The sequence below is a fragment of the Dendrobates tinctorius genome, unplaced genomic scaffold (genome assembly GCF_039654945.1).
Source record: "Dendrobates tinctorius isolate UK_male_01 unplaced genomic scaffold, ASM3965494v1 ptg000103l, whole genome shotgun sequence".
Lineage (NCBI taxonomy): Eukaryota > Metazoa > Chordata > Amphibia > Anura > Dendrobatidae > Dendrobates > Dendrobates tinctorius.
This window is the reverse complement of record NW_027361771.1, coordinates 7,630,134-7,702,222: the sequence shown is the minus strand read 5'-3', so window position 1 is coordinate 7,702,222 and position 72,089 is coordinate 7,630,134. Positions and strand designations below refer to the sequence as shown.

Below are 72,089 nucleotides of genomic sequence, written 5' to 3'. Positions count from 1 at the left end.
ACTGTATGCTTCTGTTAATACATCCTAGAATTGCATTTGCCTTTTTTGCTGCTGCATCACACTGTTGACTCATATTCAGTCTGTGATCTATTAGTATACCCAAGTCTTTTTCACATGTGCTGTCACTTAGCCCTATTCCTCCCATTCTATATATGCTTTTTTCATTTTTATTGCCCAGATGTAGTACTTTGCATTTCTCCCTGTTAAAAACCATTCTATTATTTGCTGCCCACTTCTCCAGTTTATTTAAATCTTTTTGAATCCTCTCTCTCTCTTCTCTAGTATTAGCTATCCCTCCTAGCTTTGTGTCATCAGCAAATTTAATCAGTTTACCCTCAAATCCTTCATCTAAATCGTTGATAAAGATGTTGAACAATACAGGGCCCAGGACAGAGCCCTGTGGTACCCCACTTGAGACATTCTTCCAGCTGGATGTGCAGCCATTTACGACCACTCTTTGGGTCCGATCACTAAGCCAGTTATGAATCCACCTAACAGTTGCCTTGTCCATTCCATACTTAGTCATTTTTTCAATAAGGATTGTATGAGAGACTTTGTCAAATGCTTTGCTGAAGTCAAGATATACTATATCTACAGCATTTCCTTGATCCACCCAATCAGTGATACCATCATAGAAGGAAATTAAGTTAGTCTGACATGACTTATTAGTTACAAACCCATGCTGACTCTGTTTAATCACTTCATTCTTATCCAGGTATTGACATACATGTTGTTTAATAACTTGTTCAAAGATCTTTCCTGGTATAGAAGTCAGACTCACCGGCCTATAGTTGCCTGGGTCCACCTTCTTCCCCTTTTTGAAGATAGGAACAACATTTGCTCTTCTCCAGTCTTCTGGCACTTCTCCTGTTCTCCAAGAATTTTCAAAGATTATGGAGAGGGGTTCAAAAATTTCTTCTGCTATCTCCTTCAGTACTCTGGGGTGTAATTCATCTGGACCTGGAGACTTGAATTCATTTAGGTTAGCTAAGTGTTTCCTCACTATCTTTCTGTTTATAGATATCCTGAATTCTTCTATTCCCTTAATAGGACAGTGAATAACAGTTGATGTTACATTTCCTTTCTGAGAGAAAACAGATGCAAAATAGGAATTTAAAAGTTCAGCCTTCTCAACATCCTGTCTTACCATTTCATCATTTTCATCCTGTAAAAATCCTATAGCATCTTTGACTTTTCTTTTACTTTTGACATATCCCCAAAATCCTTTATTATTGCTTTTGACATCTCTTGCAAGCCTCAATTCATTTTCAGCTTTAGTAATCTGATTTGTGCCCTGCAGGTTCTGCAGACAGCATTATATTCTTCTTTAGATATGCCTCCCTCTTTCCATTTTATAAACATTTTTTTCTTCCTTTTTAGCATGTGCTTAAGTTCTGTCTTCATCCATCCTGGTTTCCTTAAATGCTTCCTATTCTTCCCTCTTTTCGGAATTGTTAACAACTGTGCTTTGAGAATTTCATTTTTCAAGATTTCCCATCCATCCTGGACATTTTTGTCTTTAAGGATATCCAGCCATTGGATCCCTCCAATTCTCTTTCTGAATCCCTTAAAATCTGCCTTTCTGAAATCTAACCTTGACGTCTGAGTCTTCACAGGTCTTCCGCCTCTAGTTATCCAAAATTCTAAAATAGCATGGTCGCTACCTCCTAGGGTCCCAGCCACTTTTACCTCCTCAACCATTTCCTCCCTGTTTACAAGGATTAGATCCAAGGTAGCAGTTCCCCTTGTTTTCTCCCTTACCTTTTGGAAGATAAAGTTGTCAGCAAGAGAGGATAAGAATTTCCTTGACCTGTTAGTTTTGCCTGAGAGAGATTCCCAACAAATGTCTGGATAGTTGAAATCTCCCATGACAACTATGTCATATTTTTTGGAGAACTTGGCCATTTGATGCATAAAGAGTTCATCCATATCTTCAGCTTGCACAGGCGGCCTGTAGTAAATGCCTACAATGGTGTCCTTTCCATTGTTCTGTCCTTGTATTCTTACCCAAACAGTTTCCACAGAACTCCCAGTCTCTGAAGCTTCAATCTCTGTGCAGATATACGCGTTTCTAACATACAATGCGACACCCCCTCCTCGTTTATTAAGTCTGTTTCTTGCAAATAAGTTGTATCCTTCTAGTCTTGTATTCCAATCATGTGTATTGTCCCACCAAGTTTCAGTGATTCCAATGACATCATATTTCTTTTCCTGTGTTAGTAGTTCCAATTCTCCTTGTTTGTTGCCCATGCTTTGTGCATTAGTATAGAAACACTTTAGTTTGTGATTGGTTTCTCTTTCTCCAATATTTTTATTAGATTCTTTCGTCTTTGTTCTTCCTTTCCACTTCTAATAGCAGAGTTCTCAGTAGCATTTGTCAGGTGTATGGCTTTTTCTGGTCTTTTGCTTCCCTTCCCATGTTGTTCTAGTTTAAAGCTCTCCTTACAAGTGTAGCAAGGCAACTTCCAAATACATGCTTTCCAGTCTTCGTAAGGTGCACCCCATCTCTAGCAAGTAGTCCATCGTATAAGTAGTTCACTCCGTGATCCAGAAATCCAAATCGTTGCTGACGGCACCATCGACGTAGCCAGTTGTTCACCTGCAGAATCTTATTCCACCTCCTTGTTCCATGGCCATCCACTGGGAGGATGGAAGAGAAGACCACCTGCGCTCCCAGTTCTTTCACTTTCTTACCTAAGTCTTCATAGTCTCTGCAGATGGTTTCCAGGTCGTTTCTTGCGGTGTCATTTGTCCCCACATGTAGTAGCAGGAATGGGTAGTCATCTGTAGGTCTGAAGAGTCCTGATATCCTGTCAGACACATCTTTAATTTTTGCACCTGGAAGACAGCACATTTCTCTTGAAGTTATATCCGGTCTGCAGATAGCGGCCTCTGTTCCTCTCAACAGGGAATCCCCCATGACCACCACTCTCCGTTTCTTCTTCACAACATTTTTCTTTCTCCATCCAGGAGGACTCTGAAGGCGTACAAGGTTGCTGTTTGTTGGCAAAGTCTTATCCTGATGTATTTCTTCATCGTTTTCCTGCGTGAGAGCCTGGTACTGGTTTCTGAGCAGTATGGGTGCTGACTGCCTCCTGATCCTCCTGCTTCTCTGGGTCACATGTCTCCATTCCTCTGTTTCTTCAGGTGCACTTCGAATTTCTTCTCTTTCTGTAACATGAAGAGATAATTCTGCTCTGTCCAAGAACTCTTCACCTTCCTTAATGATCTTCAACGTAGCTAACCTCTCTTCGAGATTTTGCAACTTTTCCTCCAACAGGGACACAAGCTTGCATTTGTGGCATGTGAAGTTTGGCTTTTCCACTGGTAAATCTGTGAACATGTAGCAAGAAATGCAGCTCACCAAATGGCTCCTGGCCTCTTCCATCTTGAGATTTCTTAAAAACGATGAAAGATGAGCCAAAATTCCGATTTCCTCTTTTCAGCTGCAACGGCCAAAACCCAGTGATCGTTGAGCTCGCGTAGACTCTTCACTTATCCCAGAAGGCACTGGGAATATGCAAATGATCTCCTCAAGACTCTTCCCCTGGTTTTCCGATTTCCTCTTTTCAGCTGCAACGGCCAAAACCCAGTGATCGTTGAGCTCGCGGAGACTCTTCACTTATCCCAGAAGGCACTGGGAATATGCAAATGATCTCCTCAAGACTCTTCCCCTGGTTTATGTGACACACAATTGAATGATATCATTATATGATATCTCAAAAAAGGGGTGACAGATTCCCTTTAAAGAAAGTCTGGTACCCCTTAGATGCAAACTAAACTAAAAAATTAGTTAAAGAGGGGACTTGGCCTCTATAAAGATGGCCCCTATAAGCAGTATACGTTTCATTGTTGTAACTGGCTTGAAAACAATTTATATTCCATATGCAAATGAGGGAGCTTTGGTGCACCCTTGGTGTGACCAAGAACTTGAGGAACCAATACGTCCCTCTCAGTTTGCATTCTGAGCAGCATTCTGACAGCGCATGCCTAGACAGAGCGAGCGCTGCCTTAACCCTGCATAAATGTGCACCAAGCAAGCTCTTGGACACATCAAAGGTGTCCCCTTTGTAACTAATCTTCTAGTTTAGTTTGCATGACAACCTGAAAAGACGCTAGACCCGTACAAAATAACTTTTATTACTATTATTAAAAAGTCCAGGACTCGTAAGTATTCAACATATCCAAAACAAAAACTATTTTAGGATCCAGTAGGGTTGATCTCATTATGCCAGACTGGGATGACAGACCTATCAAATCCCTAGTTGTCCCTTTCTCTCACCCTACCTGACAGCGGACGTTGGCACCCTAGTATTTTGCAAAATAGCACCCCTGCTCAATCTCTGTGTCCCTGATTGCCCAAGTAGATACGGTACCTTGTCAGAGTCTAACTATACACAGACACTAAAGAAATGTAAAATATCTCTGCCCAAAAATATCATTTGGCAGGCCCAATTATACACTGTATGGAACAGTCACCGTATCAATGCTTCAAATTTAAACTATGCTGAAAGAAAAAGTGTTATCCAAGTCCCTCTGATTCAATCCCCAGGGGATAAGCACAAATCACAGGTAATTTGGTATAAAGCAGACTGTGTTCCATACGTTGACTTGACAGATTTAAACTCCATATGTTGGGCTGTTACCGTATCAATATTTCAGGTTCAGACCCTACTAAAATAAATCTTGTCTTCATCCCTCTGGTTCAGTCCTCAAGGGAAAAAAGACAGTAGACTTGTCAAAAATGGAGCATATGTCATGTGCGGAGCTATCAATATTTTAACCCCTTAGTGAAGCAGCCAAATATTTGAAATCTGACCAGTGTCCCTTTTATGTGGTAATAATTCTGGAATGCTTCAACAAATCCCAATGATTGAGATTTTTTTTCGTGACATGTTGTACTTTAATGGTAAATTTATTTCTATATCTTTTGTGTTTGTTTATAAAAAAAAATCAGAAATTTGAAAAAAATGGAAAAAAAATTGCAATTTTCAAACTTTGAATGATTATCCTTTTAAGGCTGGAGTCACACACAACGCATAAAAAAGGTCTGTTTTTCACGGACCAGAATTGCACAAATGTTTCATGATCAGTGATCCGTATGTCATCCGATTGTAATGCAAGGATGTGACTTTCTCGCATCTATGCATCCGTATGTAATCCGTATAGCATCCAGATTTTCTCGCCATCTAGCAAAATGGACATATAATGGATCCCAATGACAGGTTAAAACACAAACGAAAGAATAGATATATACACATAGAAAATATATATATATATATATATATATATATATATATATATATATATATATATATATATAGTTCATATAGTTCTACATAGCATAATAGCCACTAAATCAATTGCCAGCTTCTATAAAATCATTACAGAACCCGACATGAAATGACACATGGTTTACATACAGTAAACCATTTAATTTAGTTTTTCTATATGTCTTTGACTAATAATTAGGTTAGTGTATGTGTGTAAAATTTGGGACATGTAGGTGATAAATTAACAGGTAAATTGGTCGGAAAAAATTGCGTGGGCTCCCGCGGTATATTCTCTGCCAGAGAGGGAAAGCCTGTGACTGAGGGCAGATATTAATAGCCTAGAGAGAGACCATGATCATTGGCCCCTCCCTGGCTAAAAACATCTGCCCCCAGCCACCCCAGAAAAGGTGCATCTATACGATGCACTTAGCCTCTCTATTCCCATTGCCTTTAGCGGTGGCTCATGGTTAATAAGGGGTTAATGTCACCTTGCTATTGAAAGGTGAAATTAAGCCGGGTTAATAAAGGAGAGGTGTCAATAAGACACCTATCCATTATTAATCCTATAGTAGTAAAGGATTAAAAAGACACACGGACATTAATTAAAAATTAGTTTAACCCCTTCATGACCCAGCCTATTTTGACCTTAATGACCTGGCCATTTTTTGCATTTCTGACCAGTGTCCCTTTATGAGGTAATAACTCAGGAACGCTTCAACGCATCTTAGCGATTCTGAGATTGTTTTTTCGTGACATATTGGGCTTCATGTTAGTGGTAAATTTAGGTTGAAAATTTTTGCGTTTATTTGTGGGAAAAAATGGAAATTTAGCGAAAATGTTGAAAATTTTGCAATTTTCAATTTTTTAATTTTTATTCTGTTAAACCAGAGAGTTATGTGACACAAACTAGTTAGTAAATAACATTTCCAACATGTCTACTTTACATCAGCACAATTTTGGAAACAACATTTTTTTTTGTTAGGAAGTTATAAGGGTTAAAAGTTAACCAGTGATTTCTCATTTTTACAACAAAATTTACAAAACCATTTTTTTTTAGGGACCACCTCACATTTAAAGTCACTTTGAGGGGTCTATATGGCAGAAAATACCCAAAAGTGACACCATTCTAAAAACTGCACCCCTCAAGCTACTCAAAACTACATTTAAGAAGATTATTAACCCTTCAGGTGCTTCACAGGAACTAAAGCAACGTGGAAGGAAAAAAAGGACATTTTAATTTTTCCAACAAAATTTTTTTTTTAGCATCAATGTTTTCATTTTCACCTGGGCAACAGGATAAAATGGATCCTAAAATTTGTTGGGCAATTACTCCTGAGTACACTGATACCTCATATGTAGTCATAAACCACTGTTTGGGCGCACGGCAGGGCCCTGGAGGGAAGGAGCGCCATTTGACTTTTGGAATGGAAAATTAGCTCCAATAGTTAGCGGACACCATGTCGTGTTTGGACTGCCCCTGTGTGCCTAAACATTGGAGTACCCCCACAAGTGACCCCATTTTGGAAACTAGACACCCCAACGAACTTATATAGATGCATAGTGAGCACTTTGAACCCCCAGGTAATTCACAAATTGATCTGTAAAAATGAAAAAGTACTTTTTTTTCACAAAAAAATTATTTTTGCCTACATTTTTTCATGGGCAACAGGATTAAATGGATCCTAAAATTTGTTGGGCAATTTCTCCTGAGTACACTGATACCTCATATGTAGTCATAAACCACTGTTTGGGCGCACGGCAGGGTCCTGGAGGGAAGGAGCTCCATTTGACTTTTGGAATGGAAAATTAGCTCCAATAGTTAACGGACACCATGTCGTGTTTGGACTGCCCCTGTGTGCCTAAACATTGGAGTACCCCCACAAGTGACCCCATTTTGGAAACTAGACACCCCAACGAACTTATCTAGATGCATAGTGAGCACTTTGAACCCCCAGGTACTTCACAAATTGATCTGTAAAATGAAAAAGTACTTTTTTTTTTCACAAAAAATTTCTTTTTGCCTACATTTTTTCATTTTTTCTTGGGCAACAGGATTAAATGGGTCCTAAAATTTGTTGGACAATTTCTCCTGAGTACACTGATACCTCATATGTGGTCATAAACCACTGTTTGGGCGCACGGCAGGGCCCTGAAGGGAAGGAGCGCCATTTGACTTTTGGAATGTAAAATTAGCTCCAATAGTTAGCGGACACCATGTCGCGTTTGGAGAGCCCCTGTGTGCCTAAACATTGGAGTACCCCCACAAGTGACCCCATTTTGGAAACTAGACACCCCAACGAACTTATCTAGATACATAGTGAGAACTTTGAACCCGCAGGTAATTCACAAATTGATCTGTAAAAATGAAAAAGTACTTTTTTTTTCACAAAAAAATTCTTTTTGCCTACATTTTTTCATGGGCAACAGGATTAAATGGATCCTAAAATTTGTTGGGCAATTTCTCCTGAGTACACTGATACCTCATATGTAGTCATAAACCACTGTTTGGGCGCACAAGGCAGGGCCCTGGAGGGAAGGAGCACCATTTGACTTTTGGAATGGAAAATTAGCTCCAATAGTTAGCGGACACCATGTCGTGTTTGGACTGCCCCTGTGTGCCTAAACATTGGAGTACCCCCACAAGTGACCCCATTTTGGAAACTAGACACCCCAACGAACTTATCTAGATACATAGTGAGAACTTTGAACCCGCAGGTAATTCACAAATTGATCTGTAAAAATGAAAAAGTACTTTTTTTTTTCACAAAAAAATTCTTTTTGCCTACATTTTTTCATTTTTTCATGGGCAACAGGATTAAATGGATCCTAAAATTTGTTGGGCAATTTCTCCTGAGTACACTGATACCTCATATGTAGTCATAAACCACTGTTTGGGCACACGGCAGGGTCCTGGAGGGAAGGAGCGCCATTTGACTTTTGGAATGGAAAATTAGCTCCAATAGTTAACGGACACCATGTCGTGTTTGGAGAGCCCCTGTGTGCCTAAACATTGGAGTACCCCCATAAGTGACCCCATTTTGGAAACTAGACACCCCAACGAACTTATCTAGATACATAGTGAGAACTTTGAACCCGCAGGTACTTCACAAATCGATCTGTAATAATGAAAAAGTACTTTTTTTTTACAAAAAATTTCTTTTTGCCTACACTTTTTCATTTTTTCATGGGCAACAGGATAAAGTGGATCCTAAAATTTGTTGGGCAATTGCTCCTGAGTACACTGATACCTCATATGTAGTCATAAACCACTGTTTGGGCGCACGGCAGGGCCCTGAAGGGAAGGAGCGCCATTTGACTTTTTGAATGGAAAGTTAGCTCCAATCATTAGCGGACACCAGGTCGCTTATGGAATATATGTAGTGTACGTCAGGTTGGTGTGTGTGGTAGGGTATGCACCACACACCCACCAACCTGACGTACACTACGCCACACACACACCAACCTGACGTACACTTCGCCACACATACCAACCTGACACTACATCAGGTTGGTGTGTGTGGCGTAGTGTGCGTCAGGTTGGTGTGTGGTGTAGTGTAGTGTACGTCAGGTTGTTGTGTGTGTTATATTATACACCACACACACACCAACCTGACGTACACTACGCCACACACACCAACCTGACATACACTACGCCACACACACCAACCTGACACTACATCAGGTTGGTGTGTGTGGCGTAGTGTACGTCAGGTTGGTGTGTGGCGTAGTGTACGTCAGGTTGGTGTGTGTGGTGTAGTACACACCACACACACACACACCAACCTGACGTACACTACGCCACACACACACCAACCTGACGTACACTACGCCACACATACCAACCTGACACTACATCAGGTTGGTGTGTGTGGCGTAGTGTACGTCAGGTTGGTGTGTGGTGTGGTGTAGTGTACGTCAGGTTGGTGTGTGTGGTATAGTATACACCACACACCAATCTGACGTACACTATGCCACACACACACAACAACCTGACGTACACTACGCCACACATACCAACCTGACACTACATCAGGTTGGTGTGTGTTGCGTAGTGTACATCAGGTTGGTGTGTGGTGTGGTGTACGTCAGGTTGGTGTGTGTGGTATAGTATACACCACACACACACCAACCTGATGTACACTATGCCACACACACACACCAACCTGACGTACACTACGCCACACATACCAATCTGATACATCAGGTTGGTGTGTGTGGCGTAGTGTACGTCAGGTTGGTGTGTGGTGTAGTGTACGTCAGGTTGGTGTGTGTGGTGTAGTACACACCACACACACACACCAACCTGATGTACACTACGCCACACACACACACCAACCTGACGTACACTATGCCACACATACCAACCTGATACTACATCAGGTTGGTGTGTGTGGCGTAGTGTACGTCAGGTTGGTGTGTGGTGTAGTGTAGTGTAGTGTACGTCAGGTTGCTGTGTGTGGTATAGTATACACCACACACACCAACCTGAAGTACACAATGCCACACACATACACCAACCTGACGTACACTACGCCACACATACCAACCTGATACTACATCAGGTTGGTGTGTGTGGTGTAGTGTACGTCAGGTTGGTGTGTGTGGTGTGGTGTACGTCAGGTTGGTGTGTGTGGTGTTGTGTATGTCAGGCTGGTGTGGGTGAGTTCTGTAGTGGAGTGTCAGGATGTGTTTAGTCCATGGACGTGTGATGAATTGTGAAGCATTCATTCAAACACAGTCCAGGTTTGTCGGGACACGTTTCACATTGGAAACGAGTTTCCCTTCTTGTCCCCCTTTTATAGCATACCCGGCACCGTTTTTTTTTTCTCTCCTCACGGGGAAAATGTTGCCCTGGTACCATACGGGAAACTTGAGTTCCAGGGGTGCTGGGGCGCGCTCCGTCCTCCTCTCCAAAAATCATGGCCTTTATCACCGCCTCCTGGAAATCAAGGAAGGAGTGGTTCTGGCCTGCACATCGTGATAGCACGCATGCGTTATACAGTGCCATTTGTACGAGGTACACAGCCAGTTTTTTGTACCACACCTTCGTTTTCCGCATGGCACTATAGGGCTGGAGGACTTGATCAGAAAGATCAACCCCCCCCATGTGATGGTTGTACGCCGGTTTGTGGACCGGTACTGGGGTACCTCGAATGGTGGTGGCCGTGGTGTCGGGACCATGGATTGTGGTCAAGACAAAGACATCTCTTTTGTCTTTGAACTTGACCACAAGCATGTTGCCGCTACATTGGGCTCGAGTCTCACCCTTTCGGAGAGGCTGCTCAATTAGCGGCAAAGGGAGACCCCTCTGGTTTCTGCGCACGGTACCGCAAGCGACGGTAGCTCTGGCAGAGAGGGATTGAAATAGTGTGATGCTTGTATAAAAGTTATCAATAGAGTTGAGCGATACCAGCCGATACTTGAAAATATCGGATCGGAATGGATCGGCCGATCTTAAAAAAAAGTATCGGTATCGCCGATTCCGATACCGGGAACCAATGCAAGTCAATGGGGCCAAAATATCGGAATTAAAAAAAACCCTTTCTTTCCTTGTAGGTTAATTCTACATGAAGAAAAACAACTAAGAATAATGTAGAATGTATTGTGGGAGGTGGAGGAGACATTAAAGCCATAGAGGTTTAGCCCAATCAAATGGAATAGCAGGAATTAAACTTTTTTTTTTAAAGATGTTAGGAGTTACAAAGATATTGACTATGTTAGCCTCATTTATATTTTGCCAGACATGTATGTCTTCTTCTTCTACTTCCTTTTTTTACATTCTTCTTCTTCTTCTTCTACTTCCTTTTTTTACATTCTTCTTCTTCTACTTCCTTTTTTTACATTCTTCTTCTTCTTCTTCTTCTTCTTCTTCTTCTTCTTCTTCTTCTTCTTCTTCTTCTTCTTCTTCTTCCTTTTCTTACATTCTTCATATTCTTCTTATTCAACAATTATTATTCTACATATTCAGCTTCTTCATCTTCTTCCTATTCTTCTTCATCATATTCTTGTTTGTGTCAGGCATTCCTGTAGTTGTTATCTAGAAAAGTTAGAAGTTTACACCTTCCGTTCTGCCTGTCACAAAAGATTTACAACAGGATTTGTCCGCGTTCAGTTTGGCCTGCAGAAGCAGGCCTTTTCCAGGGGCACCACGAGGAGGAACGGACTCACCCCCATACACTGCTTAGTCTTCTTCTGCTTATAAATAAGATAATATCATTTGCTCAGAGTATTAGTCTTATGCTTAATGTTCTTCTGCTTTGTTTTTTTTATGCTTCTTTGTCTTCTCTCTCTTGTTGTTCTGCATCTTGGTGGTTGTCTTCCTGTTCTTTGTCCTCTTGAACCAGCTGACGGTACTGGCACCCGGAGGGGCAGCAGAAGGAACAAGAGCCAATGGCACTACCGAGGACCAGCTGACGGTGCTGGAACCCGGTTACTAAGCAGGAGGTACCTGTGCTACAAAGCACTACCAAGGACCAGCAGACGTTGCCGGAACTCGGATACCGAGATGGAGGCACCTAGGCCAAAGGCTCTGACGAGAACCAGCTGACGGTGCTGGAACCCGGAGGGGTAGCATAAGCTGCAAGAGCAAATGGAAATAGCGAGGACCAGCTGACAGTGCTGGCACCCGGAGGGGCAGCAGAAGGAATAAGAGCCAATGGCACAACCGAGGACCAGCTGACGGTGCTGGAACCCGGTTACTAAGCAGGAGGTACCTGTGCTACAAAGCACTACCAAGGACCAGCAGACGTTGCCGGAACTCGGATACCGAGATGGAGGCACCTAGGCCAAAGGCTCTGACGAGAACCAGCTGACGGTGCTGGAACCCGGAGGGGTAGCATAAGCTGCAAGAGCAAATGGAAATAGCGAGGACCAGCTGACAGTGCTGGCACCCGGAGGGGCAGCAGAAGGAATAAGAGCCAATGGCACAACCGAGGACCAGCTGACGGTGCTGGAACCCGGTTACTAAGCAGGAGGTACCTGTGCTACAAAGCACTACCAAGGACCAGCAGACGTTGCTGGAACTCGGATACCGAGATGGAGGCACCTAGGCCAAAGGCTCTGATGAGAACCAGCTGACGGTGCTGGAACCCGGAGGGGTATCAGAAGTTACCCCTGAAAAGCAAAGTTGGCATGCCGCAAGCTGGCCGCAGTTACCGAATCACACAGTCCTACAGGGGGTGCTTGTCCTACTGGCACTATGGAACAAACCTTTCTTACCAGAACCCGCAGTCCACATAGGAAGCACCTAAACTGCTGGCACCCTAGCCTCGGCTAACCCAACCGCAACACGACATGGCAACTTGGGGTGGCAAACTGACATTGACACTTCCCGGAAACAGCAGGCAGGGCTGGAACCAAGCTGGGCAGGAGGGAGTACCCGTGCCAAAGTCAGTTATGAGCAGCAACTGGCGATGTTGGAGCCCAGGACAAGCACTTAGCAGGCTGAGGCCTGATGTGCTGTCAATTGGGAGGCAGCAGGACAGATTGCCATCAAAACAGCAGGGGAACAGCTGACGTTACTGAACCCCACAAACACAGGAGCTAGTGTTTTACTCTGTGAAGACGGCACTTCCGAGCAACAACTGGCTGTGTTGAAGCCCAGGGACAAGCACGGAGCAGGCTTAGGCTGCATTGAAGAAATTTTAAGATCGGTTGTAGACTACTAATTTGAACCAAGCTCCACTTAGGCCTGTGGATTCACTGATTTTCGTATTTCCCCTGTCCTCCAACCCCGCCAGTTACAGCTCCGAAGTGGCGTCTGCACAATCCACACTTGTTCCTGTGTTACAGGTGTTCAGTCCGGTCAGTTAATCCCCTGATGTGTGTCCGGCAATGTCGCCTGCTCTGTCCACATTCCGATAATGGGAATGTGGACAGAGCAGGCGACATTGCCGGACACACATCAGGGGATTAACTGATCGGACTGAACACCTGTAACACAGGAACAAGTGTGGATTGTGCAGACGCCACTTCGGAGCTGTAACTGGCAGGGTTGGAGGACAGGGGAAATACGAGAGACAGTGGAGCCACAGGCCTAATTGGAGCACGGTTAAAAATCAGTAGTGGTACGACTGTGTAGGCAGCAGGAGACTTTGCCATCCACACAGCAGGGGATCAGCTGACATTACTGAACCCCACTGAGACACGGGAGCAAGTATCTCTTTCCGTGTGGACGGCACTTCCGAACTACAACTGGCTGTGTTGAAGCCCAGGAAATAGGAGGGTGTAGGCAGAGGCCTACTGAATTTTGAATGAGGTGACAGCAGGAGAGACTGCCATCCACACAGCAGGGGATCAGCTGACGTTACTGAACCCCACTGAGACACGGGAGCAAGTGTCTCTTTCCGTGTGGACGGCACTTCCGAACTACAACTGGCTGTGTTGAAGCCCAGGAAATAGGAGGGTGTAGGCAGAGGCCTACTGTATTTTGAATGAGTTTACAGCAGGAGAGACTGCCATCCACACAGCAGGGGATCAGCTGACGTTACTGAACCCCACTGAGACACGGGAGCAAGTATCTCTTTCCGTGTGGACGGCACTTCCGAACTACAACTGGCTGTGTTGAAGCCCAGGAAATAGGAGGGTGTAGGCAGAGGCCTACTGAATTTTGAATGAGGTGACAGCAGGAGAGACTGCCATCCACACAACAGGGGATCAGCTGACGTTACTGAACCCCACTGAGACACGGGAGCAAGTATCTCTTTCCGTGTGGACGGCACTTCCGAACTACAACTGGCTGTGTTGAAGCCCAGGAAATAGGAGGGTGTAGGCAGAGGCCTACTGAATTTTGAATGAGGTGACAGCAGGAGAGACTGCCATCCACACAGCAGGGGATCAGCTGACGTTACTGAACCCCACTGAGACACGGGAGCAAGTATCTCTTTCCGTGTGGACGGCACTTCCGAACTACAACTGGCTGTGTTGAAGCCCAGGAAATAGGAGGGTGTAGGCAGAGGCCTACTGAATTTTGAATGAGGTGACAGCAGGAGAGACTGCCATCCACACAGCAGGGGATCAGCTGACGTTACTGAACCCCACTGAGACACGGGAGCAAGTGTCTCTTTCCGTGTGGACGGCACTTCCGAACTACAACTGGCTGTGTTGAAGCCCAGGAAATAGGAGGGTGTAGGCAGAGGCCTACTGTATTTTGAATGAGTTTACAGCAGGAGAGACTGCCATCCACACAGCAGGGGATCAGCTGACGTTACTGAACCCCACTGAGACACGGGAGCAAGTATCTCTTTCCGTGTGGACGGCACTTCCGAACTACAACTGGCTGTGTTGAAGCCCAGGAAATAGGAGGGTGTAGGCAGAGGCCTACTGAATTTTGAATGAGGTGACAGCAGGAGAGACTGCCATCCACACAGCAGGGGATCAGCTGACGTTACTGAACCCCACTGAGACACGGGAGCAAGTATCTCTTTCCGTGTGGACGGCACTTCCGAACTACAACTGGCTGTGTTGAAGCCCAGGAAATAGGAGGGTGTAGGCAGAGGCCTACTGTCTTTGTAATGCGGAGACAGCAGGAGAGACTGCCATCTCCACAGCAGGGGAACAGCTGGCAGTGCTGAACCCCACTAACACTTGAACGAATGTGTTTGGCTCTGTGGAGACGACACTTCTGAACACCAACTGACGCTGTTGGAGCCCAGGATTAGGCGAGGAGCAGGCTGGGGCCTACTGGATTTTGGCAGGTGAAGGCAGCAGGAGACTTGCCATCTCCACAGCAGGGGAACAGCTGGCAGTGCTGAACCCCACTAACACTTGAACGAATGTGTTTGGCTCTGTGGAGACGACACTTCTGAACACCAACTGACGCTGTTGGAGCCCAGGATTAGGCGAGGAGCAGGCTGGGGCCTACTGGATTTTGGCAGGTGAAGGCAGCAGGAGACTTGCCATCTCCACAGCAGGGGAACAGCTGGCAGTGCTGAACCCCACTAACACTTGAACGAATGTGTTTGGCTCTGTGGAGACGACACTTCTGAACACCAACTGACGCTGTTGGAGCCCAGGATTAGGCGAGGAGCAGGCTGGGGCCTACTGGATTTTGGCAGGTGAATGCAGCAGGAGACTTGCCATCTCCACAGCAGGGGAACAGCTGGCAGTGCTGAACCCCACTAACACTTGAACGAATGTGTTTGGTTCTGTGGAGACGACACTTCTGAACACCAACTGACGCTGTTGGAGCCCAGGATTAGGCGAGGAGCAGGCTGGGGCCTACTGGATTTTGGCAGGTGAAGGCAGCAGGAGACTTGCCATCTCCACAGCAGGGGAACAGCTGGCAGTGCTGAACCCCACTAACACTTGAACGAATGTGTTTGGCTCTGTGGAGACGACACTTCTGAACACCAACTGACGCTGTTGGAGCCCAGGATTAGGCGAGGAGCAGGCTGGGGCCTACTGGATTTTGGCAGGTGAAGGCAGCAGGAGACTTGCCATCTCCACAGCAGGGGAACAGCTGGCAGTGCTGAACCCCACTAACACTTGAACGAATGTGTTTGGCTCTGTGGAGACGACACTTCTGAACACCAACTGACGCTGTTGGAGCCCAGGATTAGGCGAGGAGCAGGCTGGGGCCTACTGGATTTTGGCAGGTGAATGCAGCAGGAGACTTGCCATCTCCACAGCAGGGGAACAGCTGGCAGTGCTGAACCCCACTAACACTTGAACGAATGTGTTTGGTTCTGTGGAGACGACACTTCTGAACACCAACTGACGCTGTTGGAGCCCAGGATTAGGCGAGGAGCAGGCTGGGGCCTACTGGATTTTGGCAGGTGAAGGCAGCAGGAGACTTGCCATCTCCACAGCAGGGGAACAGCTGGCAGTGCTGAACCCCACTAACACTTGAACGAATGTGTTTGGCTCTGTGGAGACGACACTTCTGAACACCAACTGACGCTGTTGGAGCCCAGGATTAGGCGAGGAGCAGGCTGGGGCCTACTGGATTTTGGCAGGTGAAGGCAGCAGGAGACTTGCCATCTCCACAGCAGGGGAACAGCTGGCAGTGCTGAACCCCACTAACACTTGAACGAATGTGTTTGGCTCTGTGGAGACGACACTTCTGAACACCAACTGACGCTGTTGGAGCCCAGGATTAGGCGAGGAGCAGGCTGGGGCCTACTGGATTTTGGCAGGTGAAGGCAGCAGGAGACTTGCCATCTCCACAGCAGGGGAACAGCTGGCAGTGCTGAACCCCACTAACACTTGAACGAATGTGTTTGGTTCTGTGGAGACGACACTTCTGAACACCAACTGACGCTGTTGGAGCCCAGGATTAGGCGAGGAGCAGGCTGGGGCCTACTGGATTTTGGCAGGTGAAGGCAGCAGGAGACTTGCCATCTCCACAGCAGGGGAACAGCTGGCAGTGCTGAACCCCACTAACACTTCAACGAATGTGTTTGGCTCTGTGGAGACGACACTTCTGAACACCAACTGACGCTGTTGGAGCCCAGGATTAGGCGAGGAGCAGGCTGGGGCCTACTGGATTTTGGCAGGTGAAGGCAGCAGGAGACTTGCCATCTCCACAGCAGGGGAACAGCTGGCAGTGCTGAACCCCACTAACACTTGAACGAATGTGTTTGGCTCTGTGGAGACGACACTTCTGAACACCAACTGACGCTGTTGGTGCCCAGGATTACGCATGCCGCATGCAGAGGCCAATGGGCAGCGGTTTTTATGGAGGTTGTGGACTACTACTGATTCTAACCATGCTCCACTTAGGCCTCTGGCTCCACTGTCTCTACTATTTACCCTGGCCTCCAACCCCGCCAGCTACATCTCTGAAGTGGCGTCAGCACAATCTACACTTGTTCCTGTGTTACTGGTGCTCAGTCCCATCAGTTGATCCCCTGATGTTTGTCCGGCAAGTTCGCCAGCTCTGTCCTCATTCCCACTACTGGTTATGGGAATGTGGACAGAGCAGGAGACCTTGCCGGACACACATCAGGGGATAAACTGATGGGACTGAGCCACAGGAACACAGGAACAAGTGTAGATTGTGCTGACGCCACTTCAGAGATGTAGATGGCGGGGTTGGAGGTCAGGGGAAATAGTAGAGACAGTGGAGCCAGAGACCTAAGTTGGGCACGGTTAAAAATCAGTAGTGGTTTGAATGTTGATGGAGCTGGTGACTCTGCCGTCCACACAGCAGGGGATCAGCTGGCATTACTGAACCCCAGTAACACAGGAGCTAGTGTGTTTCTCTGTGCAGACGACACATCTGAGCGACAACTGGCTGTGTTGAAGCACAGGGATTATAGTTCAGGTGGTAGAAAAATGAACACACCAGCAGACCTGGATACAGTTGCCAACCACTAATTTAGTCTGTAAGAGGAATGGCAAAGTCTTTGGAGATCCAGGCCTTGTTCATTTTCAGAAAAGTCAGCCGGTCAACATTATCGGAAGATAGTCGCGTGCGACGGTCTGTTAGTACACCACCTGCGGCACTAAAGACACGTTCCGATAATACACTGGCAGCAGGGCAAGCCAGCACCTCCAATGCATACTGGCTAAGCTCTGGCCATGTATCCAGCTTAGAGACCCAAAACTTGAAGGGGGAAGAGCCATCTGGGAGTACAGCGACAGGGCAAGACATGTAGTCTGACACCATCTGACGGAAGCGTTGCCTCCTGCTGACTCGAGGCGTCGCTGATGGTGTAGACAATTGTGGTGGACACACAAAACTTTGCCACATTTGGGCCATAGTGGTCTTGCCTTGTGCTGCGGCACTGCCTCTGCTCCCTCTTTGTGCAGAGTTTCCTCCACTGCCTCGACGCACAGAGCTGCTTTGTAAAGCACTTGCAACAATGCTGTCGGGTGGAATGGAAAACATTATGGACTGCACCAGTGACTCTTCGTACTCCCGCATTTTACGCTCCCGGTTCAACGTTGGTATGAGCCTTTGTACGCTGTCCCGGTAGCGAGGATCTAGGAGGGTGTACACCCAATAATCAGCCGAGACGAGAATGTGGGCGATGCGGCGGTCGTTTCTCAGGCACTGCAGCATGAAATCAACCATGTGCTGCAGACTCCCAACTGCCAAAGAACCGCTGTCCCCTGTTTGAGGCGTGACCTCGACCTGCTCTGCATCACCCCACCCTCGCTGTACATACTGAGTAGAGGTTTGTGTACCTCCCTCCTCTGGAGAGATGTCTTCCTCCTCCATCGACTCCTCCTCATCCTCCTCACAAAGTGTCCCCTGCCTAGGCCTTTGTGAGGAAACACGTAGCGCAGACTGTCCAGAAGCAGATGGCATTTGGGACTCCTCATCCTCCACCTCTTCTGAAACCTCATCCCTTAGTGCTTGCAGTGTTTGTTGAAGCAGGCAGATAAGGGGGACAGTCATGCTGACTAGTGCATCATCTGCACTCGCCATCCGCGTGGATTCATCGAAGGCACGCAAAACGAGGCAGATGTCCTTCATAGAGGCCCACTCAATGGTGCTGAAGTGTGAACGGCGCACAGTGCGACTTGTTTGCGCCTGATGCAGCTGGTACTCCATGACTGCTGCCTGCTGCTCACACAACCGCTCCAACATACAGTATGTAACGTTGAATTCCACCGGGTGGGTAGGTCACATATGATGCGATGTTCTGGAAGGCCAAATCGTCGCTGCAGAGCAGCGAGGCGCGATCTTGCCGTGCTGGAACGTCGCAAGTGAGCGCACTCTATGCGGACCTTGTGCAACAGTGCATCAAGATCCGGATAGTCCCTCAGAAAGCTCTGCACGACCAAGTTAAGAACATGTGCCAGACATGGGATGTGTGTGAGGTTGCCTAGGCCAAGAGCTGCCACCAGATTTCGGCCATTGTCACACACTACCAAGCCCGGCTGGAGATTCGCTGGCCCAAACCACACATCGCTCTCCAGCTTGATAGCATTCCAGAGCTCCTGCGCTGTGTGGCTTCGATTCCCCAAAGAAATTAATTTGAGTACAGCCTGTTGACGTTTGGCCACGGCTGTGCTCATATCGGTCGTAACAGGCTCCTGCTCTGCTGTTTCTGAGGAACTTGAGTAGGAGGAGGAGTCTATGTGTACAGACTGGAGTCCTGCAATCCGTGGCGTTGGAAGAACACGTACAGCGCCACTCTCCAGATCCGTACCCGGCTCCACAACATTGACCCAGTGGGCAGTGAGGGAAAGGTATCGTCCCTGTCCATGGTTACTGGTCCACGCATCGGTGGTCAGGTGGACCTTGCTACTAACGGCGTTTAGTAGCGCATGTTTTATTTTGCCCTCAACATGTTTCTGCAGGGCAGGGACGGCTCGCCTGCTGAAATAAAAGCGGCTGGGCACGTTGTATTGGGGGACTGCCAATGCCATTAAGTCCCGGAAGGTGTCAGTGTCCACCAGCCTGAATGACAGCATTTCAACTGCCAGAAGTTTGGCAATGCCAGCATTCAGAGACTGTGCTCGGGGATGGTTTGCCGAGTAAGGGCGCCTTTTATCCCATGCCTGTGCTACCGATGGCTGTGATGGATGGGAACGTGCTGTTATGGGTGGAATCTGACAGGGTCTCCGGACAACAGTGGCAGAGGTTCTTCCTTGGCGATCCTGTGAGGAAGCCGAACCAGCAGTGTGTGAGCTGGAGGAAGAGGGCCCAACACGAACTGAAGAGGTGGTAGGTGGTGCTGTACGTTGGCCTACGTCTTGAGGGTGTCTATGCAACTCCAACTCGTGCTTGGTGCGCACATGTTTCCACATATTTGTGGTATTGAGGTTGCTGACATTTCTCCCTCTTTTGACTCTCTGATGACACAGCTTGCATTTGACAAAGCAAATGTCATCTGCAACTGTGTCAAAAAAGGACCACGCACTGCAACTCTTGTGAGCGCCCGGTTTGCCTTTGGAAGGAGGAATGCTCCTAACGGGTGCCGAAGTGGAGGGTACAGGCAACCAAGTCTTCCCCCTCCCTCTGCCTCCTGTTTTGGCCGGTAGGGGAATCTCTTCCTCCGAGCTGCTCCCACCACCTTCCTGTTGCTCACGCCATGATGGGTCAAGGACCTCATCATCTTCCCTCCCCTCTTCAAACAGCTGCTTCTCCGGGGTTGTCTCGCCAGCACCGTACGCACCAGAAAGTGGCAACTGAGTCTCGTCATCATCTGATGCGTACTGAGGTGTGCTGACCATAGGCACTGGCCCACTCGCCTCTTCAGATTCAGAGGGACAAAGAAGTTGCGCATCACTGCATACTCCCTCTTCTTCACATTCAGGAATGCTGCTTGGCTGGCCCCCTCTTTCCAAGCCAACAGATTCCGAGAACAGAAGTAGAGATTGTGATGGCTCCTGTCCATGTCTCTCTGACTGCCTGGGCACTTTGGCAGGTGGTGAAGAGACAGATGGTTGCTCTTCGGTGCTCTGACCCTGAGAGGATGCGGAAGTAATTGAAGTCGATGCGTTAGCTGCCATCCATCCGACAACGGCTTCAATTTGTTCCTCCCGCAGCAGTGGGGTACGTTGAGGTCCTACAAAGCTGCGCATAAAGGACTGTTGCCTGCTAAAACTGGGGGATGCTGATCCACTGGTGCCCGCAGCAGGCCCAGAATCCCCACGTCCTCTACCTGTAGAATCCCCACGTCCTCTCCCTGCAGAATCCCCACGTCCTCTCCCTGCTGAAACTCCACGCCCACGCCCACGCCCCCGCGCCTTACTCCCTGCCTTCTTCATCTTGCAAGACTGCTTAAGATAGGCAAAAAAGGACAAAGGGGGGCCTTAGTGTGCTTATTCCTGAACAGCTGGTTACAGGTACAAGAAACACTAATTTTATGAAGTGTGTGTGTGTGGACTAGACTTTAATAGGAGCTGATGTGGCCTACACAAGTTCAAAATGTAGTGTTTGGTGAACTTTTTATGTGGTTTCTTTGTTTGAAACAAACTCAAAGTATGAGAACAAAGAATTGAAACTGATAGTATCACCAACTTTTTGGAGCTATTACAATGCAGGCAGGTAACCTACAATGCAAAAGATGAGGCTCCAAAAAAATTGGGTAATACTAATCTGGCTGCGCCGGCAGGGCACAAGCCAGAAAAAAAGGCTCCTCTATCTACTCCTATATAGTGTTTGCAACCAACCAATGTTGATGGATACGGATGGATGCACACTAATAGGAGAAGAAAAAATGAGCTGCACTCAGAGACAAATATGTGTGAGGCAGTGACGCACGTTGAGCGTCCTACAACCAGACGTAGCTGCAGGACACTCTACTCAGCGTGAGCTGCACTCACACACAGTCAGAGACCTCTCAGACAGCCGTCAACAGTGCAGCTAAGTGGGCACTGGCACTGACAGGCTGCAGAAAGGCTCCGCTGTGTACTCCTATATAGTGTTTGCAACCACCGTAGATGGAGACGGATGGATGCACACTAATAGAAGAAAAAATGAGCTGCACTCAAATAAAAATATGTGTGAGGCAGTGACGCACGCTGAGCGTCCTACAGCCAGACGTAGCTGCAGGACACACTACTCAGCGTGAGCTGCACTCACACACAGTCAGAGACCTCTCAGACAGCCGTGAACAGTGCAGCAAAGTGGACACTAGCACTGAAAGGCTGCAGAAAGGCTCCGCTGTCTACTACTAGTGTTTGCAACCAACGTATATGGATACGGATGGAAGCACACTAGATTGAAATTATTTAAAAAATGCAGCTCAAAAAATAAAAGATGTATGAGGCAGCAGTGATCACACTGGGTGGCCTACAGCCTGACGTGGCTGCAGGACCCACTCCACAGCGTGAGCTGCACTCACACAGCCCTTGCAGACAGCTGTGAAAACAGCGCTGCTAGGGAAAAGCAAGCTACAGTGGTGGTTTATGTAGCCTGGATAAAGCACAATATTGTTTTTAGAATCGCTATTTCTAACTGTCCCTCACAGTCTTCTACAGCAGCCTGTCCCTAACTGAATTCACAGCAGAGTGACCAGAAATGGCGGCTGCGGTGGCTTTTATAGTGCATCATGACATCATTTCGGCAGCCAATCACAGCCATGCCAATAGTTAACATGCCTACATGCCTAACAGGATGTGCCCACACTTCGGAGGATTCCCATTGGCTTAATCAAAGCAAGCAGGCTCATAGCATGATGGGAACTTCCTATTCCGATTCCGATCCCGGAATCCGATATGAAAAAAGTATCGGAATTAAGTATCGGAATTCCGATACCGCTGATATCGGCCGATACCCGATACTTGCGGTATCGGAATGCTCAACACTAGTTATCAACATACAGATGGTAACCTTTATCAAGCAGAGGGTGGACCAAATCCCACACTATTTTCCCACTCACCCCCAAAGCAAGTGGACATTCTGGGGGCTGGATCCTACTGTCCTTTCCTTGGTAAACTCTAAAGCTGAGAGTGTACCCTGAGGTACTCTCACACAGCTTGTAGAGTTTCATCCCGTACCTTGCCCTTTTGCTGGGCAGGTACTGACGGAACTGAAGCCTCCCTTTGAAGTGGATGAGGGATTCATCCACACAAATTTCCCTTTCGGGAATGTACACTTCAGCAAACTTGTTGTTGAAGTGTTCGACGACTGGCCGAATTTTGAACAGTCTATCAAAATTCGGGTCATCGCGGGGAAGGATTTCAGTGTTGTCCCTGAAATGAAGAAATTTATGAATAGCCTCAAACCGTTTCCGAGTCATTACCATGCCAAATACTGGCGTTTGATATAAAATATCAGTACTCCAGTATTGGCGAATTTCTGGTTTCTTCACAATCCCCATGTGAAGGACCAGTCCCCAATATTTAATCATTTCTACAGAGTCCACAGGACTCCAAGTAGAGAATGAAGAAATTGGGTGTTCCGCCAAAAATTGTTGGGCATACAAGTTTGTTTGCTCCACCATGAGACTGACGATTGACTCCGAGAAAAAGACTTTGAAAAAGTCTATTTCCCTGAAGTTGGCAGTCTCAAACTGGATTCCTGATTGGGGAACAAAATCAGGAATCCGTGGAGCAAAATTTTCAGGGACGGGGGTCCAGGAGGGAGCACTAGTGCTAGGTTGGGCATCACTAGCACTAGGTTGGGGGAAACTCACACTTGGCTGTGAGACTTCCTCCAAGATACCCGACTCTTCCTCTAAGGCCTCCGACTCTTCCTCCCTGGGCTCCGGACGATTTCTCGTCCTGCGACATCTCGGTGGTGGCAAGTCTGTGTCGCTGGAAGAGGAAGCGTGGGAGGAATAGAGAAAGGTGGGGTCATCTCTCTCACTATCAGTATCAGAGGCAATAATTTCATATGCCTCCTCAACTGAGTAGACCCTTTGGGACTGGGATGAGCGGGACATTGTGCGTGTGGTGTGTGTGCGTGTGTAAAAATCCTTTATTATAGTGTGCGTGTGCGTGTGTATGTGCGAGTGTTTGGTGAAACTTTTTACTGGAGAATGGGCTGTCAGGAGGGGACTGTTAGGCGCGCGGGGGGCAGGAGGGGACTGTCAGGCGCGCGGGGGGCAGGAGGGGACTGTCAGGCGCGCGGGGGGCGCTGAGGAGAATTAGGTGGAGACGGAACCAGCGGCGGCAGCAACAGTGGGGGTGATCAGGGGTGCTGGGGGGTGATCAGGGGTGCTGGGGGGTGATCGGGGCAGAGGGGGGCTGTCAGGCACTGGGGGGCAGGAGGTGGCTGAGGAGATAAGGAAATAAAAAAACCTGCAGCAGCAGGGGATAATCAGGGGTTAATCAGGGGGGGCAGGGGTTAATCAGGGGGGGCAGAGGTTAATCGGGGGGGCAGAGGTTAATGAGGGTGATCACTGGGACACAGGAGGGGGCTCTCAGACACAGGAGGCGGCTGAGGAGCTCGCAGATGTGGATCAGCAGGTGGATGATCGGGGGTGCTGGGGGAGATCGGGGGTGCTGGGGGAGGATCAAGGGTGCTGGGGGAGGATCAAGGGTGCTGGGGGATCACCAGGGGCAGAGGGGGGCAGAGGGGGGCTGTCAGGCACCGGGGGGGCAGAAGGTGGCGGAGGAGATAAAGAAATAAAAGAACCTGCAGCAGCAGGGGTTAATCAGGGGGGCAGGGGTTAATCGGGGGGGCAGGGGTTAATTGGGGGCAGGGGTTAATTGGGGGGCAGGGGTTAATGAGGGTGATTACTGGGGCTCTCAGTCACAGGAGGCAGTAGGCGGCTGAGGAGCGCAGAAGAGGTAACAGCAGATGATCGGGGGGTGCTGGGGGAGATCGGGGGGTGCTGGGGGAGATCGTGGGTGCTGGGGGAGGATCAAGGGTGCTGGGGGATGATCAGGGGCAGAGGGGGGCTGTCAGGCACCGGGGGGCAGGAGGTGGCGGAGGAGATAAAGAAATAAAAGAACCTGCAGCAGCAGGGGTTAATCAGGGGGGCAGGGGTTAATTGGGGGGGCAGGGGTTAATCGGGGGGGCAGGGGTTAATGAGGGTGATTACTGCGGCACAGTCACAGGAGGCAGTAGGCGGCTGAGGAGCGCAGAGGTAACAGCAGGTGGATGATCGGGAGTGCTGGGGGAGATCGGGGGTGCTGGGGGAGATCGGGGGTGCTGGGGGGAGATCGGGGGTGCTGGGGGGAGGATCAGGGGGCAGGGGTGAGTGAGCGGAGGTGGGAGGGGCTGGAATTAGGCGGTGGAGGGGAAGTTATACTACCGGAAGCCAGTGGTGGCAGCGGCGGTGACAGCGGCGGCGGCGATCGCAGGTCAGGGCGGCAGTCTGGCACCTCGTTCCTCAGCTTCCACGGACAGGATGAAGTTGAGGAACGAGGCAGCCATGATTTTATCCCGCCCCTCCACATCTGATTGGAGGGCTAGCGTCACATGGACGCTAGCTCCAATCAGATGCGAGGGGGGTGACAAAAAGGTCACTGGGAGTGATCGTATCCCCGGGGGGGCGAAGCCACCCCCCCTGGGGTCAAGTCTAGATCCTCCTGTACCGGCGGGTCGGGTGAACTTTCATTGAACCCGCTCACCCGACCCGCAGGAGGGAGATCTTTTCATGACGCCGCATAGGCGTCATGGGTCGTTTTGCAACGACTTTTCATGACGCCTACGTGGCGTCAAAGGTCGTGAAGGGGTTAATGAAATAATTACACAAAGTTTTTGACCAAATTTATTATGCTGCCAATCCAACAGAATCTCTTGTTCTCCTGTAAAAAATAATAAATAAAAAACCAACAATATCCATACCTCTCTGCAGTTCAGTCTGGTCCCTTGCTGCAATCCATCACAAGGGGTTAACTAGTTTACAACAGGGACCGATGCTAATGCTACCGGCCCGTCTGTAAACCACTGCAGAATGAATGAATGAATTCATGTATGCGCAGCCTCCCTGCCTGACCGGGGATGAACTGATTAGCGTGGGAAAGTTTCTGAACTTTTTCCCCATGCTCCTGAGTTCACCTCAGGTTAGCCGGGGACTCCGTGGAGCCTCACTAACTACCGCTGATGTCACTGAGGCTGGCTAAGTGCCAGAAAAGGCGCATGTTATAAATGTGCCTCTTCTGGGGTGGCTGGGGGCAGATGTTTGTAGCCGGGGGGGGCAATAACCATGGTCCATCCCTAGGCTATTAATATCTGCCCTCACTCAATGGCTTTCCCTCTCTGGCAGAGAAAATTGCACGGTAGCCCACACAAATTTTTTCTGCGATTATAGCCTTAAATTTAACCCCTAGAGTTCCAAATGTTTCCTAACACAAACTAATAAATTTAGTAAACAATGACATATATAAATCGTTTTGATATAACATGGTTTATAACCATGTGTCATATCATGTCGGGTTCTGTAATGATTTTACAGAAGCTAGCAATTGATTTAGTTACTATTATGGATTTAGCTGCTATTACGCTATTCTCACCTTCTGGCGTTCCACGCAGCGTCTCCAGGCCTCAGCGATGCTCCCGCCAACTCTCGTTCCCAGCGATGCCTTGTGACAATGACCTTTGATGATGTAGCTGTCTCGCGAAACCGTAGCAGTCTCGCAAACCCGCTACGTCATCAAAGGTCATTGTCGCAAGGTATCGCTGGGAACGGGACTTGCCGGGAGCATCACTGAAGCCTGGGGACTCTGCGTGGGACGCCGGAAGGTGAGAATAACATGATTTTTTATTTTAATTCTTTTTTTTACATGGATATGGTACCCAGGGCCTGAAGGAGAGTCTCCTCTCCTCCAGACTGTGGGTACCTCCACACATTTTCCGCTTACTTTGCGCATGGTGGGCATAGCCACATGCGGAAAGAAAGCGGAAAAATGCATTCCTATGTGTGCGGAATTCCTGCGATTCCGCACAAAGAATAAGAATGCTGCGTATTTTTCCGCGATGCGATTTGGCCGTGGAAAAATACGCAGCATTAGCACAGCATGTGCGGAATGCAATTGAATTCAATGGGGTGCTTGTTTTTGCAGCGTTTCCACGATAAAAATGCATAAAATCTGCGGACATTCCAGACGTGTGCACATAGCCTGAAGATGCTCAAAACCACATTCAGGTGCTTCACAGGAATGTTTGGAATGTTTTTTTTTTTTAAGCACTGTAAGTAACAGTAAGCACTGTTCCACGGCGTCGGGTGCTGAACATGGCTCTCATCATTCTCCCCTGCTCTGCCGGCGATTGGAACAAGCAAGGGAGAATGATGAGAACTGTGTTCAGCCCACGGCGCCGGGGAACAGCGCTTACTGTAATGCTTATTCTCCGGTGCCGATGCATGCCACATGGATGACATCCATGTGTGCTATGTGTATGCACATGTGCTGGATGTTTAGTGGCCCGTGCGGACAATAAAAAAAATGGACATGTCAGCGTGTTTTGCCCACGGACACATGGTCCATGGGAACACACTGACATTTGCACAAACCCATTCACTTGAATAGCAAATAGCGCTCCGTTCCTCCCGAGTCTCTCCGCATGGCTGCCCAATGGTATAAAATTCTGTGACACACCCATGGTGTCAATATGATCACTGCACCACTAGATGAATTAATTAAGAGGTGTAGTTTGTAAAATGGGGTCACTTATGGGGGGTTCTGCTGTTTTGGCACCTCATGGGCTCTCCCAGTGGGTCATGGCACCTGCAAACCATAACAGTAAAATCTAGAGCTCTGCCATGTGCCCAAACAGTGGTTTACCCCCACATATGGGGCATCAGCGTACTCAGGACAAATTGCACAATAACTCTTGGGGTCCAATTTCTTCTGTTACCCTTGGTAAAATAAAAAATTGGGGGTGAAAAGATCATTTTTATGATTTTTTATTTTTATAACTCTTCGTTATAAACGTCTGTGAGGCACTTGGGGGTTTAAAGTGCTCACCATACATCTAGAGAAGTTCTTTAGGGGGTCTACTTTCCAAAATGGTGTCACTTGTGGGGGTTTCCACTGTTTAGGCACATCAGGGGCTCTCCCAACGCGACACGGCGTTTGATTTTAATTCCAGCCAATTTTGCATTGAAAAAGTCAAATGGCACTCCTTCGCTTGCGAGCTCTGCCGTGCGTTCACAGTGGTTTACTTCCACATATTGGGTATCCGCGTACTCAGGAGATATTGCACAACAACTTTTATGGTCCTGTTTCTCCTGTTACCCTTGGTAAAATAAAAAAAAATTGGATCTGAAGTAAATTTTTTTGTGAAAAAAGTTAAATGTTCATTTTTTTAAAACATTCCAAAAATTCCTGTGAAGCACCTGAAGGGTTAATAAACTTCTTGAATGTGGTTTTGAGCACCTTCAGGGGTGCAGTTTTTAGAATGGTGTAACTTTTGGGCATTTTCTAACATATAGACCCCTAAAAGTGACTTCAAATGTGATGTGGTCCCTAAAAAAAAAAAAAATGGTGCTGTAAAAATGAGAAATCGCTGGTCAACTTTTAACCCTTATAACTTCCCTAACAAAAAAAAAATTGGTTCTAAAATTGTGCTATGTAAAGTAAACATGTGGGAAATGTTACTTATTACCTTGTATACTCGTGTTTAAGCTGAGATTTTCAGCCCATTTTTTTGGGCTGAAAGTCCCCTCTCGGCTTATACACGAGTCATATACCTGGGGGTCGGCGGGAGAGGGGGAGTTGGGGTGTCAGAGATCATACTTACCCCCCCGGCGCGGTCTCTGCAGCCCCCTCGCTTCTCCCATGGACTCCCTTCCTGCCTTCAGCGGTCACATGGTACCGCTCATTAAACTCATGAATATGCGCATATTCATGTGTGTAATGAGCGGTATCACGTGACCACTGAAGGCAGGAAGGGAGACCGTGGAGAAGCGGGGCTGTAGAGACCGCGCCAGGAGGGGCTAAGTATAGCGATATTCACCTGCCCGGGGTCCATCGCTGCTCACCGCTGCATCCTGTGTCAGTGACGTTAAGGCAGCAGGGGGTGCTGTGACGTGGTTAGTGCACGCTGCACCCTCTGCTAGCTGAACAGTCACTGACACACAGGAAGCGGCAGACAGCGGTGAGCAGCAATGGACCCCGGACAGGTGAATATCTCACGCGCTGGGTCCTGAGCAGGAGAGGTGATTATAGCATTTTTTTGCAGCAGCATATGGGGAGCATAATATATGGAGCATCTTATGGGGGCAGCATATGGGGGCATAGTCTATGGGGCAGCAAATGGGGGCATATCCTATGGAGCATCTTATGGAGGAATAATCTATGGCGCATCTTACGGGGCATAATCTGTGAAGCATCTTATGGGGCCATAACCTTTATGGGGCATATTATTCTATGGAGCATCTTATGGGGGCATTATTAACCTTTGTGCAGCATTATATGGGGTGTATTTTGTATGGAACATCTTATGGGGCCCATCATGAACTGTATGGAACATTATATGGGGCTCCTGATTCAATAAGGATATTCAAAAACATTTAACCTACTGATGTCTCAATTAATTTTACTTTTATTGGTATCTATTTTTATTTTTTAAATTTACCAGTAGCTGCTGCATTTTCCACCCTAGGCTTATACGCGAGTCAATAAGTTTTCTCAGTTTTTTGTGACAAAATTAGGGGGGGTCGGCTTATACACGGGTTGGCTTATACACGAGTATATACGGTAAGTATTTTATATGACATATCTCTGTGATATAAGGGCAGGAAAATTGCGAAATTTTTAAAATACAATATGTCATGAGAAAACAATGTCAGAATGACCGGGATCCATGGAAGCGTTCCAGAGTTTTTAAAGGGACAATGGTCAGAATTGTTAAAATTGGCCTTGTCATTAACATGCAAACCACCCTTGGGGGTAAAGGGGTTAATATTAAAGCTCACTCCACAAGAGCAATTTTCGTATCCTGGGCCGAAAGTGCAGGGGCTTCTATAGACCAGATCTGCAGGGCCGCAACTTGGTCTAATATAACGACTTTCTGTAGACACTACAAGCTAGATGTATTGTCATGTCAGCAGTTAGCTTTCAGAAGGAAGGTCCTGCAGGCAGTGGCCCACCCTAAAATGCCACTGATTTGGTATTTATCCTGTCGTGCTGTCATGAGGGACGTCCTGGGGAAAACAGGAATTAGTCCTACTGGTAATTGTATTTCCAGGAGTCCATCATGACAGCACCATTGCATTCCCTCCCTTGAATTCTGAAACTGATGTGAGGTTAACATTTGTATGTAAGAATTCAATAAAATAGAGTTGCATTCATCCTGGTGTAGTGATTGCTAAAAGACACTGGGGGTGAGGCGGAAAGGGGGGGGGGCTTTTATCCTCTTGTGTGTTTCCTGTCCCTAGAGGATGAGTAGGACTACTTCCTGTTGTGCTGTTATGTTGGACTCCTGGAAATACAATTATCGGAAGGACTAATTCCTATTTTTTTCGTATGGAACCAGGATTGGAGAGCATATGAGGCCTGATGGCAGGATGGAAGAACATGAGGGCAGGATGGGAAATCATATAAGGCCAGGGGACAGGATGGGACATCATATGCGGCCTGGGGGCAGGATAGGATGGCAAATGAGGTCTGGGGCAGGATGGAGACACATGGGGCTATGATGGGAGGACATATGGTGCCTAAGGGCAGGATGGAGACACATAGGGCCAGGATGCAAAATTATATGGGACTAGGAATGAGACACATGGGGGCCAGGAAGGGGGAACGTTATTACAGGAAGGGGCTAGGATGGGGGACATTATTACTCTAGGGGCTAATTAAGGGATATTACAGCTGTGATGTATTTTATATTTAAGGATACTGTTTTCAGTGGGGAGGGGTCCTGTTACTGTGCAGGACAGCACTATGTTGCTTTTTTTCTTCATCTGACGTAGTGTGGAAGTTGGGGAAAACTTGGGGAATGTGATCTGGAAGCGGTGCTCTAGATAACTGTTATTTTCTGGAGAGATGAGTCCTGGCTGGAAAAAGTGGTGGCAGTCTGCACTGGATGAAGAAGAAAAGCGAAGATGAAGGATTTCAACTAGAGACGTCACCGGTGAATCAGTGTGTTACCTGTACATTTACACTATATACAGTGCTCCTGTGTATAATGACACAGGTAATCACTATCCTGTGCATGGCATTGGTGATCCCTGTATTAAGCAAAAAAATGTCCACAGGACCAGGGAAGAAATATCTGAAGTGCAATCATATAATCCCTTTTAAAAACATGAAACTTTAATAAATTGAGGTAAAAAACACCCCCGTAGTGCAATAACACAATTACAAACGCTATACATTAATAACCTACGCTAGCCCTACGCTAACCCCTTGTATGTGGTACTGTTGGTCATTATGTGGTGGTAATATGTGGTCCGGCCATGGTGTGATGGTATTTGTCCCTTGTATGTGGTATTATTGGTCATTTTAAAAAATGTATGTGACTTGTTCCCTTAAAGAAAAATAAATAAAAATATACCTAAAAATAATATTGGATATTTAAGACATTTTTAAAAGGTTAGAGTACAGCTTGGCCCTTAAAAAAAAAAAATCTTTTGGCCAAAGCAAAAGCTGCTGGCTACGTATGTGAAGATGTTGTATGATGGGAACGGTTACTGTGTGATAGGGGAGGATGGGGTGCAGAAGTGGAGTTTTTCCAAGAGTGGTCGGTGGACTGTGGAAGGTTTGAGGGGTGGAGGCGGAGCTGGGGTGAAGCCTGGGTCAAGTCTCAAGGGGGGCCCTGAAATTCCTGACCACAGTATGCATACAAAAGTACTGGATCTTTAACGTATCTTTTACTATAATTTAACATTTTGCCATCATGATAGAACATACAAAATCCTATATGTGTAAAATTAGCACTCATGTACAATACAAAATAACTGAGCATCTGCAGCTTTCCTTAGAATCATAGTGGCATGTAAGCAGTGGTTAATGATGTGTTTTGCCAAGCACATAAGGCTTTTGTGCTTGCTGGAATTGAGTGGCAGAAACCAGTTTGCTTAGGTAACATGCAGCAACAATGCCACCCAGGGGATATTCATCTAGGTCCCCAATGGCGCAATCAAGGGCAATGTCTTCTAACAGGCTGTGCTGTTGACGTAAGCTTTTTGTACACGCCTTCATTCTCGGGTGACAGAATTCATAGGACAAACTTATCATTGAAAGTAAACACAGCCAGATTAAAGGGTAAATTCAATGTTCAGCATAATGGACCTTGGTCCTAGCTAGCATTCTAGCTCCAGCACTATGGAGCAGCAGCATGTCAGCACTATTATATCTGTATTCAGCTGTATACCAAGGAAATAATCAGAGGCGACAACAAGGGGTCTGGTCACCCACCTGCACCCTGACAAATGTGAGGATTGGTATATTATCCAAATCAATAAAACCGCTTAAGACCACGTGCACACTCTCAGTATTTGGTCAGTATTTTACCTCCGTATGTGTAAGCCAAACCCAGGAGTGGGGGATAAATCCAGAAGTGGTGACGGGTTTCTATTATACGTTTCCTCTCATTGTCCCACTCCTGGTTTCGGCTTACAGATACTGAGGTAAAATACTGACCAAGGACTGAATGTGTGAATGTGGCCTTACAACCGGGCTAATGGTCGATCAACTGTGAACCTCGCGGAACTGGAGAGAAGTGTGCTGGATAGATGCCGGTAAATATGGAGTCTGCACTCTCTCTTCACACTGAAGGAACCTACAGACATTCTGCTATGGCCATTGGCAGTGACCCCATGCAAAGGGAGAAAAAAAGAAAACGTAGCATTAACCCCTTCATGCTCCATGATGGATATATGGCAATGAAAAAAAAAATTATTTTTTTCCAAAATTCTGAATTTTTAAGCCAATTAAATAACAAAAAAAACCTATATGTATTTGGTATCTCCGTAATTATACAGTACTGACTTGGAAGATCACGTTTTTCAGGTCATTTTCACTGCACGTCGAATGCTGTAAAAAAAAAAAAACTATCACAGAATTGCTTTTTATCTCACCATTTTACCACACATGGAATTTTTTTGCCATTTGAACAAATGTAAATGTCAAAACGACATTGTTGTGCACATGTTCCTTCTTATGTGAATTCTCTCAACCTCTCCAGTGCTTGGAAACCCTGAGGCCGGGGTCACATTTGCGAGAATACCCGGCCATCCAAAAGTGGCTTTCTGAGAAGAGAAAGAAATAGCCATTTACCTGCAATGAGCTTCTACAAGCCTCATACAGTACATAATACAATACATGGCAGCAAAAGGTCCAATATAGTAAAGCCATGATGTAGTGACGCTAAACGGCCTCTAGGTGTCACCCTATGTCCATACTACCTGATACGGTGTTGGCGCGCCATCTGGCGGCCATCCTCGTCACTCACACTCATTGACTATGGAATATGTCCGAAGTGCTCAGTCGTGTTAGACACAAAATATAATGAAAACTAGATAGGGTCACGTTCATTATGTATAAACAGGTTGCATTCCCGCCATTCTTAGGTTATCTGATAAACTATCTGTTACTTCCGCTGTTAGCGTGGCTTCACTTCCGCTCAGGTCACAGTTCCGTTCATTGCCCGTACCGGAGCGCGGGCTGCTGCAGGGCAGGATGAGCGGCGGGCAGTGCGCAGGCGCAGATCGCTTCCAGTACCTGCAGACTCTGGTGACGGAGTTCCAGGACACGGACAGCACAGGTGATGTGTCCATAGTGTCACTGTGTGTGCAGCACAGCCGTGCACAAAGGCGCAGGGAATAGGACAGTGTTCAGAAAGGCTCCTTTCACATCAGGCACAGGTGTCATCCATAGGCTGCCATGGAAAATCAATAAATGTATCTGTTCTATAGTATTGCACACAACAGTTTTTGTAGCCATGGGCTATTTTATTCAAGGCAGAGCAGACAGCGCTTTTATTACCTTCCTAGGGAATGGCGGAGGACGTGTGGCACCATCAGGGGCCATAGCATCGCTCACTGTATGCACACTACAGATGTGATCACCGACTAATGGGCACCCAGTGGGAGACGGGGCCCACACTAATGTAGGGTGTCATGGGCCAGTGGGCAAGCAATATGTCCCAGTGCCTAACTCTTCACCAGATGGCAGCCATCCTAATGGCCCGTCAGGTGACCGTGCCCATACTGGTGACCTCTTATGGGTAAACCGCAGGCACTCCGGGACGAATTGATTTGCTAGGATTTTTTTTAGAACCCAGAAAACCCCTTTAAAGGGAGTCTTTCACCCCCGAATATAGACTTAAAACTAGTCACATAGTCTTGTAGGAAATGGATCAATTAAAAATTGTTCTTTATGTTTTTAAATCCTATACTACTTTGGCCCCAAAGGTTTTACTTGTAATATGTAAATGAGGGTGCTCAGTGCACCCATGGCGTAGCTAGAAACCTCAGTGCAACATTGCACCCAACTTCAGATTACTGTCTCTCCTTCTGTAGTGATTGACACAGGACAAGACTGTTATGTGATCACTGACACTGCAGGAGAGAGCACACCGATCACTCCTCACTTCTGACATTGCTGCTGTTTTTGATATCACTTCAGTGCTGGAGAGCACACATACCACTCACTCCTCGCCTCTCATTGCTGGTGTTTTTGATATCACTTCAGTGCAGGTAGCACAAAGATCTCTCTCTCCTCACCTCTGACATTGCTGGTATTTTTTATATCTCTTCAGTGCAGGAGAGCACACAGATCACTCTCTCCTCGCCTCTGACATTGCTGGTGTTTTTTATATGTCTTCAGTGCAGGAGAGCACACAGATCACTCTCTCTTCGCCTCTGACATTGCTGGTGTTTTTATATGTCTTCAGTGCAGGAGAGCACACAGATCACTCTCTCTTCGCCTCTGACATTGCTGGTGTTTTTTATATCACTTCAGTGCAGGAGAGCACACAGATCACTCTCTCCTCGCCTTTGACATTGCTGGTGTTTTTGATATCACTTCAGTGCAGGCAGCACAAAGATCACTCCTCACCTCTGACATTGCTGGTATTTTTTATATCACTTCAGTGCAGGAGATCACACATATCACTCTCTCCTCACCTCTGATATTGCTGGTGTATTTTATATCTCTTCAGTGCAGGAGAGCACACCGATCACTCTCTCTCTTCGCCTCTGACATTGCTGGTGTTTTTTATATCTCTTCAGTGCAGGAGAGCACACAGATCACTCTCTCCTCACCTCTGACATTGCTGGTATTTTTTATATCTCTTCAGTGCAGAAGAGCACACAGATCACTCTCTCCTCACTTCTGACATTGTTTCCTCTGTCACTTCCGTGTAGGACAGAGAGTACAAATCACTCTCTCCTCCCAGCTGACATCACTGCACAGCTATACCCCAGAGATGTCAAACATGAGGAGAGAATGATTTGTATGCTCTGTCCTGCACTGAAGTGCTAGCAGAAGACAGTAGCAATATCACCAGTGAGGAGACAGTGATTTGTTAGCCATGTCCTGCATAGTGTCAGTGCACATATAATGGAGGTTTATCTTCACACAGTGCTGTAAATCAGTATGGTGACTGCAATCTATATGTGTGGGTGGTACAGTGCACTTATATATTACAATAAAGTTGTTTTTGAGGTAACAGAAGGACAGGTTTGAACATGAAAGTAACTATTATTGTTGCTCCATCTCCTACAAAGCTTATGTGGTTAGTTTGGAGTGAAAATTTCAGGTGACAGACTCCCATCAGTCTTGATGTTGCTGATATCCAGGTTCTTACTATGGTGAAGCTCTGTAATTTAAAATGGTGATATGATAAGGGCATCACTGGATTTCATTTATGGGCACAAGGGAAGGAGAGATTTCATTCCATTCTATAATATTTCCAATCACAATATTTGCTAGGCCTAATTTTACTGATTTTACTTTTTTCTTTAGATTGCAAAGAACAGGTCTTGGCAAATTTGGCCAACTTCTCGTATGACCCTAAGAACCTCGCGTACCTTCGACAGCTGCAGGTTCCAGACTTGTTTCTGGATATGTTGACTGAAGATAATGAAACCCTGGTGGAGTTTGGAATAGGTTTGTGTTACCAGTAAAACATGACATTTTGTGGTTGTAAATAAAAAATGAAATCCTCGATAAAACCTACTGATAAATATATTCAATAGAAATTAAGGCTCAAATCAATCAGATAGTCATGTGCCTCCAGTGAATTTTGTGGGCCTCAATGTAAAATCTGGTTTTCTTATATGGGTGAAAGAAACAGGGCCCTGCCTGATTCCAGGGCCCAGGTGTTATGGCAACTCCTGGACCCATAAGGCCACATTCCCACATTCAGTATTTGGTCAGTTTTTTACCTCAGTATCTGTAAGCCAAAATCAGTATTGGGACAGTGAGAGGAAAAGTAGAATAGAAAAACCCACTCCTGGTTTTGACTTACAGATACTGAGGTAAAAAACTCACCAACGACTGAACATGTGCATGAGGCCTTATAATTACACCCCTGTAACGCTCCATCTACTCAGGTCACTCTTCATAATTTGGAAGAGAATATGGCTGGCCTGCAATGCCCGGCACAGCCCATAGACATAAAAGGTGTTGTTTCTTGGGGAACCCATGCAATTCAGATATTATTAAAGGGGTCAACACCTGTAACACGGCTTGTGGCGTACTTTCATGTAGCAGTTAACTATCCCCACCTCATGCCAACTAAATAACAACGTTGCTAATCTTTACTGACTGACTTCCTTCGGCTGATTAGATGCATGGTCATGTAAGGCCTCATTCAGACATCAGTGATTCTCATATGCAAAAAGCTGACCAATTTTTATCAGAGTTTGGTCCATGTGTCACTTTTTGACCATTAGTAAACAAACATAATAAAGATGGAGGTAACATAGGTGCAAAATAGGTGAGACACTGTGCAGTATCCTGTGCGTGACCTGCACCCTATAGAAGCTTTTTTTTTTTTTTTGGTGCCATTTTAATAATAAGCAATCATCCCCTCCATGAATTTGTAGGTTGTATTTTGCACCTCCATCTTTATGACATGGGTCTGCTGCATCCTGACAGTGCATGAGAGATTTATTATTATTGACCAGCACTTTTCTATAAGACTGTAGTAACAGAACCTTTTGAACTCAGGAATCCTAAGCAATTAGAGTGATCTTACACTTATGATTAGTGGAGGCTCAGCCTCTGGGACCTCCAATAATCCTGAGAATGAAGGCTTTTCAGATCTGTTGGAGTGTTCTTCTCTGCCACTGCGGTACTTAGACCACCCACTACACAAGGAACTGCAGCACTTGAATTGGGACATCTGTAATTCCCCCTGGGTGTTAGGACTACACCACTCCTGCAGCTGCTTCATTCTCAATATCTGTGGGAGTCTTAGAGGTTGGATCCCCACTTATCAGAGTGATGACATGTCCTATAGCTGTGTGCCTTCACATTACAAGATGGAAACTCAGGCAAGGAATTTAGTAGGTAGAAGCAGCAGGAAAGTCTTATCACAGGTATAATTCACTTTTTTTTCTTTTCCAAGGAGGCCTCTGTAATTTATGTCTGGATAAAGCCACGAAGAGTCACATTTTGGCTTCAGGGGGTCTGAGCCTTGTGATCAACTGTCTATCCAGTCGTCGTGAAGAAACTGTTCTCTCTGCTATAACGACTCTCATGTACCTGAGTACAGCTGCCTCCCGCACAGAAATTACCTCCCAGCCTGTGGTGGAGTGCATGCTCAGATTCTCCCTCTCCACCAACCGTAGGCTTAGCAATCTAGCCAATGTTTTTCTGGAGGACTATTGCACTGAAACACAAGTGCAAGAAGCCCAGACTGTAAACCAGCACACTGCACTTGGAATACCCCTACCCAAAGAGTGACCGATCCATGATTTCCCACAGAGACCAGAAACACTTGTGCTACTAATTATGTTCTGCTGCTATGAGGACTTGTCTTCATACATAGTTACATACGTTGAAAAAAAGACCTAGGTCCATCATTTTCAACCTTTCTCCACCAATATTACCATAAATGTCCCATGCAGTTGCATTTATAAACATTTTATTATGCTCATTAAAATATTAAGAACAGTCTTTCACACCTCTGCCTACATATCTAGCAGAATGCAGACTGCAACAAGCTTAAAGGGGTTGTCCGGTGAAAACGAATTGTCACTTATCCACAGAGTAGGCATTAACTTGTTTATTAGTGGAGGGGTTCATCCGTTGGGACCCCATGATTAGGCAGAACGTGGAACTTTCATCCTTGTTAAAATGGAGCAGCAGTGCACATGCTCAACAGCTACTCCATTCATTCCCTGTGGCGCTGTTGAGCGCTGGGTTCTGCTTTTTCCGGCAGCCCCACAGAGATTGACAGAAGCGGCAATCAGGCGTTCAACCAACAGCTCCATTTTGTAAATAGGCTAGAAGTTTCCTCTGGAATAAAAAAAAAGTAGAATATATGCATCTACTGGATCAACGCCATTTTTCCACCCTCGGTACTGTGTTCCCCGCCCATCTCAAGGCATTGACAACCGGAGGTCACATGACCACTGCAGTCAATTAATGAGCGAAAACAGTCAATTAATGAGCGAAAACCTATACATTTAGTCCAAATAGGAAGATGAAATGTGAAGGCTGCAGCTGACCAGCACCCTGTGGCACTCCTTGCTGGATGTCAAGACACAGTACTGAGTGCAGTGCCAGTCCTGGAGGAGAATACAGATTTTTTTTTTTTTTTTTGCTATGTCTTACAACACCCTGAATTCATTCAGTTTAACTTTTAAATCGGGGTACAGCACTTGTAACTGCTATGCAAACAAACGGAATATGGAGATAGCTTTATATTTTCAACAGGTCTGCACCACAATTTACTGAATAAGGGCACGTGTGTATATATGATATGCTGCAGAAAGAAATATGCATGCAAATACCATTTTGTAAGTGGTCCTTGGTCTCGCCATTCAGACCCTTTTGCTCCCATTTGATTGTTTTTCGCGAAGTTATGCTTCAACTGCCATCACGCTACATTACAGGATGATGTTTAGTCTTAATTCACGTACGGGCATGTCTTATCTGTCAAGAGGCATACAGGGAAAACAGAGCAGTGGTCATTCAGTTCATGGCAGAAGTTAACTACTAGATCGGTGGCTACTCTTATCGCCAGAACAGTAGACTATATTGCAATCATCGTATTATATAGCACTGTGTACTTACAATTGCTCGTTTTTCCTTTCTACCCAGTTAATTCTTCTGTTTTCCATTAGGTCTATGACATCACGTGGTTAAAAACTGACTAGCTGAATCTTCCTAAGCTCTATATAGAAACAGGCAGTCTCTTTTCTCTGCATAAGTCACCCTTTTCTTCAACTCCTGACCCAGCTGCTCTGCTCCTCCTCCTGCCAGGGACTTTGCAGTGATGTAGAATTGTAGTTCTAATGATGCCTCATGCAGGGAAAATAGACTTCCTGTTTCTTCAGAGAGCTTACAAGAATTCAGCTAGTCCGTACGTACACTGTGCTGCATAATTTGACGACTGTAATATATTAAGATGATAAAAATTTGATGGAAGGAGTGGGCTTAATTTGCAGGTTAATAGCTTTACTAACCTGCCCTGTACCTGGAGAAAATGAACTTTATTCTCTCCAGCAGCATTCATTTCAGTCACAAGGGTGGTGGTGTGATGCTGGTGTAGTCGCTGCTGAGAGGCAAGAGCAGTGGCTGCTGTAACCGTGTCCCCAGCACTGACTGACAGTCTCAAGGCAGATTCAGGGTCAGTCAGGGCCGAGCACACAGTTGCAGCCACCGCACAGTATTTTCACAGATGTTAATTAGTCACAAAAAATCCACATGATTATAAATGGCACTTCCCATACAAATCACAATTCAGACTAGATGAAAGACCGAGTACTGACGAGATCTATTAAAAATATTTTTTTTAATCGAAATATCAAAAAAATAAATTAAAAAAGAATCTCCAAAAGGGGACGCTAGTGTGACCAAATCAATATGTGTAATCCAAGTACTGGGAAATTATATAAATACATGGAAGGGGTATTAGAACATTTCAGGTACTGTGACAGGGCTTACATATCAGGTATCCGACATAGACTCGAAACATCCCAGATCAAAAAAGTCTCCTGTCTATAGAGATGGTGTGAGGTGTAACCATAGTACCACTAAAACTAGTAGAGGGTCTTGTAGTTCCTATGTGGCACTTATGTGAAGATAAGTCCAAATCTGCGTTAGACCAGCGTTATACTGTACTTTATACCTGTTTGCTATATCCATGGTTTGCAGTCATTTGATCCTTTGCTATGTCTGTTGTTCTTTTTTTCTTGCACCTTCTTTGTAACACGATTTATAACATTTTTATATTTATGATTTAATAAAAGTGATTTTATTATTGCGTTGTTTTGCTCTTTGCTATATTGTAGCATTGAGATCTGGTTTTCGATTATTGGCAATTAGAGCATAGTAGTTTTTGATATATGGGCATATTTTGGATTTAATAATTTAGACCAATGTTAGACTGGTCAAGTAAAGTAGATAGGACGTTACAGCCGAATCAAATTAATGTAGCCTCCCCTGAAACACCAGCAATCCAATATCATTATCATATGCTTTTGAAGGATACCTGTATGTGATGATATAGATGAAGGCGGTCATCACTCGTATCGCCGCCAGCTTCTTCCGGGGGGACCAGCAACAACCGGAGCGAACAGAGGCAATCCCTGCATGTGTTGTGGCTGTTTAACAGCCTGAAGACATGCAGCTACTGGGACTCAGACATATTTTTTGGGCATGCCGAAGACTCATTGCTATCTGACAGCAGCACTTACAACATACTGCTAGTACGGGGGGTGCGCTCTGGTCCACATGCCCAACGCACACATGGGAAGACAAAGGGCAAGTGCTGCATCGGACTAGAGCTGTCCATTCCTATGGTCCCCAGCCAGGGTTATATTTTTAAAAACTCTTTGAAAGGCGGTGTTTAAAGATACCCGTCTGGAATTGTGCAGCCAGGCTCTGAATCATACTACCTGTGATTTGGGCTGCATAAAGCAGCAGACAGGCTCCCTTAAATAAAAATTGCAATGAGGTAAGGGTTGCGGAGCAGTCGACTTACAATGGTGAATACAACTTTGCATTTGTCTTTATTCAAATGTGAGTGCAACCTGTGATTTCCAGGCCTGCCACAGATCCTCCAAGCAGTCTCATGGGTTTAGGAAAGCCATGGACATGACAAATCAGCTGTAGTTTAATACTTTGTTGTGAGAAAAGGCTCCCTGTATTGGACGTTTGCATAAGACTCCTGCATCTGTTTGGCCGGGGCAGCATGTAGCACCTAAAACATGTTCAAGGTGCAGTTAAATCAGAATTGATGTACTAAATTTATCAATTGGACATATGGCTCCTGCAAAAAAAAAAAAAAGTGATGCCCTTAAGCAGCAGGTCCAGTAAGTATTTCATAAACCCTTTAGCAAGATGGCACCATTCCATTGTTAATGCCACATGAGCATTGTTAGCAGCCGCTAACCTCAGATGACTGAACAAACTGAGAACACTAGCAGCCAGTGATTGGCCACATCCCTCACGAGAGCCATGGGAGGCCCTTCAGTGACATCACTGTAGGATTAAGGGAATCTGTCAGCAGGCTTTTGCTATGCAATCTGAGGGCAGCATGGGATAGGGGCTGTGAGGCCGGTTTCACATTCGCGCTTTTGAGCGCAGCGACGGCCTGCGCACGGCCGCCGCTAAGCCCTGCCCCGCCTCCACCGGTATCTCCGCCTCCGGGCGCATGACGCTGCATGCGTCGTGCGTCCCCTATCTTCATCACAGAGGGCGCAGGCCGTGCGCAGTCTGCGCACAGTCTGCGTTTGGCGGCGCATGCGTCCTTTTGACGGTGCGCCGAGCACAACCAAAATGCAACAGGTTGCGTTTGGCGCACCGTCAAAAGGACACATGCGCCGCCAAACGCAGACACGGCCTGCGCCCTCTGTGATGAAGATAGGGGACGCACGACGCATGCAGCGTCATGCGCCCGGAGGCGGAGATACCGGTGGAGGCGGGGCAGGGGGCGGGGCTTAGCGGCGGCCGTGCGCAGGCCGTCGCTGCGCTCAAAAGCGCGAATGTGAAAACGGCCTGACTCTGACTTAAGCTGTGTGTCACTTAGCTTTTGTGCTGTAGTTTCAATACAATGAGTGTTTCAGAACTTGTTTGGTGGCCCTCTTCTGTTTGAACGCCCCTGAAAAACAAGATTCAGACATATGCACCAACAGAGCCATAGACTATAATGGTGTCAGCAGAGCGAGTGTGTACGCCTACTGGAGGCAAAACACCCAGACATGAGAGAAAATGCACAGGTCGAGCACATGTTTGCTCTGCTGGTACCATTATAGTCTCTGGCCTAGTCTGCCTACACTGGAGCACAATGTGAGCACCCTTATCAGCAAGAGACTGTCACTGCAGGACTAGTTGGCCTCCTGGTCCACCCATGCCCCCAGCACTGATTGTATATTGACTAAAGTACACAGAAAGCTGCTAATCAGAGGTGTGGGCAGTGTCCGCTACATCAAAAATAGATTTTCCCAACTGCTGCACCCAGTATATTGATACACTGCCGCAATCATGGTCTTCCTACATTATGCCGCTCTTAGATTAAGTATAGTAGAAAGGTGAGAAAAGTAAAACTGTGTTTAGTCTAAAAGTTTAAAATCATGGAGGTAGTATTCTGACAACTAGCACGGTGGGGAGTGGACACTTAGCCCTGCGTGCCTCCTGATGAGTTTCTCCTTGTAGGTCTTCATGGGCCTACATGTGCATGTTAAGGCTATAATTGGGCACGTTTAGCTTAGGGAAAGCTGTGGACTGATCTTGTAAGGGTGGGAGCTATGGGGTTTCTAGGGCTAATTTATTGACCTACAGGGCTGAACAGGGTCAATGTTCCTGCTTTTACCCATTTGCAGACCTGATGGGAGGATGTGTCCTTTGATATACTGCATGAGGCATCTTCTACTTCACCCTAGTGATGACATATTGGTTGAGAGATTTCCTCTCCACCCCACCCATTTGACACTTAATATTCTGTCTCCATATGTCAAAACTCTGTGACCAGTCATTTCAAGGCAGAGTTTCAATCCACAGGTCTCTCTTCATTAAAAGGGAATACGTCACTAGTTTTGGCACATGAGATACAGCCATCAACTTTCAGGGCTGATATATAGCATTCTATAATGCTGTATATAAGCCCCCAACCCGACCTGGAAGAGAAGAAAAAAAAAACTTCTACTCAGCTGCAGGGTGGTCTGGCACCTCCCATCTTCTGATCACAGCCCTCTGTTGCTTTGTGTGGATCCCTTAAGCCAGTGGTCCCCAACCTTTTTTGCACCAGGGACCGGTTTCAAGCAAGACCATTCTTCCATGGCCCGGCAGGGCGGGGATGGAGGTGTGGCAGGGGCGGGGCTTTGGTCATAAGGGGGCGTGGCTATGGACACGGTTGTAGTGTAGCAGTGCATACTTATTAAATAACATTTATAATGTGACTCAACTCACCATAGGTTTTGAATAAGTGCTCCATCACTCCCTTCTCCCCATCACTGCCATCTCTCCATCATTGCCTTCACCCCATCACTCCCTTCTCCCCATCACTGCCATCTCTCCATCATTGCCTTCACCCCATCACTCCCCTCTCCCCATCATTGCCTTCACCCCATCACTCCCTTCTCCCCATCATTGCCTTCACCCCATCACTGCCATCTCTCCATCATTGCCTTCACCCCATCACTGCCATCTCTCCATCATTGCCTTCACCCCATCACTCCCTTCTCCCCATCACTGCCATCTCTCCATCATTGCCTTCACCCCATCACTCCCCTCTCCCCATCATTGCCTTCACACCATCACTCCCTTCTCCCCATCATTGCCTTCACACCATCACTCCCTTCTCCCCATCATTGCCTTCACCCCATCACTCCCTTCTCCCCATCATTGCCTTCACCCCATCACTGCCATCTCTCCATCATTGCCTTCACCCCATCACTCCCTTCTCCCCATCACTGCCATCTCTCCATCATTGCCTTCACCCCATCACTCCCCTCTCCCCATCATTGCCTTCACACCATCACTCCCTTCTCCCCATCATTGCCTTCACCCCATCACTCCCCTCTCCCCATCATTGCCTTCACACCATCACTCCCTTCTCCCCTTCATTGCCTTCACCCCATCACTCCCTTCTCCCCATCATTGCCTTCACCCCATCACTCCCCTCTCCCCATCATTGCCTTCACACCATCACTCCCCTCTCCCCATCATTGCCTTCACACCATCACTCCCTTCTCCCCATCATTGCCTTCACACCATCACTCCCTTCTCCCCATCATTGCCTTCACCCCATCACTCCCTTCTCCCCATCATTGCCTTCACCCCATCACTCCCTTCTCCCCATCATTGCCTTCACCCCATCACTCCCTTCTCCCCATCATTGCCTTCACCCCATCACTCCCTTCTCCCCATCATTGCCTTCACCCCATCACTCCCCTCTCCCCATCATTGCCTTCACACCATCACTCCCCTCTCCCCATCATTGCCTTCACCATCACTCCCCTCTCCCCATCATTGCCTTCACACCATCACCCCCTTCTCCCCATCATTGCCTTCACCCCATCACTGCTGTCTCTCCATCACTCCCCTCATGGCCTTCTCCTCATGTCCCCATCTCCTCCAGGGTCAGGCTACACAAACACAGACACACACACACACACACACACACGCCGCCCGCGCTTCCTCGCTCTGACACAGCAGCGGCCGCGCTCAGTGTGTCAGTCAGACAGGAAGCGCAGGCGGCGGGCAGGAAGCTGGACGGGTCCTTGCAGCTCCGCTCCTGCTATTCCCTCTTGCAGGCAGCGGAGCTGCTTGATCGCTCCCTGGCCGCCGCTAAGAACTGCTGCGCGCCGCCCCTGCCCCCGCTACGCCACTGACCGCCCCTGGATCCCCTTGTGTCCGCGGACCGGCAAGGGCACTGCAGCGGCCCGGTGCTGGGCCACGGACCGGCGGTTGGGGACCCCTGCCTTAAGCTACTCTCACATTAGCATTTTAAGTGCAGCGCTTCGGGCGCAATAGAAACACATGCAAAAAAAAATGTATCATGCGTATGCGTTTTAACCAGTTTCTAGCCATGTTGACTCTTAAAATGCATGCGTTTTGTAATGCAGGTGTGTGCATGTCCATGCACACGCCTGTGTTCCCATAGACTAATGCGTTATTGTCGCATTCCGTGCGCATGAGTTTTCTAAACTGTTGGCCGGACCCAAAAATGCAACAGGTTGCATCTGGCACGCCTAGGCGCACACCATAAAAAAACGCATGCGCATGAAGACATATGAACACGTGCAAATGCTAGACCATGCGCACACCATGTTAAACATAGGTGCGCATGATGGATGCACACAATGTGCTGTGCAAATAGCTTAGTTACTCACCGATAACGGTGTTTCTCGGAACCCATGACAGCACCACGGAGAGAGGGGATCCGCCCTTCAGGGACAGGAACCTACAGATAAAAAGGGCGGTACCTCTCCTCCGCCTTCAGTTGGTTACAGAGCATCAGAGGGTCTCCAGGTTAGTTAGACAACAGAAATATATGCACAACATTATAATATTGCTTATTATCAGAAGCACCGTGCCTAAACGGAAACACTCTACTAACAGTAAAACGTGCCCACCACACTCGTGAAGGGGAGGGGAATAAGCGGGTGCTGTCATGGGTTCCGAGAAACACCGTTATCGGTGAGTAACTAAGCTATTCTCTCTCACACATGACAGCACCACGGAGAGAATTACAGAGATTGGTAGCTTAGGGAGGGACCACCGCCTGAAGGACCCTACTCCCGAAGGTCAGGTCAGACATGGAGGCTAGATCTAATCTATAGTGCCTGAAAAAGGTCGAAGGTGATGACCAGGTGGCCGCCTTACAGATTTGTTCTATTGATACCTCAGATCTTTCAGCCCATGAGGTCACCATCACTCCTGTGGAATGGGCTCTCAACCCTTCCGGGATGGTATTTTCACTGGATGAATATGCCAGGGCAATCGCATCCCTTATGCACCTTGCCAGGGTACTCTTAGATGCTTTAAGTCCCTTCCGAGGTCCCTGAAAACACACAAAGAGAGCCTTCCTTCCTATATTTCTTGGTGGCCTCTAGATACTGCACTAGGCACCTCATCACGTCTAAGGTGTGGAATTTGTCTTCTCCCTTCTTTTTAGGATTTGGGCAGAATGAAGGAAGGACTACCTCTTGGGACTTATGGAAGTGTGATGACACTTTCGGTAGATATGCCAGGTCAGGCTTTAAAATGACCCTATCATCTAGAATCTTTGTGAAAGGTGGCCCTACTGATAAAGCTTGCATATCGCTCACTCTGCGAGCTGATGTTAGCGCCAAAAGAAGCACTGTTTTTAACGACAGGATTCTTAGGGATGCTGAGTGAATAGGTTCGAATGGAGGGCCTGTTAGCGTGGATAGTACAAGATTTAGATCCCATGATGGTAATCTTTGATTAGCTATCGGCCTGGATCTGGATACAGCCTTAATAATCTGTCACCCAAGGATTACCTACCACATTATGGTTATAAAGGTGCCCAAGGCCGCTACTTGTACCTTTAATGTGTTGACCGCTAGACCCTGTTCTAGGCCCTTTTGTAGAAATTCTAGGATTTTGTCAATGTGAACCTCATCCTGAACCTTTACCCCTGAAGTGGATAAGAACTTTTTCTTTTTTTCCACGTTCTCCTGTAGGCTCTCATCGTAACCCGTTCCCTACTTTTTTTTTTTGTAATGTGGTTATCAGGTTCTCTGAAAACCCTCTGTCTCTCATCAGTGCCCTCTCAAATTCCATGCTGTTAAATGCAATCTCCCTGCCTGAGGGTGTAACACTGGCCCCTGCGATAGCAGGTCCAGGAGATCCGGGAGGATCCATGGGTCGGTTAGAGAGAATATTCTTTGCCAGGAGAACCAGGTTCTTTTGGGTCAGAAGGGGGCTATTAAACTCATTCTTGCCCCATCCTCCCTGACTTTTCTTAGCACTGCTGGGATCAGCATGATCGGGGGAAAGGCATATGTTAGGCCCCATGTCCATGGGAGTATGAAGGCGTCCAGAGCTAGAGGATTCCCCCTGGGGTCTATGGAGCAGAAAGTTTCCACTTTTTTGTTTCTGAAGTCGGCGAACAGATCTATGTCCGAGTCCCCCCACATTTTTACAATCTGCCGAAAAACGGACCGCTTTAGGACCCATTCCCCTTGTCGTAATTGGGTGCGACTCAGAAAGTCTGCCCTTTGATTCTCCGTGCCCCGGATGTGTAGTGGTGACAGAGATAGCAGGTTTGCATCTGCTAATTTGAGGACTCTGGAGAATGTGTCCATTAGGGCTCGGGACCTGTTCCCTCCTGATGATTTATATATGCTATTGTGACTCGATTGTCTGAAAATATGCGGACATGATGACCCCGGAGCAGGGGTAAGAAGTGTGTTAATGCGTAGCCCACTGCTAAGAGCTCTTACTGGTTCGAGGAGGCTTCTAATTCTTGAACTCCCCACGTACCCTGGGCCACTTTGTTGTTCATGTGTGCTCCCCACCCCGTGGGACTGGCATCTGTGGTAACTATGTGTGTTATTTTTGTTACCCAGGGGATCCCTTTGGAAAGGTTGTCTTGGCTTTTCCACCAGGTTAGGGAATGAGTAGTTTTTGAATTTAGGGTAATACGACCCTCTAGGTGTCCCCCTACTGCAGACTAGTTGGCTAGTACATCCCACTGTAGATCTCTCGTGTGTAACGGAGCCCATTGGACTGCTGGCAGGCAGGCGGAGAGAGAACCTAGTCGTGACATCGCTTTTCTTAATGTCATGGAGGGATTTTGGATGGCTCGTTACAATTTGAGCGATTTTCTCCTTCTTGTGGTCTGGGAGGCGGCACTCTTGAATGTTTGAGTCCAATGTTAGACCCAAGAATTCCTGTACTCTGCTGGGCTCCGATCTTGATTTTTTTAGATTCAGGAGCCAGCCCAGGCCTTGCAGAGTGTCCATCACTCTGTCCCTCTGTTCCCAGCGTTTTTGAGCCGAGCTGGTTGCTATTAAAAAATAGTCCAGATACGGGATTATTATTATGTCTTGCTCCCTTATATGGGCCATCATCTCTGACACTATTTTGGTAAATACCCGTGGAGCTACAGATATTCCGAATGGCAAGGCTCTATACTGGAGTTCTCTTATCTCGCCCTTTATCGAGATGACTAACCTGAGATATTGCCTGGAGTTTTTGTGAATGGGGACGTGATAATAGGCGTCGCTGAGATCTAACACCAAGATGAAGCAGTTCGGGAACAGGATTTTGGTGGTGGACCTGAGACTCCATTTTGAAGTTTTAAATTTTTTTTTTTTTTTTAATTTATAATTGTCCGAAACCTGCCGCCTGGCTTGGTCACCAGGAAAAAGAGGGAGTAAAACCCCTTGCTCCTTCCCTGCAGGGGAACCTCCTGGAGGGCTCGTTTTTCTACCAGGCTTAGGACTTAGTTTCCTAGGGCTTCCTGCTCTTGCATACTGGATCTTAGCGGAGTCATTACATACTTTTGAGGCGGGACAGAAAGTATCCTTAAACCCCTAATCCAGGAGGGCCTACTATCCAGGGGTTGTTTGAGATTCTTTTCCAGGCTGGGAGAAAAAGGGGTTAACCTTCCCCCCCACCCTGAGCAAACTGTCACCTAGAGGGCTTTTTGTCTCAGGACAAGTTGCAGAGGAGGAACCCTCTCTCTTCTCATCCCACTTTTGCTCTCTCGGTGGTCTCCGCTGAAAAAAAACTTTCTATTCCAAAAGGGCCTCTTAGCTGCATTTGAGAGTGCTGCTGCTTTGGACGATAACCGGACTGAGTCTGCCGATGAGTCCGCTAGGAAGGCAGCCGCTCCCCTTATTACTGGGATAGAGTCTAGGATTTTATCCCTTGGCGTCCCTTCTTAGTTGCTTTCCTAGTTGGTCCACCCAAATCATTAGGGCTCTCGAAATACATGTTGCCGCTATGGCTGGCCTGAGGTTACCTCCAGCTGACTCCCATGCACCTTAAAGAAAGGTATCTGCCTTTTTATCTAGGGGACCCCTGAGGGTGCCCATGTCCTCAACGGGGAGGGCGAATTTTTTTTTTTTTTTTTTTGAGGCCTTTGCGACAGCTACATCGAGCTTCGGGCCCTCTTCCTCACAGGGATATTTCCTTTTAAGGGAAGGGACCGTGGTGTTTTTCCTGTCCGGTTTATCCCATTCTTTTTGATTAGACCCCGCACATTTTCATTTAGCGGGAACACTCTCCACGCCTTTTCTGGCCCAGTCCCCCGAACATTATGTCCTTGACTGTTTTATCAGGCCTAGGGTCCAGCACCCCCATGGTAGAAGTTACCGCTTTCACTAGTTTGTCTACCTCGTCTAGGGGGAAGCAGTGACTCCCCTCTGTTTCCTCGTCTGAGGATGAGGAGCTGGAATCTGAGGGTTTTGACGCGATTTCTCCTGATGTCGAGGAATCCGACTGGGAAATCACTATTGTCTTTCTTTTTTGATTTGTCCCTATGCTTAAGGGATGTTAGGGCACTCTGACCTCCAATTTAATTGCAGCTTTTAGGTCAGAGGCCAAATCCGGAGTTTCCTAACAGAGGATTTCTTTTGTACATGGCTCTGTTTTTTTCTCTCGAGAAATAGGTAGGGGACTAGCAGAAGTGGGGCACTCCCTGTTCTTTTCCCCTTCTTTCCCAAGTAAGGGAAATGGAACTTTTAATACAATGGTGAACATTCACCCAAAGGTATGCGGCTGCAGGTATTGATTCGGGAGATGGAGTCAGGTCCAGAATAGGCTGCTCTCCTGGTGGCGATTTGCTCCTTGCAGCTGACGTGCTATGCTGCGTGGAGTGCCCGGCTGGCGTCACCGCTCCCATCCTGCACCGTGGTCCCTGGGAGAGCGCTATTGCGCATGCGCCGGTTCTGGGGACCCAGAAGCCAGCTTCTACTTCCGGGGCAGCCACCATCTTGGTACCCTGGCGCCGCCCGCATGTTTACCGGGTCCCCGACTTCCTCTCCGGAGCGGCGGCTCCGGCGTCACTCCCACCCGCTCACCCGGCAGCCCGCATCGGCGGCTTCGGGCACTGCACCCTCCTGAGGCAGGGGCCTCCCCGCTGCCATCACCGGTCAGGCCGGCCCCTGGACACACGAAAGGTACCGTCCTGTGGGTCCCTCCGTCAGGGACAGGAACCCAACTGAAGGCGGAGGAGAGGTACCGCCCTTTTTATCTGTAGGTTCCTGTCCCTGAAGGGCGGATCCCCTCTCTCCGTGGTGCTGTCATGGGTGAGAGAAAAACGCTAATGTGAAACCAGCCTTAGTCATCCACAGCCTCCTCGGCACAGCACTCCTGCACAGGTGTACTCATCTGTCCTGTTGAGGGCAGAGTAAAGTACTGCAGTACTTTCCTCTGCCCTCAACAGGGCAGACAAGTATGCCTGCGCAGGAGAGAAACGCTGGAGACCAGATGAAGCAGGGATGTGTCATCCAAGCGAAGCAAGAAGGAGGGTGGCACCAGACAGAGCGACACAACTTGAACCAGGCCACCTTGCAGGTGAGTATTTTCTTCTGTCAGGTTGGGGGGGGGGGGGGGGGCGCACGCAGATATACAGCATTACAGAATGCTGCAGAAAAGTCCTGAAAGGCAGTGGCCAGGTTCCCTTTAACATAGCCACCACTGTAGCAGATAACAGAAAACTGACTGCACATTAAGAACCAGTCTGAACAGGTGCATACCAAAAACAGATTACATATCAAAATGAGGAAATGATTGCACTCAAGTTGCATTAAGGCATGTCAATATGAAATACATAGTGTGAATAGCGCAATTGCTTTTGAAATTTAGGAAAAACAGACTAGTTCTTGGTGCTGTCAATTTCTGTAATTTGCATGCTAGCTTTGACTGAGCACTCTGCCCTTCACCATGCTGTGGTTTTAATTACATCCAATCACATTTGGTTCCAACCTTCCTATAAATACAGGCTTTACCAAGTTATTAGCCATAGGCAAGTGTTCACACTAGGCAGTCAGGTTCCCATTCAATGAGATCACCTTGACGTTTGTGAATGGGCTCATTTTTGGGCCAATTTTTCTGCTAAGCATCTCATGTGGTTTTCCCAAGTTTCAAAAGCCATTACACTATTCACACTCCATGTAAAACACATGGACATGCCTTAATGCAACCATTTCCTCATTTTGATATGTATTCACCACTGGCTGTCCATTTATATTTCAAGGGTAACAAAGGCATTTTCCTTTTCTACTACACTGATTTTATACTTCTAGATTAAAAGCCAGGTTTTACTTCTCACCTTGCTACTATACACTAGAATGTGAATTTTGGTAATCAGATGTTGATCAGGGCCACTGGCCCATTGTTGGTCTCTTCCTAGTGGGGCGGACTAGCAGGTTTTAGACATGTGGAACAATTCAGGGATGTGTCACTTGCCAGAGTGCAACTGTTAACATAAATCCTAGTGATAAACCCTTTAACATTGCTGGACTAGCCCAGTAGCAAAGCAGCTCACTGTATGGACTCTGTACAAGGAGCCTGGTGGGGGCAAGAACTAATAGAATCAGTACTTGAGCCACCTTGAACAAACCAGAACCAACACTTGCTGATTAAAGATGGAAAACATTTAAATTTTTTATTATGTGAAACATAAACAAAACAAACATTGCTACTAGAAATACAAGTTCATGCCTCTTCCAGTAGTTCCAGGAGAATGGGAAGATACACAACCATTTGTACAAAAGTCAGGACAAAGTGCTTTAAACCAAGGAAAGATGTACAGTCATACATGAGAAAAAAAAAAAGTGCCAGAGTGGTTATTGAATTGCTCAGCCCAGGACCAGACTGGACTTTCCTCCAGGAGGGTTTCTTCTGCTGGGTACAGCTACAGGGGCAGCTGGTTGTGCAGGTTCTCCTGAAGCCTCTTTCACAGGTTCCATTTCTGAAAGAAAAAAAAAAAATTGGTGGCATTATAGATTCTAGGATTAGCAGGATAGGTTTTAAGATAAATGCCAGAATCCACACAATGAGGCCAAGCATAGAGTGCATTATACTCACCAGGTACTTCAGCTTCTCCCTAGAAGAGAGCACATTTAAAATTAGAAGTTGTTTGAGAAACATTGCAATGCATCCTATGCCTTCTAAAAGGGCTGGGCAAACATTTGAAGTGTGGTCCTGTTGCCACCAACTTCCTACAGAAAGTCTTAGAGAAGTTTTGATAATCTTGGAACTACAGCATGAAAACTAGTCTTGCCATTCTACATGGGCAACCTTACTGGTTTGTGCATATTCTGCAATAGCTTGTTTTTCAAATAGTTTTAAATATTTTAATTGGGTGGAAAGACAAGGGTGGGTTGGATATGGGGGAAAGGAAGAGAGGACAGAACTTAGAAAGCCATTACAAAACAGACCTGTTGGTCAAAAGCAAAATTAAAACTACATATAAAAGTTTTATACAAACATTTTTCATGTTAGAGAACATCCTTAGAAAGAAGTAAATCGGTTTCAATTCTATTACTTTATCAAAAGACTTAGGAGGCTTAACTGGTTTGGAACTGTTCATTCCACACTTTCCACTTTAGAATATTTGTTTATTCTGTTATTGTTAACAGCAAATCTCCACTCTGTTATTGTGGGTGTGGATTTTTTCTAATATGTCAGCAAACTTAGGTGAGGTTTGTTTTTTCCCCACCAAAAAGCAATCTTGTTTTTTATTACTAGAAAAATATATACCTTATGGTGGGCGAAACATCCTCCATATCCAAGGAAAGCAGGGCTCTTTGTGGAGCGATAGCGAAATCTTTTTCAAATGTGTTGATGTGCTTTGTTGCCTCCAGCCAAAGGGCTTTTACCTTAGGGCAACTCCAGAACAGATGGTATATACTCGTGTATAAGTCGACCTGTGTATAAGTCGACCCCCCTAATTTTACCTAAAAAAAAAAAAAACTGGGAAAATTGTATTGACTCACGTATAAGTCGAGGGTGGGAAATGCAGCCTTCGTGGGAGACAACTTATGACAGGCTAACAAGCCTTTCACTTTATTGTTTTTTTAATACAGTATTTCATAACCTCATAGCAGGCTCCGTACGGGCCGTGCTAGAGGGAAACCCAGCCACCCACCTCACCTCTTTTCAGCACGCAGCTGCGTATGAGAATCAGAGCAGGGAGGGGGTGGGGGTGGGAGTGCAGGACAGAGGAATTGAAAGTTAGAGCTGCAGAGCCGGAGGGGGAGGCGGACCAGAGCGGCCAATTGCATTTCTCCTAAGTTCTCTGACTGGTGATTCACCAGTCAGAGAGAAAGCTTCAGCGCTGCAGAGCTGAGGGGGAGGCGGCCCAGAGCGGCCAATTACATTCGTCATACCTTCTGACTGGTGATTCACCAGTCAGAGAAAACTACAGCTCTGCAGAGCCGGTGGGGGAGGCGGGCCGAACCGCGGCTACTCAGACATGGCGCCGGAGCAACGCGGAGGACATCGCTGTGTGCTGGCCGGACTGCCGCGTCCCCGCAACACCTCCTGAAAAGTTTGACTTAAAAACTTGCGTTTAAGTCGAGGGGAGGGGGGGGGGGGGGGGGGGGGGGTCTTTTTCAGCCCATTTTTGGGCTGAAAAAACTCGACTTATACAGTACCCTTTTGACCACATTCCCTCCAACATAGCAGGGAGTGGTCTTTATTTATGTGAGCGAGTCTTGTAGGTGTGTAATACCACCTGCATAGTATTTTGAAATAAGACTCTTGCAAAGTGGCAGAAATAGTAGACTGATAAGTGTATTTTGTAGTGATGTCCCATTGTTCCACAGAGTTATGTACTGTAATTCATTTTCCTACCTTCTCATATATTGATTTTTATTGGCAACAGTAGCTTTAGTAAACGTTTTGTATAAGTTGTTCAGACTCCACATTGAGTCCTTATGGATATTATCCAGTAGCAGGCTTAATTTGTAATAATTTACTGTATGGTTATTAATTAATTTTTTGATATGTTCCTTAGCCATAAGGAAGGGTATTAGATCACTGTAAGCCAAAGCAAATTTTTGTCTTAACTCACTATATAACAATCCCTGAGCTCGTAAACAAATCACCTACTATTTTTAATCTTTTCTGACCAACTGGGCAGGAGTGGGACATTATAAATTTGACAAAAGACAATGGAACCTTTACTTGTTCAGCTTGGTTAAGTTCAAGTCTGGTCGGCTGAGCAGTTGTTTCCATGCCTTAAGGTGGCATTGAAGATAGGGTGGGATGAACAAATTTTGGGTTTATGTATCTACAGAAAGAATCTTTGGCATTACCCATGTAACCTTCGTTCTCCAAGGCTACCCAAGCTGGAATATTATCCTCATAAAACCAGGATCTGCTCAACTTAATGAGTGAGGCATGATAGTAGGCTTGAAGATTGGGCAGACCCATTCCTCTAATAAGCTTGTGTTTACAAAGAATGTCAGCTGAGATTCTGGCCCTCTTATTGCACCAAACAAAAGAATTCAGTTTTTGCAATCTCTGTAACGTTTGGAAAGGGATGTTGACGTGAAGTGTCCTAAAGACAAAGCAATTTAGGCAAGATAAATGTTTTGATTGTCACTCTGCCAAACAGATAAATCAAATTTGGAGAAATAAGCAAGATCTGACTCTGTTTTTGAAATTTTGTCCAGATTAGTTCTGACGATTGTGTAGATATGGTTCAATGATTATACCAAGGTATTCAATACAGTTGGTCTTCAAAACCAAGTTTGGACATTTGCTTCAATTTGGAGATTTCTGTCTCATTCATATTAATAGCCATGAATTTTGATTTTTCAGGGTTTATTTTGAGATGCGATATTTTGTAGGATCTGTCTAATTCTCCTATTAATGTTTTGAATGAATTTTGTGGATTGGTTAGAGTAAATAACAGATCATCCGCATATAGGCCTACTTTATGTTCAGCACTTTGAGATGCTATACCTCTAATTTCTACAAAAGACCCCATAGAAAAAACAAAGTATAAGGGACAGGGGGCACCCCTGTCTGGTACCATTGGTAATGCCGAAGGGGTCCGACTATTAGCCAAAGTTCTTGCAGTGGGATTTGAGTAGAGTGCGAAAATGGAAGATGGATTTTTGTTGAAACCAAAAATGTATTCAGAGTGGCCTGTAGGTAAGGCCAACTAAAGGTACTGTCACACTTAGCGATGTACCAGCGATCCCAACCAGCGATATGACGCGGTCAGGATTGCTGGTACATCACTAAGTGGTCACTAGTGAGCTGCCACACAGGCAAATCTCACCAGCGACATCGCTGGGGACAGGGGTCGCTACTTACCTGTCACACTAGGCGATCCTGCGTCCTCCTGCCCGGCTCCACAGGAAGCTGACGAGAAACAGTCCAGGATGTTCTCATGCGATCAGCGATAACCAGCGGGGGAGCCGGTCGTAGGCAAGTATCAGACAGCGATACAGCTATAATGTCACAAGTTATAGCGATATCGCTTAGTGTGACAGTACCTTAACTCTGTCAAAGGCCTTTTTGGCATCCAATGTTAAAGTCTGAAGTTTCATTTTTTGGCTTAAAGGAATTAAATTTAACACCCTCCTCGTGCCATCGGATGCCTGTCGGCCTTCGGTGAATCCTATCTGATCAGTTGATAAAAGATTGGAAATAATTTTTTGGATTCGATCTGCCAATATTTTGGCATAGATTTTGGAATCACTATTAGGGAAATGGGGTGATAATTATGGGCTTTCCCTGGGTCTTTAGCTTTGGGAATCATTGTGATAACTGCTTCTTGCATTTCTTTGGGGAAGGAATTTAGTTGGCGGCCAAATTGAACACAAACTAGATGAGGTGACAGGACCTTAGAAAATTGTTTGTAGTAATCATTGGATAGTCCATCAGGGGCTTTATGATTTTTTAATTTGTTAATGGTACTAGTTACTTCCAATTCAGAGAATGGCACATTTATTAATTCCAAGTCTGATGAGTTAACCTTGGGGGGGGGATGGATTTTGTCCATGAATGTGTTTATCATTGGAATGTCAATTTTGGGATAATCAGATCTTTCATTTAGGTTGTACAGGTTACAGTAAAATTCTGCAAAGGTCTTGACAATGTCTTTGCGGTGAATGACTTTTTGACCCGAGTGGGATATGAGAAAGTTAATTTTCTTTATGCGTTTTTAGCTTTATCATGTTTTTGGTGGGTTTGTTGATGGATGTATACGTTTTAGCCCTAGAGGCTCTGATTATTGCATCTTCCTCCTGTAGAGTTTCTCCACCCAGCCTGCGTCTAAGTTCCAAGATTTCCAAATGAATATCATTCGAGGGAACTCTTAATTCATTTTATTCTCTCCTTTAAATATTTGTTTTTGTAAATTCTGAATTTGCTCTATTTTTCCTCCTGAACCTAGATGCAAGCTGAATGAGGACTCCCCTAACAACCACCTTGTGGGTACTCCAAAGAGTAAAATTGTTTACCTCTTCCTTTGTGTTTTCAGCAATTTAGGGTTTTATCTAATTCTTTTTTTATGCTCTTGGATTTTAAACATGGGGTTACATTCGCAGAGTGGATTGGAGAATCCAGTGCCATCTCAACCAGGACTGGACAGTGATCAAAGAGATTTATGTAGGATTTCAAATTTTTTTGCTTTACTCAAAGAAAAGATATTGGAGAGTATGCGATCTATTCTCGACGAGGTCAAGTGTGCATTAGAATAGTGAGTATTCGATTGAGGAGGTGTTGAGACACCTGAAGATATCGAAGTATTCATTGTTTATTAGCCAGTTTTTTAGATTCTGAGCTTTATGGCGGACCGAAGATGACGAGTCCATCTGAGGGTCTGGCGTTATGAATGAGTCACCGGAGGAAAAAACAAAAATGCAAGCCAAGTCCAGAAAACTGGAGAGGTTGGTAGCTAGCGGATTGCAGACCCCTGATCCTATTCACAACAACTAACAGTAGCTGTGGAGCATTCCTATGGTGGTCCTAGATGCCTCTTCACAGCCAGAGAACTAAATAAGCCTAAAGAAAGGGGAAATCTAAACTGCCCCAGAGCAGACCCCAAAGCAATAGACAGCCCCCAACATGTATTGTCAGTGAAAACAGATGAAAACACAGACAGGAAGACAGAGCAAACGATGGGGCCCAACTAACTAGAGAGGAAAGGACAGAAAAGATGCTGGCTGCAATCTGCAAAAACCCTACCAAAAATATCCCAACTCGTCTGATAGGAAAAACGGCCCTGAAGTCACTAGACTTCAAAATCCCTATATCAGCACTCCGATATATTCTGAAGACAGAGCAAAAGAGATTTAACCGATCAGAGACAAAAATGGAAATTCAGCAAAGCAGACAATCTCATGGAACAATAACAGCAAAACTTAGCTTTAGACGACAGGAACTGAACTGGAGGCCAGCGCTCACAGCAGAGAAATCACCAGCAACCCTACAGGGCGTCAGTTGCCTTATATTCACTCAAGATTCCGGATGTCTAATCGCAATCCACCTGTTCAGGTGACAGGTCTCTCCCATCCAAATCAGTTTCACCAGCAGAGGAGTTCATCGGACATCAAAGGTGAACGAGATAATGAGCTCAGTCTGGCACCATGTTGAAATCTGCCAAAATCAAATCACGAGACCCAATTTTTTTGTTTGGAAACACGATAGGATTCTTATTGGGTGTGTAAAGATTGACCAGGGTAAACATTTATGCTACCTTTGAGGATATGGAATCTGCCCAATTCATCTGCAATCTCCTCTGATTTTAAATGGGACGTTGCCACTCACTATTGTTAGTACTCCTGCTTTCCTAGAGTGGAGGGATATGAATACGTGTGGATATTTATTGTGTTGAAACACTGGATGCTTCTCCTTAGCCAATTTCACCTCCTGCAAACAAACTATATCAGGTTTTAGATGGTTTATCCCTCTCCAAATATATCATCTCTTGTTTGGACTATTCAGTCTGTTTACATTACAAGAACTGAGTATCCCATAAAACAGTCAAAACAAAGGTTAACAGAAAATACAAATAGAAACTAGTCAAACTTAGACTTTTGTAGTTATAAACTACTGGTTTTCTTGGAGGACTTTGTGCAAGGCAAAGTCTCACCTAGGTCAGGGTACCAAATAAGTTTATGGCATAGGACCAGAGAAAAGACTTCAGGGTTTTTGAGACCAAAGGTGGTTGTCTCAGTCTTGGTCTTGAAATTCTGGTTCGTTATCCAGAAATCTTAGGAATTGAGACCCTCCTGCGGGGTGAAGATTAGATCATCAGATTCAAAAGGTAAAAGACAATTAGTTTTGTTGGAAATCCCCATTTATAGATTATGCGTCGTTCTTTTAATTTAGATGTAATGTCCTTAAATTCTTTCCTGGAGTCCATCGTGGCCCTTGAAAAATCTGCAAAGATTTTTAAATTTCCATATGATCAGGCAAGGAGCTCTTCTCTCTAGCTGCTCTGAGGACTCTCCTTTGTTCTGAAGAAATGGACCATTGTGTCCCTAGGTTTCTCTGGGGCCACTTTTGGCTTATGAAGTCTGTGAATTCTATCTAATTTAAGGTCAAGCTCTGTCAAATTTGGAACCAGTTTCTTGAATAAATCTGACTTTAGGGAGTTCCTGTGTCACAGATTCAGGAATTCCTCTAATTTTAAGGTTACTTCTGCTTCTGTCTTCCAGGTCAGTGATTTTATTTTTCCAACATCAGTATCTTGGCCTGGAGACAAGAGCTCTGCTTGGAGGAGAAAGTTGTATTTTTCAACCTTAGAAATCCTGTCCATTTCCCCCCCCCATTCTTTGGTTTATAGCCGCACAAGTTTTTCAGAGTTCTATCATGTTTTTCAAATCCAATTCTTACCGACTCATTGAAAGTCAAAAAACACGCTAGCAAGGAAGCCTTCAGTGACCACTGTATTAGATGTGAGGTGGGATTTCAAGTCTGGGGGTGAAAGTCAAAACTTTGAGTTCTTTCTCCATGGTGTTTTTTTGCTGCCCGTTTCTTGGTGGTTTGATTAGGAGAGTAATTTTCCAAGAACTCAGAGTCACTAATATGAGGGGTTTATGCATCTCTTTTCCTTTTTCCATTTTGGATCTTTTGAGAGACTTAGTATCCATGTCATCTGGATGGTTTTTGTATTTCTCTATTATTTCCCCTTTAGGGTGGATGCAAAGGTAGGAATTTTTGAGGGTGAAAGTTCTTAGGCTCCTGTTTACCCCTTTATTGTATTGTGGGCGTTGGTTTGTCCACTTACGTTCTTGTTTGTCTGGTCTCAGTGGTGACCTACATCTAACTGGACTCTGCAAATTAGAAAGGTCTATGGATTTTGAATGTCTGTATTGGTAGGACTTATTAGTTTTCCTGTTAGGTGTGCTCATTTTGTTATCGTGCAGGTTATCTTAGGCAATTTCAATGACGTCTCATTTGCGGTGTGAAACACTCCTGAGATCCAATGGAGTCTTAGTTGCGTTTGGAATCTCTCCTGTGATCTGGCAGCATCTCAAATGTGTCTGGAATCTCTCCTGCAATCCAACAGAGTCTCAATTGCGTTTGGTATCTCTCCTGCAATCCAATGGCATCCAAGTTGCATTTGAAATCTCCTGCGATCCAACAGTGTCACAATTGCGACCTCAAAGCCGCGATTAACGCCAGGAAGTCACAGAACCCTCCCAGAGGCAAATAAAGGGGTTGCTAGTTTCTATGTGGAATCCCACTTCCTGCATGTACTTTCACTAGGCCCAGATTCTGATGTGAGGAAACTTCAGATTTCTTCTGTTTATAAGTCCAAAAATTGACTGAAAAGGTGCCCAAAGTGGTCCCAAAGCATTCCTGTGGTCATCAGGAGCAAAAAGATTGGCCTCTTGTAGCTTTAAAGTTGCTTTTGGTGAAGTCCTCACTGGAGCTATAAACCCCTGCTGCTTACATGGCAGAAGTTCAGGCCACACGTCTGCAATAGCTTGTAAACTAGTGTATGACCATCCAAATATGCATCTCATACTACAGCCCCTTCCCTCAAAAAAAAAAAAAAAAAAAAAAAAAGAAGAGTTGGCAGGCTATTGAGTAGTACTTTAAGTCCAACATTGATGAACCATATATGAGATAAATCAATAAGATCAGTGGGAGGCAACACAAACCCAGCAGTCCAGTGTATTACTCTGTACACTACTTAAATTCAGTTGCTGCCAGAGCCAAACTTAAGAGGGAAAAAGAGGTCATTAGGATCAACCCTCCCAAGCCACCTATATGGGTATGCAGGTCAACTTCATGGCAAAGATTAGTGTGGTTGTAGCTACCAGTACAGCAGATGAAACTGTCCCATTACAAAAACATATGCTGCCCTTGAAATGCCACAGTCTGGAGAAACCCGCTGCACATACGTCTCTGCAGGTGAGCAGTGGGTGTCTGGATGCATAGTGGGCATGGGATTTCTTGAGATCTCATCCACCATGCTGTCACAGCTGGCTGCTGCAGGTTTGACACTGCATAACTATGCAGGAATCCAACAATTGTCTGCACAAACCCTTAGTGCTGTTAGCTCTGCTGTACTGCTCCCCCACTGCCTGCAAGATCAATAAAAGCATTGTGAAGGATACCTGCACATCAGAACTGATCTGCCATTACAAGGAGTCTTAAGGGCCTGTCACACTAATCGATATCGCTAGCAATATCGCTATAACGTCACTGGTTTGTGATGTTATAGCGATATCGCTATGTCTGATATTTACCTCTGACCGCTCCCCCGCTGGTTATTGCTGATTGTGCGATAACCTCCTGGACTATTTCTCGTCGTCAGCTTCCTGCTGGGCTTCCTGTGGAGAGACGAGCGTGGACGCGGGCGGGTGGACGGACGTCAGGATCACCTAGTGTGACAGGTAAGTAGCAACCCCTGCTATGTCGCTGGTGAGATCTGCCTGTGTGGCAGCTCACTAGCGACCACTTAGCGATGCACCAGCGATCCTGACCGCGTCATATCACTGGTCAGGATCACTGGTACATTGCTAAGTGTGACAGTACCTTTACTGGTTTCACTGCAGTCATTACATGTCTCACACTGTTGACTCCTTTTATTTAAAATGCCCCCTGAAGGCAAATTCTCATGTAGATCAGTGTCCTGCCCATAGGCCAAGATCATTTATAAACAAGAAAACATGGCTCTCTGGAACAAGCCATATCACACAAAGGCATCATGTTATTCAGCTTCCAATGACGTGCATGCCAGTATAAATAGCTTTAGGGAATGGCAGTAGGATCAGTCCTCCTAAGGAGTTTTCTGAAAACACCCATCTACAGGCAGTTAAGGAGGTCAAAGGACTGCTTTACTGAAACTCCCTGTGTTCAGTGCCAAGTCCCTGTTCCTTGTGTCCATTTGGCTGCAGTGGAGACATTGCTGTGGACCCAGTAAGCTCAGCAGCTCTGCCCACTTGGCTCTCCAGTTGCAAGCAGTTTGTGACATGAATTCAGCACTGCAGTCAAACACCAGGTGCAGCGGTGGAGACTTACAAAAAACACAACAAACCCCCTTATCCCTGTAAGCCATCAGGCACCAATACACTGACATAACTGAGAAGGAATCATGTATAACCCAGATTATAGGAAGTGACAAATCAAGGAAGAATGCATCATCCACATCAGCAGGAGATGAGATCACAGGACTAGTCAGATCCTTCCTGGTGGAGTATGCATGGCAAAGCAGGTCACCTGCAGCCATTACAGACAGCTCAGTGTTACAAGGACTTGGCCTCTGATACATATCCAGATAAGCCACAGCAACCTCACAACCCATGCTTGAAGTCACTATTAAGGTGCATGATTTACATATGGAATCAGTGGCATCTTTTAAGGGAACTGGCTTTAAAAAAAAGAAAAATCTGGCACATTGATCTGTAAAGGAACATTTACACTTTACTGTAGACACCAATTTCACTTATCTTGCCAATACTCATTCATGATCTTGAACAGGCAGTAGATCACTGGATGAATGATAAACACTTGTTCATCAGGTGAAGGTTTTTGTGCAGCATCCTGTGTAATCAGGACTTTGCTGACAACTATGGCAGCCCATGTGATCTAGTGTAGATGCTCAGTTGCAGTGTGAATTAGCTTTGATCTGCTTGTGTACACCATCAGTGACAGCTTCCTGATCAGCAGTCATTGCGCCAATGGTCAGTCTCTAAACTGACCTTCATTTGGGGGACTTTTACCATAGCTAGTATGTGTGGCCATACAGACCCCCAGTGCCACATTGTTAGGGTTAGCTTTATCTACATCTAAGAGGCATCACTCTTATTGGGGACTATGCTTTATACAGCCAGACCGCTACATAAATGTAAAATCTATGCTCACTTGTTGGTTTAATATGAGATTTTGGACAGTTTGACCACAAAGTTTAGAAGCCCTGGATAAAGCAGATTGTTGGCACGAGTGGCCAGGATAAGTGGGATCAGATAAAGTCAACATGCCTGATGTCTGCACAAGCCACCCCAACTGATGTTACAATTTTACAAGGAGATGTGAGGCAACCAAAGAATTGAGTTATATCAGCTGAACCTTACACCATCACATGGAGACAGTGACAGTTCTTTAGCAGCTACTCCCTTAAAGTATAAATTGAGCAATTTGTCACCCTGCTAGGGTCAAGATTAAGACCTGGCCAACATTGTCATACCGGAGACTTATTCTGGAATTCTCTTCTACTAACCATGTAGTCTGTGGCATCACTGTATTCATCCTGTGCACACGTTACGTGTGGCTCATCCCCACATGCGGCACTTTCTGAAGCTCCTAGAAGACAGGACATCTTTATCATACATAGCAAGTCTCAATTTGTCACCCAGATAAATATTGGAGGCAAGGAGTTTATGAAAACTGTTTTGATGCACATCACTCAGGAAACCATAAGCCAAGCTGAACTTTAACCAGCAGTATTGTACAGTTTCCATAAGCTTACTCCTAGTTGCAAGTGTCAGGGTAGGGAATGAGATTTATTCACTTCCAAGAAAAATTACATGAACTCCTTGTTTACTGCAAAATACATCAATTATGCTTGAATTTTACCTTTAACCCCTTCATGACCCAGCCTATTTTGACCTTAGTGACCTGGCCATTTTTTGCAATTCTGACCAGTGTCCATTTATGAGGTAATAACTCTGGAACGCTTCAACGGATCCCACTGATTCGGAGATTGTTTTTTCGTGACATATTGTACTTCGTGTTAGTGGTAAATTTAGGTTGATTTTTCACAAATGCAAAAATTAAATTTAGAAAATTTTGAATTTATTCTGTTAAACCAGAGAGTTATGTGACAAAGTGGTTACTAAATAACATTTCCCACATGTCTACTTTACATCAGCACAATTTTGGAAACAAATTTTTTGGTTAGGAAGTTAAGGGTTAAAAGTTAACCAGCAATCTCATTTTTACAACACTTTTTTAGGGATCACCTCACATTTGATGTCACTTTGAGGGGTCTATATGGCAGAATGGCATCACTTTTGGGTATTCTAAAAGCTGCACCCCTCAAGCTACATTCAAGAAGATTAACCCTTCAGGTGTTCACAGGAACTAAAGCAATGTGAAAAGAAAAAAAAAAATGGACATTTTAATTTTTACAACAAATATTCTTTTAGCATCAGTTTCTCATTTTCATCTGGGCAACAGGATAATATGGATCCTAAAATTTGTTGGGCAATTTCTCCTGAGTACACCGATACCTCATATGTGGTCATAACCCACTGTTTGGGTGCATGGCAGGGTCCGGAAGGGAAGGAGCGCCATTTGACTGGAAAATTAGCTCCAATCGTTATCGGACACCATGTTGCGTTAGGAGAGTCCCTGTGTGCCTAAACAGTGAAATCCCCCCCCCCCCCCCCCACAAGTGACACCATTTTGGAAACTAGACCCCCCCAAGGAACTTATCTAGATGTGTTGTGAGCAGATGAGTGGGGGGGGGGGGGGGGGTCGGATCACGGTCTCCAGCCATGTCCGATGCTACTGCAGCATCGGCCATGGCTGGATTGTAATATCTCATCAATTTTCATTGATGAAATATAACAGCTAATCAGAGCGATAGTAATAAGTGAAACAGCCAGAGCAATCGTAGCCACGTGGGGGCGAAGCCATGCCCCCTGTGGTGAAGAACACAGCCCCGTGCATCTGCAGGTCGGGTGACCTTTCAGTGACCCCAGTCACCCAACCCGCAGGGGGGGCTTTAAAGTCATGACGCTACATAGGCGTCATGGGTCGTTTTGGCATGACTTTTCATGTTGCCTATGTGGAGTCAGAGGTCATGAAGGGGATACAGTGTTAAGAAAGTTACTTTTAATCCTAAACAACTTGTGGTTTTCTACAATTGATACTGATGACCTATCCCAACTATGTTACCAGTATTAAATTAGACAGGGTGGAGATGTAGGACCTGGCAATGCCACCAGTCAGTGGTGTGGTGCTGGATCTCTAGGTTTGTGCCAAATTTCAGTAGCTGCTCCCCCTAGTGATAAGTGGAAATGCCAAACTTTTTAAAATTTCATATTTTACAAAGTTAAAAACAAATGATATTTAAGAAAAAGTAAATATTAATTCCTCAGTTTTTCAATTGCTGAAAAAATTTTTTGGATGGCACCTTCCCTTTAAAATGGAAAGCCCTTTTAGTGCATTCCCAGAAAGAAACCAAGGAACTGTACAATGCAGTGTTTTAAGAAGAACTGCTACAGGATTGCCATTTTAGAAGAAACATCCATAAGTATCCACATTATAGGTAGATATGGTGCAAGTGATTCAATATGATTTATCAAAGCATCAGCAATTCTGGAGCATTCACAGGAGATCAATTATGTAGATCAGACACTTCTGCATTAGACTAGGCTCTTGAGCAGGCTTGCCACAAGCAAAGCAAGATGTCAAAATCAGGGCTGTGGAGTCGGAGTCGGAGTTCATTTTGGTGGAGTCGGAATAAAATGGACCGACTCCTAAAATATATAATAAATTGGGTACAGTAATTCAATGCAGGATGTGCTGAATATTTTTTCATAGGAGTTTGGGAAGTTATGAAATGTCCTATAAATGGCTGTTCTATTCCTGATCTAAGGCTACATTCACACAGCGTTTTTCCTGCGTTTTTTGAGGATACGTTTTTCAGCTGCAAAAGCTGATCATCTTTTTAAAAAACTGCATCACCTGAAAGGTTTTTGAGCTCATAGATAATGTTTTCAATAGCAAAAGCAGATTAGAAATCTGCTCTATCCATCCATATCGTATCTGTACCAAAAAGAATGAAAACCGGGTAGTACACCAATATATATTCTGATCTAAATATCTTGATTATTGGATCATAAAAATGATTAAATGTCTGATGCTCACATTGTACTACAATAAATTTTTCACTTAAATATAAGCAATATGTGTGGGAGTCGGAGTCGTGGAGTCGGAGTAAGGGAAATTGAGGAGTTGGAGTCGCAGGTTTGGCTTACCGACTCCACAGCCCTGGTCAAAATCATGGATTACTTGTAATATATAGGAATAGACCATGGTGTCATTGTCATACAGCACCTCCTCGTCACAGAAAGGGGCCCACACCATTAAGACTGGAGGTAGTCTTCACGAGATACCATTGCCTTTGATAACTTTTCCCCATTACACATCTTACCATCTCCAGTCCTGTAGCAGCAAACTAAATGGAATTGGTCAGCAGGATTTCACCTCCCAAAACTATGTACATGTAGTTTCCAGACAAAATACAGCAATACCTTTGCATAGAAAGTCCACTCCTGTGTTATGGGGAAATCAGCATTCAAATTGCTAAGTAAATGTCTATGGTAGATCTGAAGCCTCTGCCACTCCAGCTCTACTCCACACCCAGGACCACCATCTCCACCTCCTGCTTAACCAAGTCTGCCGTTTAAGTTCAGACAGAAGCCAGTGGTTGGTAATAAAGCTGGAGTGCCAGGCTTATGATCTGCCGTAGCTCTTCAGCCTCATTTGTATCTCAATTTAGACACCGATTCTCAGTGAGGACCAGACTGGCCATCTGAAAGGTATTGCTGGACTTGATTTCTATACAGATTTAGCCCTTTCTGAAACAACTGGGAGGAAAAGTTTGGACAGATTCCCTTTAAGGAATTCTGGGACGTGTTCCTAAATGCCAAATATTAAACATTTCCACCCTTCATACCATTACATTCATTATGCAGATAAGGGTGGCATAAATTCCAGGACGCATATAGTCAGTTCACCTGGAAGTCTGCTACTGCCACCAACAGCCATCTAATATATGCGACATTAAGCAAGGTGAGGTACACAGGAATAATTTACCGGGCTCAGAAGCGCAGGATGTAGGTGCCGGCTCATTGTCTGGTATGCCAAATATGTTGGAAGCCATCTTGTGTCGTCTGGCAGGTTGTTGCTGCTTTGAAGCTTCAACACCAAAAGAAAAACTGGAGCCACCACCAGGAGGTCTCAGGACCCTGGAATAAAGATTTACTGGGATAAGCCAAATAGTGATGTGAAGTCATTGGACCCACAAAAGCAGGTTTTTACTCGTTAAGAGGAGTTGTCTAGTGCAGGGTAGTCATCTATCCAAAAGAAAGGAGATACAGTTAGATCAGTGGCCCATAGGGAGGCAGCTGAGCATACCCAAACCCCCAACAGGCCCATAGGGAGGCAGCTGAGCATACCCAAACCCTCCCTCAGCAGGCCCATAGGGAGGCAGTTGAGCATACTCATACCCTCCCTCAGCAGGCCCACAAGGAGGCAGTAGAACAGGTGCACTGCTGTTCTAGTCTAGTGGGGATAACCATGCCCCTTACTGCGTCACCATATTGCCAGTGGTGAGACCTAGACCTCTAGTGACCGTCTCCTGCTGTTTTTTTTTTGTTTTTTGTTTTTTTTAATGTGTGCATGAGATTTCTGAAATCCCAGCTTTTGCTAGTAATGCAAGACAGCTTAGAATTAAAAAAAAAATAAAGAAGATGGGGCAGCATAAATGCAGTGTGTGAACAGCCTTATGTACTGGATTCAATTATCTCATATGTGCTTCAACTGTGTCCAAGAGGGAAAGGTGAATCTCATCTCAGGAGCTTCGGAGACTGCTAGATCACTTGTGTGGTGATTGACAACATTTGGGAGAAGGGGTAAGCACACAACACTGAAGGAAAACCCAGCTGGACCACAGAGCAGTTTTCATATTTGTTGCTTTAGGAGTGACACAGAAGAGAGCAGCAGAGACCATGGAGCTCAGGGATTTGTACAAGTGTCTGGTCCTCCAAAGCAACTCAGTCACCAGCGTTGTTTCCTCACCCATTTGAGAGCAGCATAGTCACTGAACCCAGTGATGTCACTTATTGGGTGCATGTTGTCATTTTGATAAAAAAAAATCCCTGTTCCATCTACTGTAGATCTACCACTTCTGAGTGCTGAGCTCTGTACAGTCCCACACCTACCACAGATTGGCAGCCTTCTTTTGAGCACTGTGCATAGGCAGAAAGCTGTTTATTGTTGGTTGAAGATGGGGTTACATAGAGTTTATAATTACAGAGGACTACATAGCAGCCGGTTTACTAGTTCTAAGCAGTCTGCTGATAAACTACAGCAAGTAGCCCAATAGAGGACAGCACTGGAAACAGGGTTTCTATTACACTGCTCAGATTAGGTGGCAAAGTAAAGTGACAGATTCCCTTAAATAGTGACTCCACTCACCACAGATTGTAGTTAAAGGGATTGTCTACTGTCAGGAAGGTGGGCCTCAAACTGAAATACACTGTTCAGTTCTCAAATATGCAGTCGCTGGGTCCATCAGCTGTTCTGGTCCTGATGTGACCAGGGCTGTGACCAGTGTAGACAGCTCCTCAGTATAGTGAGCCATTAACCTTAGTGACTGGCTAGAGCAGTGGCATGTGGTATTGGCACTACAGCCATAGTCAAAGCACTGGTGCCAGAGCAGTGGCAGGGAGCTGGACCAAAGGAGCGAGGGTTCTATGCATCTTACAGTTTGGAGCCACTTCCCTGAAAAGTCAACCCCTTTAATGTACATTAGCAAACTGGATTTTAGATACAGTTTTAAGAACTACACCAGTCAAAACACAAACCCAGCCCTAAAGGGGGGGCAGTAAAATCCTGAAGTTCGACGTTCCACCCATTAGGCCTCATTCAGATGAGAGGCTTGTTGACAGTTTAGCAGCTATTAAGGCCTCAAATCCCAGCCTGACCCAAACAGCATTGTACACCCCAATAGATGTTAGTTGGGGAGTCAGTGAAACTCACGTTTGGATCGGTCCCTTCATTACAGCCATCTGAGTGCAGCACCAAGTAGACCCTAGTTGGAGTTAATCACTGAAGCCAGAGCCAGACCACAACATGTTGGCCTATGAGGCTGAGATATTCAGGCCAAGGGTACAGCAGGTAGTCCATGCATCATGGTCTGTATGACACCAGTGTGAGTTGTACCTTAACAAGCACCTGATTATTGTATTTGGCAAAATTCACACTCCTTCAGTAGCCCTGAAATAAAAAAAAAAAAACAAAAAAAAAAAAAAAACACACCACACCTTTCCTCCCAATTCCTGTGACTGAATACCCATCCAGATACCAAGTATAGTGAATTACAGATCTGAGGCTAGTCCGTATGAGACATTAGATCATCCATTTACACTCAGTGTGCCAGGACAGTATGTGTAGAGACCCCCTTATTCCTGCCAGACATTAAACCCCTATATAAAGATACCAGACCCCCACGCTATGTAACAGGGACGCAGCCATGCTGGACTAGCGCACATGTGACTACTACATTTCCTTTGTTAAATCTTCCCCGGGAATACAGCAGCTGATCCGCCTCACCCCATATAACTGGGACAGATACAGACTACTCATCGCCTAGTAATTCAGCAGGGGAGGAGGAAGCAGCAAGACCCCGGCTGACAGCAGCACAGAATTCCCAGTGGTAACCCCACCCTGAAAAGAAAATGCAATCCATGACAGATGGAGAGAGTGACAAAGTCCAATTCTGCACATGCAGGATCACAAGGAAACGCCAAGAGTCAGCCTACACTGGGGGTCCTCAGGAAAATCCCACCAGGCTACGGTTTAGGGCAGTGCATGGATAAGATGGCATCTACTGCAGATGTTGGATGCAGCTCATCTCCACATACAGATGTTGGCAAAAAATAAGCAGATGCCACAACAGCTGCAGCAGACTAGTATTTTAGGTCACTATTAGTTGTCAGATTTTTGCACAAGGTGCCCACTATTCTCCCACACACCCCAGCGATGCCAGGGCACCTACTGACATGGAGCCCGCTATGCTCCCACACACCCCAGAGATGCCAGGGTACAGGGCACCTCCTGACATGGAGCCCGCTACTCTCCCACACACCCCAGAGATGCCAGGGTACAGGGCACCTCCTGACATGGAGCCCGCTACTCTCCCACACACCCCAGAGATGCCAGGGTACAGGGCACCTCCTGACATGGAGCCCGCTACTCTCCCACACACCCCAGAGATGCCAGGGTACAGGGCACCTCCTGACATGGAGCCCGCTACTCTCCCACACACCCCAGAGATGCCAGGGTACAGGGCACCTCCTGACATGGAGCCCGCTACTCTCCCACACACCCCAGAGATGCCAGGGTACAGGGCACCTCATGACATGGAGCCCGCTATTCTCCCACACACCTCAGAGATGCCAGGGCACCTCCTGATGTGAATCCCACACACCCCAGGGATGCCAGGGTACCTCCTGATGTGAATCCCACACACCCCAGGGATGCCAGGGTACAGGGCACCTACTGACGTAGGGCACCTACTGATGTGGAGCCCACTATGCTCCCACACACCCCAGCAATGCCAGGGCACCTACTGACATGGAACCCACTATGCTCCCACACACCCCAGGGATGCCAGGGTACAGGGCACCTCCTGACATGGAGCCCACTATTTTTCCACACACCCCAGGGATGCCAGGGTACAGGGCACCTCCTGACATGGAGCCCAATATTTTTCCACACACCCCAGGGATGCCAGGGCACCTCCTGATGTGGAGCCCACTATGCTCCCACACACCCCAGGGATGCCAGGGCACCTCGTGACATGGAGCCCACTATGCTCCCACACACCCCAGGGATGCCAGGGTCCAGGGCACCTCCTGACATGGAGCCCAATATTTTTCCACACACCCCAGGGATGCCAGGGCACCTCCTGATGTGGAGCCCACTATGCTCCCACACACCCCAGGGATGCCAGGGCACCTCGTGACATGGAGCCCACTATGCTCCCACACACCCCAGGGATGCCAGGGTACAGGGCACCTCCTGATCTGCAGGCAGCCTCAGGTACAGGAGTCACATTCCCACAGGACAGCTCGAACACCAGAGAGGACACAGCCCGACAATGCAGATGGAAAGCAATAGATGCTGGTACTTGTAGTACACCCAGGAGTCAATTGCATGCAACAATGATCAGGCGGCTCCACACAGGATAAGCACGGACGTTACCGCAAGCCGCTCGCCCACCGCCCTTGATGTCATTACCTGGAGCTACTGCGGCTTTCGGGATCCAGCCCCTTAAATGTAGAAGTCGTTGTCATTTCGCCTGTCTGCCGGTAGCTGTACTCACAAGGGAAGTGCAACGTTACCGCACTTATATATAGGGTTACGCCCCTGGTGGTGTCTTATTGGTCGCTTCGAACCGTTACTCCTCCTCTGATTGGCTAGCAGCTGTAGTCTGTGTAGACTGTTGGCCGTTACTACCGTCACTCTAGTATCAGCTCCTGATTTCTGCGCATGTGACGTAAAAGTCCCGCCCACTGACATAAAGTCACCAATGAAAGGAGAAGCCGGTCTCTCCTCCGTGCTGTTATTGGCTCGTTAGCCTGTCGATCATTTGTTCATTCTTTCTTTGTGAGTGAATGCTGGTGGCAGTGTGAGGTCACTGGGAGGGAGAGTGGTCCTGCAGGAAGGAGTGGAGAGAATCTGGGTGGGGTGTCTGGATTCCAGCGCATCTGAGTCCTCATAGCAATGCGGTCCATACATACGGCACAGCACAGTGTGACGTGGGGAGGGTGCCGCCGGGTTTAGTAAGGGGATTGCCACATGGCCCCTATTACCTTTAGGGCTCATTAATAAGGGGACGTTCATTTGGACATATGTGCTGCAGAGCTCTGCGTGGGGACATTCCATGGACCGTGCAAGGGGTGAAATCCACGGGAAACCTCCACAGCAGAAATCGTAATGCAGCGGATGTGAAAGGTGTCGTGTGGTCACCAGCGATGTAATCAGACGCTTATGAGCCCCTCGGAAAGTTTTATACCTGTGTCCTCCACAGTCCACAAGTAGTTGCTTTTATGCGTGGCACTGTGGAGTCTGCGAAGATCTATAGCTATACTGTATGTGTACTGTTCTGTGTACAGTGGCATGACTTGGCCCTGATAAAAGAATAAAACCTATACTCGCCTCCCGAGCCGGCGCCGTTCTCATGGTGTCAGCACTCTTCCCGGGGCTCTTGCGCGGTTGTGATGCCAGCGCCCAATCAGAGCTAGCATCCCTGTCCTTGTATGAGAGCCCCAGGGAGAGCGACCGACAACACCCCGATAACGGGAGGGGAGTATAGACTTTAATATTTTATCGGGGCTGAACATTTTGATCAAAAAGGGGTTGTCGTAGTAGTGGACAATCCCTTTAAAGATGACACATTTACTTTGTATTTTAGGCAAAAAATATATATATAGTCATTTTTTTTTTCATTTTAAAAGTTACGAAATGGAAAATGGGCTGATGCAAAAGTTTGGGCACCCGTGGAGATTGGTGTGCTCAGATAACTTTGACCAAGGTTTCAGACCTTAATTAGCCTGTTGGGGTTATATAAGGCTTGTTCACTATCATTGTTAGGAAAGGCCAGGTGGCGCACATTTCCCAGCATTATAAAACCCAGCCTCCTCTAACCTTGTGCCAAAAAACAGCAGCCATGGGTTCTTCTAAGCAGTTGCCTAGCACTCTGGAAATGAAAATGGCAGAGGCCCACAAAGCAGGAGAAGGCTATAAGAAGATAGGAAGCATTTTCAAGTTGCCCTTTCCACAGTTTGAAATGTAATTAAGAAATGGCAGTTAAAGGGGTCTTTAACTTTAAATTAACCCCCCCAATGTATCCCCCCCGGGGCCCCTAATGAATTTTGTAAATACCTCATGTTGCCTATACTGCCTATGAGTGGCGCTATCGCTGGCCGCTCACAGGCAGCACGTGACCCCTGGCTGCAGCCGGCTCTTGCTTCCGCTGACGTCCCGTCAAATGCTGGCAGCCGTCGGGGGTCCCTCTTCCTCCTTCCGCGCTGGCTGCCAAGCTGTGGGCGGAGTTATCCCCCCGCGTCACACCTGGCATCCACCGCAAGCCCATTCATTGAGAGAGCGCGTGGTGGATGCTGGGTGTGACGTGGGGGGGTAACCCCGCCCACAACCCAGCAGCCACCGCGGGGACCCAGCGCTGAGTCACGCCTC

At 46.3% G+C, this 72,089-nt stretch overlaps 2 protein-coding genes across 3 annotated transcripts; one reads left to right on the top strand and one right to left on the bottom strand.

Annotated features, from left to right (window-relative positions):
* Nucleotides 1-33,124: 33,124 nt before the first annotated feature.
* Nucleotides 33,125-39,951, top strand: ARMC7 (armadillo repeat containing 7). Its single transcript, XM_073588031.1, has 3 exons — nt 33,125-33,276; nt 35,481-35,624; nt 37,090-39,951. Exons 1-3 carry the CDS (start codon nt 33,192-33,194, stop codon nt 37,425-37,427), a joined length of 567 nt encoding a protein of 188 aa, XP_073444132.1. The 5' UTR covers nt 33,125-33,191; the 3' UTR covers nt 37,428-39,951.
* Nucleotides 39,952-51,253: 11,302 nt separating this feature from the next.
* Nucleotides 51,254-70,268, bottom strand: JPT1 (Jupiter microtubule associated homolog 1). 2 transcript variants are annotated; one of them, XM_073588029.1, is made up of 6 exons: nt 70,131-70,268; nt 65,922-66,073; nt 62,314-62,396; nt 52,377-52,573; nt 51,702-51,720; nt 51,254-51,585 (listed from the first exon to the last, which is right to left on the bottom strand). In XM_073588029.1, the coding sequence occupies exons 1-6, from the start codon at nt 70,184-70,186 to the stop codon at nt 51,571-51,573; spliced, it is 522 nt and encodes a 173-aa protein (XP_073444130.1). In that variant the 5' UTR covers nt 70,187-70,268; the 3' UTR covers nt 51,254-51,570. The 2 variants fall into 2 exon arrangements, with proteins under 2 accessions (XP_073444130.1, XP_073444131.1); XM_073588030.1 differs by lacking the exon at nt 52,377-52,573.
* Between the last annotated feature and the right edge of the window lie 1,821 nt (nt 70,269-72,089).

What these genes read in the sequence shown, in the direction of transcription:
- ARMC7 (XM_073588031.1), top strand. Translation starts at nt 33,192, where the DNA reads ATGAGCGGCGGGCAGTGCGCAGGCGCAGATCGCTTCCAGTACCTGCAG. An exon ending in CCAGGACACGGACAGCACAG is followed by an intron (nt 33,277 to 35,480) that starts GTGATGTGTCCA and finishes TTTTTTCTTTAG; the next exon opens with ATTGCAAAGAACAGGTCTTG. An exon ending in CCTGGTGGAGTTTGGAATAG is followed by an intron (nt 35,625 to 37,089) that starts GTTTGTGTTACC and finishes TTCTTTTCCAAG; the next exon opens with GAGGCCTCTGTAATTTATGT.
- JPT1 (XM_073588029.1), bottom strand. Translation starts at nt 70,186, where the DNA reads ATGACAACGACTTCTACATTTAAGGGGCTGGATCCCGAAAGCCGCAGT. An exon ending in GAAAGCCGCAGTAGCTCCAG is followed by an intron (nt 66,074 to 70,130) that starts GTAATGACATCA and finishes TCTTTATTCCAG; the next exon opens with GGTCCTGAGACCTCCTGGTG. An exon ending in GTGATGCCACAGACTACATG is followed by an intron (nt 52,574 to 62,313) that starts GTTAGTAGAAGA and finishes TTTTTTTTTTAG; the next exon opens with GTAAAATTAGGGGGGTCGAC.